At 48.1% G+C, this 50844-nt stretch overlaps 3 protein-coding genes across 7 annotated transcripts; all 3 read left to right on the forward strand.

Moving 5' to 3' along the window:
- Positions 1–2127: 2127 nt before the first annotated feature.
- On the forward strand, positions 2128–12930 carry EIF3D (eukaryotic translation initiation factor 3 subunit D). 2 transcript variants are annotated; one of them, XM_034777549.1, is made up of 15 exons: positions 2128–2275; positions 3339–3472; positions 3911–3956; positions 4382–4518; positions 4620–4705; positions 5202–5274; positions 5469–5584; positions 5806–5938; positions 6689–6836; positions 7082–7212; positions 8141–8226; positions 8546–8675; positions 9123–9265; positions 11066–11346; positions 12774–12930. In XM_034777549.1, the coding sequence occupies exons 2-15, from the start codon at positions 3350–3352 to the stop codon at positions 12785–12787; spliced, it is 1647 nt and encodes a 548-aa protein (XP_034633440.1). In that variant the 5' UTR covers positions 2128–2275; positions 3339–3349; the 3' UTR covers positions 12788–12930. The 2 variants fall into 2 exon arrangements, with proteins under 2 accessions (XP_034633440.1, XP_034633449.1); XM_034777558.1 differs by having other exon boundaries at positions 5472–5584.
- Positions 12931–16289: 3359 nt separating this feature from the next.
- On the forward strand, positions 16290–29382 carry FOXRED2 (FAD dependent oxidoreductase domain containing 2). Of its 2 annotated transcripts, none has more exons than XM_034777580.1 (9): positions 16290–16518; positions 17128–17685; positions 18911–19162; positions 20035–20304; positions 20954–21120; positions 21845–22010; positions 22548–22789; positions 25914–26084; positions 26903–27072. In XM_034777580.1, exons 2-9 carry the CDS (start codon positions 17147–17149, stop codon positions 26932–26934), a joined length of 1839 nt encoding a protein of 612 aa, XP_034633471.1. In that variant the 5' UTR covers positions 16290–16518; positions 17128–17146; the 3' UTR covers positions 26935–27072. The 2 variants fall into 2 exon arrangements, with proteins under 2 accessions (XP_034633471.1, XP_034633461.1); XM_034777570.1 differs by having other exon boundaries at positions 16291–16518; positions 26847–29382.
- Positions 29383–32334: 2952 nt separating this feature from the next.
- Positions 32335–46827, forward strand: TXN2 (thioredoxin 2). 3 transcript variants are annotated; one of them, XM_034777613.1, is made up of 4 exons: positions 32335–32448; positions 32938–33206; positions 38203–38326; positions 43776–46827. In XM_034777613.1, the coding sequence occupies exons 2-4, from the start codon at positions 32938–32940 to the stop codon at positions 43890–43892; spliced, it is 510 nt and encodes a 169-aa protein (XP_034633504.1). In that variant the 5' UTR covers positions 32335–32448; the 3' UTR covers positions 43893–46827. The 3 variants fall into 3 exon arrangements, with proteins under 3 accessions (XP_034633504.1, XP_034633495.1, XP_034633486.1); XM_034777604.1 differs by lacking the exon at positions 32335–32448 and adding an exon at positions 32449–32501; XM_034777595.1 differs by lacking the exon at positions 32335–32448 and having other exon boundaries at positions 32756–33206.
- The last annotated feature ends 4017 nt before the right edge of the window (positions 46828–50844 follow it).

Here is a 50844-nt window from a genome sequence, read left to right on the forward strand (position 1 = left end):
CCCCCCCCCCGTTTCTTGACTGCCCCCTCCAGAACCTCCCTGCCCCTTCTCCTGCCCCCTGGCCCCCTTACCCTGCTGCTCAGAACAGGGTGTTGGGCTCTGTGCGAGCCGGACACGTGGCTGCGATCCCCAGCACAACAAAACCCGGTCCCTGGCCCTGCACAGTGCTGCCGGAGCGGGGCGCGGGGCTGCCGGGGAGGAGGAGCTGCCGGCTCAGAATGCAGGGAGGGAGGGAGGGGGGAAGGAGGAGCTCCTCTACAGCTGCTCCGGAGTCCAGCCCGTGACTTTCCTGCAGCCCTCCCAGCCGCTCGCTCTGCTCTGCCGGGGGAGGGGGGAAATCCCGGACATTTTGAGTTATTTACAAATTCCCCCCGGACGCTATTTTTAGCACAAAAAGGAGGACATGTCTGGGTAAATCCGGACGAATGGTAACCCTAGGCGCGGGCCCCTGTCCTTTGGGTGGGGGGTGTTTCTGGGCGCCGCTCAGCAGCCATCGCAGGACTTGGGGGCGCCCCAGGGGGGGTTGTGGACGCCAGCGCGTTGCGGGGAGCCGGCACTGTCCGGATTTGCGTCCCCCTGGGGCTGGAGCTGCGCCCCCGGCACCAGTCATGCAGGGTTACCATATGTCCGGTTTTTCGGCAATCAAACCCCCATCCGGTGGGAATTGCCAAAAAGCCGAACATGTCCGGGAAAAATACCAGACGGGCACTTCCTCTCCCGCGGCTCCTCTGCTCCTCCCCTGACTCAGACTTTGGCTCTGTTTAAGAGCCAAGCTGCCCGAGCCAGCGCTACCGGCTTCGGACAGCCCCCATGCCTCCGGACCCCAAGCCGCCGGCCGGGCGCTTCCCTTCCCGGGCTCCAGCTGCTCTGCTCCGGCGGCTGGGGTCCGGAGGCATGGGGGCTGTCCGAAGCCGGTAGCGCTGGCTCTTAAACAGAGTCGAAGTCTGAGTCAGGGGAGGAGCAGAGCAGCTGGAGCCGGGGAGGAGAAGTGCCCGGCCGGCGGCTGGGGTCAGGAGTCAAGGGGGCTGCTGAAGCCGGAGCGCTCGGGCAGCTCGGCTCTTAAACAGAGCCGAAGAGTCAGGGGAGGAGCACAGCAGCTGGAGCCTGGGAGGGGAAGTGCCTGGCCGGGGGCGCAGGGTCTGGAGGCATAGGGGCTGCCCAAAGCCTGAGCGCTACCGGGTTCACGGTTTGCCAGGCAGCCTCCAGACCCTGCGCCCCCGGCTGGGCTCTTCCCCTCCCGGGCTCCAGCTGTGCTGGGGAAGCACCGGCCGGGGTCGCAGGGTCTGGCGGCTGCCCGGCAAACCATGAAGCCGGTAGCGCTTGGGCAGCCCTTTTCGCGTGGCTGGGAGGGAGGAGGGGGAGTTAGGGCGGGGACTTTGGGGGAATGGGCGGAGTAGGGGCGGGGCCGGGGGGTGGGAAAGGGGCAGGGCCAGGGCGCATGGAGTGTCCTCTTTTTTAATTTTTTAAATATGGTAACCCTAGTTTTAAATAAATAACATCCCCCCCTTCTTTTCTTCAGATGATGCTCTCTATGTCTCCTGTCCCCCTATGAAGCCCATGGCACATAGGTGGGATGAGGAATATTTGTTATGCTGACCAATGCCCTGCAGGAACAATGCATACAGGTGGCAAGGCCTAGCTCTGAGACACAAGGATGTGGTGGCACCACACTTATGAGTCCCATCATGGGGCCTTCGATTAGGCCCTCACCCCCACAGCTTGGGTCCTAGCTCAGCCTTCCAAGGGCACATGGGCCCCGAGCAGCCTCAAGCCCCTCCAGCTACTCAGCATTGCTGGACTAGCCTGGGCGGGTGGAAGGGAAGCAATGCATTATGGGACACTGGGGAATATGCTGGGCGCAGGGCAGGGCTCGGTGCATTGTGGGAATGGATGGTGATGACACGCAGTGCACTGTGGGAAATTGGGGGATTGACTGCGCTCTCGCTCCCCCCCTTGGAGCCAGCCTCGAGACTAGGATGGTCTTTGTAGCCTGGCTCGTAGCGAGCTCTCGGCGCTCTTTGACGTCCTACAATGACGTGTGCTCTTTTCATTTACGACAGCCCTAGCGGGCTTTTGTGCTTTACGGTAAGACTGTCTCCCCACCGAGCGGGAGCGGAACCTCCCTGTCTGCTTTTACGACAGTTCGTCCGGGAGCGGGCGCGGAGTGATGACGTGTATGACTGTGTGCGCGTTGCCCAAGCCCAGTCTTTCCGGCAGCCGGCACCCCCGGCCCGCTCGCATCTGCCTCCATCGGGACCCGGCCGGGCTCCCGCAGGTGAGGGGGGCGCGCAGGGCTCCGGCCGGGACAGGCGCGCGAGGCCCCACGCGCGGCTCAGAGTCTGCCGGGCCCGGATCCGCCCCGGACACGGGACCCCCGGCCTAGAGGCCGCCTCCCGCGGGGAGCCCAGGCCTCGCCGGGCCTGCTGGGGCCTCAGCCCGCGGGACGGGACGGGACCCGCCCGCGCGGCTTCTGCCCTGGCTGGGATAGAGGCCCGGCCTCCCCGCTGGGCTGCTCGGCTGGACCCTGGTTCCCGGGCACGGCTCCCGCACACGCAGAGCCGGACCCTGCCGCTCCGCTGAGCCGAGTGACCATGTGCGGTGCGGGGCTGCTGGCTCGTCGCTTGTCACTAACCAGCGGGACTCGCTGCTGCGGGACCTACCCATGACCCAACATGTAGGCCCATATCCTCGAAGGTGTTTAGGTGCTTAGCTCCAGCTGATTTGAGTGAGCCTTAGGTGCCTAAATACCTTTAAGGTTCTGGGTCTTAGTGACACAGGATTAGGTGTTTCTGTGAATAAGGATAGCTGCTTCAATGACACTAGCTAGGACAATAAATAACTATAAGGACAGTAGATCCCCAAGCATAAAGGCATAAAGTGATCTCCAGCTGTGGTCAGAAAGAAACATCCATCAGGGGAAATAATTGTGCTATTATGCACAGTAAAGAGAGAAATTAACCCTTTTTTTTCTGGGGCTTTTTATATTGCCATTGGCAGAGGCAGGTTATTTGACCATTGATCAGTTTTATCTAACAGTTCAGTTCAGGTGATAAGATTCTTACACAGGGAAGTAATTATTACATTACATACTGACAATGCTGTCAGCTCCTGAGACCTTCATCTTTTCCTTGACCCCAGGAATTCTGGGCAATGACCCTAACCCTGGAAACTTTTCTGTGTGTGTGGCCTCATTAAAAATCTTATCACCTACTCTTGTCTTTTGAATGGGCATCATTGCCCAGTCAGTGTCAGATTAAGTTTCCCAGCAGCCTCATCTTCAGTCTTGTAGGGTTAAAATGTTCCTAACACTTGACCACCCCCACCCCATTTTTTTAAAGGATTTTAGAAGATGGCTAAATTCATGACACCCGTGATCCAGGACAATCCCTCGGGCTGGGGTCCATGTGCTGTTCCAGAGCAGTTCAAAGATATGCCATATCAGCCCTTCAGCAAAGGAGATCGTCTGGGAAAGGTACCTGTGCTAATGCTGCTAAATGAATCACTGGAGCAATCAGTTAATGCCCATGGCAATTCCTGTTAGCTGTTCTTGTCATGTTGGCGGTCTGAGTCCTGTACTGTTCCTTACAGTGCCCCTACACACACACTCACACATACCATTGGTGCTCTGCCCCTTATAGCTTCATTATCCCCTATTGCAGTTGCTACAAGAAGTGGTATATGAACCGTGACCTCTTGATAGTGTCTGTAAGCCGAGTGGGGAATTTGAAAGAATATTGATGGTCATAAAATGATTGTAAGTTATGTTCTGGAACATAAAGCACTAACTGCTCTCGCTGAGTGGCATCCATCTGCATTAAGAGATTATGAGATTGTGGGGAGAGTGTTTGAAATGTTGGTTGAGACACACTCATCAACTTTGTTTCCTGTTGTCTTTTTTTTTTTTTGTTAGGTTGCAGACTGGACAGGAGCCACTTATCAGGACAAGAGATACACGAGTAAGTGCTATTTTGGTGGCTGCTGTTGTCTGAGATACTTCATATGAGGTTTCTTCAGTCATCATCCCTGCTTCCCTCTCTCATCACTGTCTTTAGTGGTGTCTACGAAATCTGTGTCCTACAAATCTCCACCAAGTGAGAGAAGTTTCTTGAACTCAGAAGTGTGCCCTACCCTTGGAGAGAGGCACTTGGGGCTGTCTTCATCCTTCGGTGTTGCTCCTGGCTTTGAGCCTCCTTGTGAAAGGGAACTTGTCTGGGAGAATGGGGGACACTCCCCCATTGGGCTGCTCTAAGAGAAAAGCCCTGCCTCTGGTTTCAAGCTCGGGTGAGCCAAGTGACAGGGTGGGAGTGCTAACTCTGAGTTCTTCTCATGAAGCTTGGTTTGCAGACGGGCAGCAAGATAATTTGGGTCATTGTGTCCTCAGATAAGTACTCATCGCAGTTTGGTGGGGGAAGCCAGTATGCTTATTTTCATGAGGAGGATGAGACCAGCTTCCAGCTTGTGGACACAGCACGTACACAGAAGACAGCATACCAAAGGAATCGTATGAGATTTGCACAGGTATCTTGCACATTTCCCGAAACCTTTCTGAAACAGTGGAATTGCTGTAAAGATCTCATTTATAACCTGAACATCCGTTCCCTTCTCTTCCTCATTCTCAGAGGAATCTTCGGCGAGACAAGGACCGCCGGAACATGCTTCAGTTCAACATGCAGACCCTGCCTAAGAGCGCCAAACAGAAGGAGAGGTGAGGACCCCAAAGCTGAACTCGCTGCTGGTATTGGAGTCTATGATCAGGTGTCTAGGTTTGCTAATTGCCTTCTGTCAATTGAGTTATTGTAACAAAAACCCAAGACTTCAAGACAGGTCTTTTGCTAGGCTCTGCTGTGGTTTGAAGTGCTGGTTTCATGTGATGATTGTGGAACCAACAGGGTTTTCTAAGCCAAACTCAGGAAAAGAAATTACTGTTGTAAAAGTAGCATGTGCACCTTCTGAATGCTGTGGTGCAATCTTCAAAGGCTGGGTTGTCCCACTAAAGTTGCCATTTTCAAAGAGTCATTGAGAGCAGAGTTCCTAGTTACAGTGCCTCAGCCAGCTGTGGGGTCCAGTCATTCAGCAGATGCTCTCAGTGGCTTGGGACCTGAGAACCCAGTGGTTTCAGCAGTGACTTGGGAAGGTGGGAGTGCTGGGGATGCGCCGTTGGGACTATTTCTCATGAGGTTGTCACATTCCTCTATTTACAGAGACCGTCTACGTCTACAAAAGAAATTTCAGAAGCAGTTTGGGGTGAGGCAGAAATGGGACCAAAAATCACAGGTAAAGTAAACTGATTTTTAACTATACTGTTTGATCAGTTCCTCTGGCTGCCCCTGTTATACAGACCTCGGTGTACCCTGTTCCCTGTGGTAACATTCCTCTAACCCGCTCCTCCTGCTGCTGTTCTCACACAAATCCTGATGTGCTGTGTCTCTCTATTTCTTTGTCCATCTGCCCTTCCTCTGGCCACACAGCAGAAGCCTCGCGATTCTTCTGTTGAAGTTCGCAGTGACTGGGAGGTGAAGGAGGAGATGGATTTCCCCCGGCTGATGAAGATGCGCTATCTGGAGGTGTCAGAGCCACAGGACATGTGAGTTAAAGACAGCTAGGGCCCCTGTGGGTATTTCTTTTGGTGTAATCTGTGTGGAAAGGGATGGGTACTGGCTTGTGATCCAGTTTCATGAAGTTCCTTTTGGAGGAGGTGCACAAAGTCAGTAGAAATACTCCTGCCAGTCACTGTTGTCCCTTGACACTCTGAGATGGGGTTATTTGTGCTAGTGTCTCATGACTACGCTCCCATTATGTCTTCAGAGAGTGCTGTGGCGCCTTGGAATATTATGACAAAGCCTTTGACCGCATTACCACAAGGAATGAAAAGTCCCTGCGGAGCATCAAGCGCATCTTTCACACTGTCACCACTACTGATGACCCAGTCATTCGCAAGGTATAATTGTCCTTTCTGCCCATCGGCTCACAAGATACACTAGTATGTATCTTTCTGTGTGATATTCTTTGGACCCTGCAGTTCCCAGTCTGTTCTAAGCCAAGGGGTCCAAGATGGTCCTGCTTTCTGGAGCGAGAAGAGATTAACAGAAATAACCCAGGACCCAGCTCTTTAGACAACAGAAATTTGTGATCTCCATAACAAAGGGAATGGTATTGGCCAAGGCAGGAACTCATTAACACATGGATAGATATCAGCCAAAGGAAAGCTCTGTTCTGGAAGGGCAGATAGGCAGACCTAAAAGCAAGAAGTATGATGGAAAAGAAAAATGTCAGGGTCACAGATCTCATTCCCAAGATTTCTGGTCTTGAGAGGAAAGGATAACTCTTGAGAGTGTTGATGAAGTCAGGGACAGAGGATAAAGAACTTATTCTCATCCTTGCAGATGCAGTTCTCCCTTCTGCTCTAAGTTCTGTCTTTTCTCCCCAGCTTGCTTGGGCATTTTCAGGGCTGGATTGTCTGGGCAGCATTTGGCTGCCCAACTTGCTGAATGAGTTCAGATAGGATCAGTAGCATTTGACATGTTTGTGTCCAGATCTCATTGGTGTGCGTCAGAGTCTTGTATCAGCCCAGAGTCCAGAAGAAAGGAATCCGTGTCTGGTTTGCTAAGGCTGCAGTTTATTTTTGGGTGGTGGGGAGAAGAATGTATGCTGTCTTCGCTCACACTCTTTCCTCTGTCTCCGTCTGCAGCTGGCGAAGACCCAGGGGAATGTGTTTGCCACAGATGCCATCCTGGCCACACTGATGAGCTGTACTCGGTCTGTGTATTCCTGGGACATCATTGTCCAGAGAGTTGGATCCAAGCTCTTCTTTGACAAGAGGGACAATTCTGACTTTGGTGAGGAGGTTGTTAGGATCAAGGTTGGGCAAGGGGACAAATTACAGCTTTTTGCATTTAGTGTTCCTTACCCCCTTTAAGTCAATATTGCATCTCAAGTGTCCACACTGTGTCTGGAGCAACCCAACTGCTGCACTACCTGCATGTGCTTTGAACAGATTTGGGGCACAGTATGAGCGTTGAGTGTCCTTTTCAGAGGGGTAACTATCCTCCTGATGATCGTTTGACCTTGGCTCTTTTTCCAGACTTGCTGACAGTGAGTGAAACTGCAAATGAACCACCACAGGATGAGGGCAACTCCTTTAATTCACCTCGCAACCTGGCCATGGAAGCAACCTACATCAACCACAACTTCTCCCAGCAGTGTCTGAGAATGGTAAGAGGCAAGTGGGCTTTAGCAAAGCCTGTTATGCAGACAGTACTGTGGAAGACTGCATCTGCAGGTCTGGAACTTACTATTAATATCAATGCTGGAGCAGCCTCTTATTAGAGCAAGAGGCACCTTTATTGGCAAGGTTACTTTACATAGAAAACATTCCAATTTGGGGTGTGTAGATTAACTTTATGGAGATGGGGGGTGTTGTAGGGAGAACACCCCTCTTCTTCATGGAGCATTCCATGAACTGAACCAGTCAGGACTGTGACAGCATAGAGGCAAATTAAAATGCTCCGTGGAATGCTGGATGCTGATTGGCTGAGGGAAAGAGTCTTTAGTTCCAGGGGGAGAGGGGAGGGGAGTGGCTGATGGTGATGTAGGCAAATTGGAGAAAGTCCAGAGAAGAGCCACAAAAATGATTAATGGTCTGAAAAATGTGACCCATGAGGAAAGATTGGCCGGGGGCGGGAGTGGATAGAAAAGAGAAAACTGACGGGACATAGTTTTCAAGTACATAAAAGGTTGTCATAAAAAGGAGTGTGATAAATTGTTCTCCTTAACCACAGAGGACAGGATAAGAAGTAGTGCGCTTAAATTGCAGCAAGGAAGATTTAGGTTAGATGTTAAGAATAACTTCCTGTCGGGGTAGTTAAGCAGTGCAACAAATTATGTAGGGAGGTTGTGGAATCTCCGTCATTGGAGGTTTTTAAGAGCAGGGTAGACAAACACCTGTCAGGAATGGTCTACTCTAAATAATACTTAGTCCTGCCTCAGAGCAGGGAACTAGACTAGGTGACCTATTGAGGTCCCTTTGGGTCCTATGTTTCTATGATTTTATTATTCATATCTATGATTGTGTTTCTGATCAGCTGCCTTAATTCTCTCAAGTTGTTGGGCTTCTCGTGATCTGTCCTGGCTTTCTCTACAGGGGAAGGAAAAATACAAGTTTCCCAACCCAAACCCATTTGTGGAGGATGACATGGATAAGAACGAAGTGGCCTCTGTTGCATACCGGTGTGTTATTTGCTTCAAGCGTGTGCATAGGTTTAGGGTGGGAGGTTCAGAACAGGGGTGGAGTGTGACTTCTATTAACAGCTTGCTAGTGGTGGTGTGACTGAAGTTTTATTTTCCATGGGCATTGCCACACTCTGTGATGAGAGAGATTCTGGGACTTATGCTTCAGGCTGGTATCTCTCACCTTCATATTGGGTTTGAAGGAAGAGGGGTGAAATCCTCACTGTGGGCTGATAGGGGAGGAAGGGAATGGCTTTTGTGAGTGCTGAAGTGGATCCAGGAGTGGGGGTGGAGAATAACAGAGATTCTTTGCTTGCAGGTACCGAAGATGGAAGCTGGGAGATGACATAGACCTGATTGTACGCTGTGAACACGACGGAGTGATGACAGGAGCTGGCGGAGAAGTGTCATTCATCAACATCAAAACACTGAACGAATGGGATTCCAGGGTGAGGGAGAACCAGATACCAAACCTCTCTAGCTCCTCCATTGATGTCTGATGTACCAGGTACAGCAGGCAAGACATGAGATAAGCTGCTTGCGTTACCCCATGTATCTGTTATGTCATTACATTCCATCAGAAGAGAATGACTGCAGAGGACCAGCAGTGCCAGCTAAACTGACTCCGCATCTCCCAGGTGCTGGGTAGTCTGTTTGAACCCTCTTCCAGGCTCCTGCGTTCCATGTGATAGCCAGTCCGATGGAGCTCTCTCTTAACTTTTTTCCCCAACCAGCACCCTATATACTGGTCAATACTCCAGAATCAGGAAGTCCTTTTAAGCTTCCCATCTCTTCTCTGCATAGTATCATTGGGTAGCTCACTATGTGTTTTCATCATAGTTGCAGAGATAATTGCACCCATGGTTTGTTGACTGTGGTTTGACTTCTCTTTTCAGCATTGCAATGGAGTAGACTGGCGTCAAAAGCTAGATTCTCAGAGAGGAGCTGTGATTGCCACCGAGCTGAAAAACAACAGTTACAAATTAGCCCGCTGGACATGTTGTGCGCTGCTGGCTGGATCAGAGTATCTTAAACTTGGGTGAGGCCAATATAAGATTTGCCAGTCAAGGACTTTCTAAGTGCTTTTGTTGTCGTGTGTGTCTGTGTGTGAGTGAGAGAGAACTGTTTTTAGGAGCTGTGTAATCACAGAATTCCCTCCCATTTTTATTCTGTTTGGCAAACCAAAAACTTCTTTTGAATATATTTTAGCACTGGTGACTGGGGCAGAATGGGGTACAACGCAGACTGTGATTTGGGGCAAGCTGCTTCCCCACAATGTCCTGCTGACTGATCTGGAAAGACCACCTGTACATGTGATAATGGAGTTCAGTCTCCATAGCCCATTCAGTTCTTGGTTTCTCTGCTGAACGTGAGAAATAATTATAGTGATTAATGTGGTACCGATTTAGATCTTGACTGAGACCCCCAGCACATTCTCCAGTGATGTATTGGCGGGGGCCTGTGACTTGAAACTGGCAACTTAAAAGTGAATGGCTCTATGTCCCATTACTGATCTCCTGAGGAATCCATTCCTGATGTTAGCTCTCCTTCCAGTCCCCAAAGCACCTTAGCCAAGTGGCTTTTTCCTTGTTTGCTTCATAATGTTGGCACGGAGTTGATGCAGTTCTCTTAATTAGAACCCCCTCTGCTGGCCAGCCGACCTAGTCAGCTGCACAACAGAAGCTGTGGGTGCTGGTTTGTACCATGTATATTTCTCTTTCATTAACATTTTAAATCAACTTTGTTGCTGTGATACACTTTCTCTTTAACTTTTTTTAATTGCTGGTGACTGGGTGTTTAAAATAAGATGCTTGATATTTTAAATCTAGCTTCTTTGCAGTCTCTGGTTTCTGTCCATGTGACATGCAGCTGCCTCAGACTATCTGTTGATTGAATCAGAACTCCCTGTTAATGACTCTTTATTGTTAAAACTCTTCAGTCTTTCCTGTTTGTGGGACCCGGGAGTCATCTCCTTTATCACCTCTTTTATCTTGGATGATGGAGGCTTAGCAACCCTCTGTTTTACTCTGACCTGGTCTACATTACAGAGTTGGGTCTACATAAGGCATCTTGTGTTGACCTAACTCTATAAGCATCTACACTACAATGTAGCTCCCACTGATGTAAATCGCCCACTATATCGCCTTAATAACTCTACCTCCGTGACAGGTGTAGTACTTAGGTTGATGTAGTTAGGATGACACAGTGTCCACATAGATACTAAGTATCAGAGGGGTAGACGTGTTAGTCTGGATCTGTAAAAAGCAACAGAGAGTCCCGTGTCTGACGAAGTGGGTATTCACCCACAAAAGCTTATGCTCCAATATATTTGTTAGTCTTAAAGGTGCCACAGGACTCTCTGTTGCATCATATAGACACTGCGTTACTTACATTTCCTGTTGACTGTCAGCCCCACCAGGAGCCCCCCTGCTGCTGGGGCTGACTGCCCAAGCTGTGAGCCCTGAGGTCGTGCGGTGGGGGGGGCTCCAGCCATCAGTGCCCCACACAGTTACGTCAATGGAAGTGCTCCTGGTAAGGACACGCACCGCCGATAGAAGGACCATAGTGTGGTGTGAAACACTGCTTTAATTACTGCAGTGGCTGTACATTGACTTGACTTAATTTGGTAGTGTAGACAAGCCCTCAGTTACTGTCTGAGACACAGGAATGGCTCCCCACCAGGGAGTCCTGTCCATTTTCTCCTTTGAAGTGGGGAGGTTGATTCCTGCAGCTCAGCCCAGAAGTTAAAATCTAAGTGATCACCTCATTTTGTTGACTTCCCTGTGAAGTCTGGGCTGGGACATTGAATTTCCTGACCTTTTTTCCCTTTCCTCCCCAGGTATGTGTCCCGTTACCACGTAAAGGACTCTGCGCGCCATGTGATCTTGGGCACACAGCAGTTCAAGCCTAATGAGTTCGCCAGCCAGATTAACCTCAGTATGGAGAACGCGTGGGGCATCCTGCGCTGTGTCATTGATGTCTGCATGAAACTGGATGAGGGCAAATACCTCATCCTCAAAGACCCCAACAAGCAAGTGATCCGTGTTTACAGTCTCCCTGATGGTACCTTCAGCTCTGATGAGGAGGATGATGATGAAGAGGAGGAGGAGGAAGAGGAAGGTCTGTAGAATGCTCAGGGGCTCTGGTGAAAGGGGTAATGTAACTGGGGGATTAGATCTCAGAATTTCCAAGCTGCCTATCAAGGTGAGAGGTGGTGTGTGGAGAGTACAGTCACTGTGGGTCATTCGATCAGTGGTGAAAACAGAGTAAAAGTGTTAACTACTCCCAGAGACTGGAAGGATAATGAAATAAATACAAAGGAACCTAGAGAGATCTAAAAACATGAGAAGACCGTTGCAACGAGTCTCACCATGGTGGGAGGGGAGGAAACTAATTAATCTGAGAGGAAAACATAATCTGAAACACTGAGTGGAAGGGGGAGTCACTTGGAAAGGAAAGCTCAGCTCAGTAATACCGTGACATTGGAGGGTGGTAGTGATTGATTTCAGCACAAATGGCAGGTGCTCAGTGCTACTGAGACTCAAGCCATTATCATGACATTTTAGATCAGGGGTAGGCAACCTATGGCACGTGTGCCAAAGTCGGCACATGAGCTGATTTTCAGTGGCACTCACACTGCCCAGATCCTGGCCACCGGTCCGGGGGGCTCTGCATTTTAATTTAATTTTAAATGAAGCTTCTTAAACATTTTAAAAACCTTATTTATTTTACAAGTTTAGTTATATATTATAGACTTATAGAAAGAGACCTTCTAAAAATGTTAACATGTATTTATTGGCACCCGAAACCTTAAATTAGAGTGAATAAATGAAGACTTGGCACACCACTTCTGAAAGGTTGCCGACCCTTGTTTTAGATAAAGAGGAGGAAATCCAAAGTGAGACATTAAAAATGAGTGGCTAGACCAATTAAGCTAATGAGTCCATTTCAAATGGATGACTGGAAAGGAGTGCGGATGCACTAGTCATGCAGACTGGGAGACTTTCTATAAGGAAGGAAGATCCAGACTCTTGCCTGGGGCAAGTGCTGGCTTGCCTCTCCACTACCTGAAACAATCCCTGATATCTGGCATGTGCCCCTCATGTTCTATCTCCATTGTGGGAGGCAAGCTGACTTGAAACTCATGTTCACGGGCTAGTTAAAAAGGTTTTAATGCTGTTTGTAGACTTGGGCAAATCTGTTGGACTTGGATCTGATCACTTTTTGAAGGTTTTCTGAACAGTCATAATAGCTAGAGACATTTTTTTTAATTAAAGTTTTTAAGATTCTTAAGTGAATCATGCAGCAACAAAAATCATCTGTAGCAATTTATGTGGTCATGTGATTTTTATTGTAGATGTGGCCCTAATGAACAGTCTTGTACTGGGTGAAAAGGGCAGGCAAGATTGTGACATGAAGAGTAAAAGATACTACATGTCTTTTTTTATTATATTATTATTATTTATTATTATTATTGTGGCATTTTCTCGGGGGAGGGGGTGTCTGCTGCTGCATTGTTCCACTACAACCTCTTTTCTCTCTTTCAGAGGAAGAGAGCTAAACCCTGTGGTCAGGGAGCAGGGGCTTCAGTGACCAAATGCTCATCCCACCCTGTGTTGTTGGTGGGTGGAATCTTAGCTGACCCTTTACACCGTGCTCATTTACAAGTATAACAAACGGAATAAAGAGTTTTGTTCTGTTTAATGAGTTTGTTGTTCATTGTCTTATGGATGAATATGCTGTATGCCAATACATCTACCTTGCAGATGTGGTGTGAAAAGAAATCCTGGGACGAAAGCAGCCACTGAAATGGCAAGTGAGCTGTTGTAATAAAGTATGCTGCTTTACAAAAAGTTTACCACCTCCAGCTTTTTTTTTTTTTTGGTCTTCTCTGCCACCATTTTGTGCTAGTGTTTTCCTGCTTCACCCAGTTAGGAAGAGGTGAGCATTCTTCTCTACTGCAGTAAAGGAAAGAGAGGTTAAACAGTTTTTCCTCTTCTCCCTGGTACAATGAGTGGTGAGATCAGAGACCTGAGAGCATCTGAAATATGTGTAACTATCGGTCCCCCTTTCTGACTGAGAGCATGCTGGTATAGAGCCACTATGAGTATTCGCTCCTCTGACAGCTTGTAGTTTCGGCACATCAAAAAGCACCTTAGATTGGGGTTTCTCCCATGAAGGAATTCCCAGTCAAGCTAATATAGATGTCTCAGTTGTGCAGATGGGGTTGGTACTAATAGTTTTGGCAGGCTGAACTGGTTGGATGAGGGTACTGCAGGGTTTTCTCTATCCCACCAGTTCCCCTGTGGCCTTATGTTTTATCTAGTGCAGGGGAAAGAACATGCTAATCTTCAGGTTGTAAGTGTGAAAAATGGGGAGTGGTTTCAGAGTGGTAGCCGTGTTAGTCTGTATCAGCAAAAACAACGAGGAGTCCTTGTGGCACCTTAGAGGCTAACCAATGTATTGGGGCATAGGCTTTCGTGGGCTAAAACCTACTTCATCAGATGCATGGAGTGGAAAATACAGTAAGCAGTATAAATATTACAGCACATGAAAAGATGGGAGTTGCCTTACCAAGTTGGGGGTCAATGCTAACAAGACCAATGCAATCAAGGTGGAAGTGGCCTATTCTCAATAGTTGATCTAGTCACCCTATCTCCTACTGGTTTTTGAATGTTACAATTCTTGATGTCTGATTTGTGCCCATTTATTATTTTGCGTAGAGACTGTCCGGTTTGGCCAATGTACATGGCAGAGGGGCATTGCTGGCACATGATGGCATATATCACATTGGTAGATGTGCAGGTGAACGAGCCCCTGATGCTGTGGCTGATGTGGTTAGGTCCATGATGGGGGGTTTAATTCCAGGCTACTGTCAATAGGTTGCTGATCCCCTGCCTCCCAGTGTACTGGTGTATTAGTGGAAGGAGGTACTATTTCATTAGCACTTTGGATTGCAAAGTGCTTTTCAATTTAATACATAGCACTCATTTTGCCTGCCACAGAGGCCTAACTGCCTCTGCCATTCGAGAGTGCCACCCTCTTAATAATGCAATGTATTACCAGTCCTACTTTGGTTAGTGTATCTACAGCTGTAATAGTGGAACCTCTTAGGGCAAACTACTTCCCCTGAATTTGCTGCCAGGTGTGTATACAGTACTTCCCTTGCTTTAGATCATACAGATGGAATGCTGGTCTGCTCTTCTCTCCCTGCACCAACCTCTTCCAGCAAGAGTTACTTCTCAGCCTCCTGCAAAGAGATTTCACACAGGCCTGAAATTCAGCTCCCTTCCAGATGCATCAGGCTGTGCCCCCTCTCCATGAGTTACCCTAGACTCCTCTTCGTCCTGGAAAGAAGCATTTGCCCCCTTAGCCTTATTGGTTGGGGGCAGTGCTATGCAGAGGCCTGTACTCTCAATTGTCCAAGGTATGAAAAGTCCAACTCACCCTGTTACATATAATTGTTTACAAGTCAGCAAAGTTGGACACAAATAAACTAGTACAACCTGGCTTATTTATATTAAAAGAACTGTGATACGGGGTCAAGTTGAGGTAATAAGAGAATGAGCAAAGTCTAGAAATTAGAGAAAACATTTATAGTTTAATCACTGAGGTGTTTTGATTGGTTAGTGGTAATGGGAAGAGGTTGCCATTCCTTTGACATTGTTTATTTGGGGGCTCACTAAATGAGAGCAAGCAGGGGAGATGCAAGTACTGGAAGAAGTGAGCTTTTTGATTGTAGATGTCATTGTCTCCTAGGCTTTACCATCACACCATGTGGCTTTCTGGAGCTTGAGGGACTTCCAAACTGGGCCAGAGAGTGGGACCTAGATGACATGACTCCCCTCGCCCCACATACTTTGGCTAGAGCTAAATACCAAACAACACCTGGAATGCGAGGCTAGGGATCCTGCTGTCACCCCCTCTCCCCCCCCTCGTATCATATTCCTTACCCACTTGATTTCTTCTCTTTCTCAGCCTTCTGTCTAAAGAGAATCTGGTTTAGGCAGTGGAGGCAATTCCATCTTTTGCAACACTGTGACTAGAAAGGCAACTACAAGCAATGCCTTAAAAGCCTGTCTCACCATAGCTGATGACACTGTGCTGTGCCCGTGTTTCTGCAGCAGTGAGGTTGCAAGTGAAAGTTGGCACCAGAAACAGAAGCTGCATTGTCTTATTTTTGCTGCTATTCTCCCCATTTGTGTGGTGGTCTTATTTTGTCTTAAAAGAAACAGGATCAGACTTCAGCAACAACTCCAGCCCATCTCAACTCTTTCCCATTTCCCCAAAAAGGACACTTAATACCATGTCTAACACCAGCTAGAGATAGGGTCACACTTACAGTGGCATGTACTGTACAGATACAAAGAGCAGTGCAGACAATGAAGCACGGCTTAGGGGAGTAGAGTGCCCTACACACCTGAACCCCAGAGTATATACTCTAAATGGCTTTCTGCACACCCAAGCTGTGCCTCCCATGTATACAGTGCTATTGTTGACAGTGCAATAGTGCCCCACTGCCTACCCTGCCGGAGCCTTTCCCCTCTACAGTGCACAGCTGCCGGAGCCTTTCCCCGCCCTATGGAGCTGCAACAACAAGTGTGGGCGCAGCCTGCCTTCCTCTGTGGCAGGTAGCTGCAGTGGTAGTGCCGGGACTCCCTATGCCACCGTGCAGAGAGGGTGGAAGCCTGTCAGATGGGGGGTTTCCTGTCACAACACTGGGCAGCGAAAGGAAAGGCCGAGAACTGCAGCTGTTTTAGGGGGAAGGTCTGGGGGACTGGCTGCCCTGGGGATCGCTCAGCCCTGGCTGCAGGGTTCAGCCCTGTGACAGTAACCCAAGGTGTCAGTGCCCCAGGCTGGAGCTCACCCGGGCACCTCCTGGCCCTGGCTCATCCCCCACCCCTGTCGCCCTGGGCTCTGCCTAGCCTGACTCAGCTCCCCGCCCTCCCAGCCAGCGGGGGAATTCATCTGGGCCTGCCCCTTTAAGGCTCCCGCTGGGAAGCTTCACCCCCGACACGTGACACGGGTGTGACAGCGCGGCTCTGATAGGAAGCGATTCGCCTATATCACGTGATACGGCTCCGCCGGGCAGCTAGTAGCGCCGATCCTATCTCAGTACCCGCCTGCCCCTCGGGAGGAATAGCCTCTCTTGCAACTTCTCTCGCTGGTGGGGTATAGTCTGTCCGCCGCAGGAGGACCACACTCGCCAGGACTCTATGGTCCAAGTTTGGGGTTTACGGGGCGGCCGGACGGGACCTGCCTGGATCGATTCGCTACAGCCTGACGGGTCAGGTGTGTCAATACATCACGTTACGCACCATATGGACGCTGGTCACGCCTCTTTCCTTATTGGGCGAGGGGGGGTGTCAGTGGGGTTGTGCCTATTGGCTACCAGTGAGGGTCGGGTCACCTTTCCCCATTGAGGGAGCTTAGCAGAGCAGCGGCACCCCATTTCCCTATTGGCTGGAAGCTTCACGTCCCCTTTCCCCATTGGCTGGGATGGAGTGGGGCGCGGGGGGGGGGGGTGATTCACCCTACTGACTGGAGGCTTCACATCCCTGCTCCCCATTGGCTGAGGTGGAGTGGGGCAGTGTGTGTGCAGGAGGTGTGTGACATCCCCTTTTTCCTTTGAGTGGGGGGAAGTTCACTTGGGGGTGGGTGCTCCCTGGTCATGTGGGATCTGCCAAGATGGAGGAGTACCAGGGAGGGGTGAGGGTTTAGCACCAGAGACTGGGCAAGGAGGTGGCAAGATGTGGACTAGGTGCATTCATAGCAGTGCCTGGTGCGTCTGCAGTGCCCGTGCAAAGGTGGATTCACCCCAAAACTGAGCGCTGGAGTGATTTCCTTGTAACCCCACTGGGCTCTTGCAAGTTTCTTGTGACTGGATTTTGTTTTGAACAGAGCTGGCCTGGCTGTTCCCATGATGGCCCTGCCTGCTGCCCAGTGTGCATGGGGCCTGCTCCTAACCTTTACCTTTTACATGGGCTCTTCTTGCACTGACGGTGCCTCCGCCCTTAAACACCACAACTATTGCATCATTGGTGCTGGCCCCTCAGGCTTGCAGATGGCCTATTTCCTCCAACGTGCAGGCCGGGACTATTTGGTCTTTGAGCGTAGCCATGCGCCTGGTAGCTTCTTTGCCCTTTATCCACGCCATCGCAAGCTCATCAGCATCAATAAACGACACACTGGCAAGTCCAACAGCGAGTTCAATCTTCGCCATGACTGGAACTCCCTTCTCAGCCATGACAGCCGACTGCTTTTCCGACACTACTCTCGTGACTTCTTCCCTGAGGCTGACACCATGGTGCATTACCTTGAAGACTTTGCTTCTATGTTGGAGCTCCGGGTTCAATACAACACTGCCATCATCCATGTGAGACTGGAGAGGGACTCACAGGCATGGAATGGCCATTACTTCATTCTTACAGACCATAACAGCCAGAACTACAGATGCAGGTAACCAGCAAAGTGTGAGCCTGGTCGGCTATGCAGCTTTCCATGAGCCTAGTACATAGCTACTTGTTGGGTTGTAGGTGACATGACATAATTCTTGAAAAAGTGCCACCTTCCTTGAGCAACATGCCAACAGAGAAACTGTGCCGCCTGCTTATATCCAAATCATTAATGAGAGCATGAGGCATTATTTTATAAATGTCCAACTGACTCAAGGCTTTAACCAACTTCATCAGTGGCTTACAGCCTCTGCGAGAAAATGTACTTGGCTACACGTAGTTTGCAGAAGTTTGAAGTGCTGACAGGGGTGTTATTTCTATTCCCGTGGTAAAGCAGTTTCAGTAAACAACCATTTTGGCATAAAGCCATGAAAGTTTTGAGTCTGAGATGGTTGTATTCTAAACCCCATTATATGATTCCAGTTACTTGTTAGGAGCCCAGAACTGGATTAGCAGGTCAGGACTGAGGTGCATTGTCTGAAGGATGGATTTGGGGCAGAACTGGAATAATGGGGTGCTGTCCAGTTAGGAAAAAACCAGTTAGGAATGAGGTGCTGTCATAGAATTGTGTGGACAGCTCAGAACTGGAACAGTAGACAGTGCTGCTAGTCAGGATTACCTGATATTCCTTTCCACCTCTTAGATGTTGCCCGAACATTAAATAACAGTTGGAACAGAGGGCCTGTGAGATGATTCTGCTTGCTTTTATTATCATCTAGTTTATTTTTTGAAATTGAGATATTTTCTGTCCCATAATAAAGTGACATGGAGCACTCCATATATTGTATTAAAAGGCAACACATTTAAAATGCGTAGAAGGAAATACTTTCCATGCGCCATATAGTTAACCTGTGAAACTCACTGGCACTGGGTTTTTTTTTAATACAAAAAGCTTAGGGAGACTTGGAGAAGATTAGACATTTATGCATAACATCTGCAATGGCCTTTGGTAGGATAAAATTACAAGGGTTATTGACCCTCATCGTATGGAGAATAAGCAGATCACTAATTGAAGTTGGGATGACGCTTCCACCCATGCTATGTAGTACTGAGCAATGAAAATGCATTAAACAGCTGGGTCAGTATGGCAGGTTGCAGAACATTACACTGAACAAGGTAGCAGTAGTGTAATCCTGTACTACAGGAGGTGGGATGGTGGATGAGATCTTATGTGGCAATTCCTATGTTCCCTAATGTTGACAATGCTTTCTCATCATGTCTCTTTGCAGCCTATTGTTGGTAGCCACTGGAACATGGGTTCCCAATGTGGTAAACTTCCCCGGCTCGGAATATGTTGAGGGCTATGAATCTGTGTCCATCAACCCAGAGGACTTTGCTGGCCAGAGTGTGTTGATCTTGGGTCGGGGGAACTCTGCCTTTGAGACAGCAGAAAACATTCTGGGCGTCACCAATTTCATACACATGGTGAGCCGCTCCCGCGTTCGCCTCTCTTGGGCCACCCACTACGTTGGAGATTTAAGGTATGAGGCTGCTGTCCTTCATGGTTTTAATGTGAATTGAATATTAACCAAGTGAAATTGCCATTGGCTGATGAGACTGGTCAGATTGGTGCAGCAGACTAATGGCTTGGAGGATTAGTAATGGGATATGGGGCCTTTCACCTTTAGGCCCATGTTTTAATCCAGCCAGGTTTGCAGTTATTGAAAGTTGTCTATTTCATGGCTGTGAAATGAGTTGGTAGGGGGAGTCTCTGACAGTTCCTAATGGAAACAATCATAAAATCTGTCATCATTACAATCACTAATTGGCCTCTTGCTTGCTATCTCAGAAGGGAGGCCCATGATTGATTGGACCATGGAAGGATAGTCCAGCGGTTAGGGCACCAGCTCAAGAGACCCAGGTTCAATTCCTTGCTGTGCCACAGATGCCCTGTGTGACCTTGAGCAAGTTTAGTCTGTGCTTCGCTTCCCCACCTGTAAAATGGGGATAATAGCACTGCCCTACTTCACGAGGGTGTTGGGAAGATGAACACGTTAATGACCATGAAACACTCAGATACTCTGGGAATGGGGGCCAAAGATAGAATGGAGACTGAGCTCTCCTTTTATTGTTGTGAGGTGTACTGGTGAGGCAGTATGAAGGAAGCTTGCATTGCCACTATCTACATTGTACCTGCTTGGGTGGTACATAAAGGATGCCTGTCTCCAGCACTGTCAATCTGGCACATCTCACCAGCACCAAATTCCCACAGACACAAAATGCACCAATTGTGGGATAGCTATCGTGTGCTTCGGGACAGAATCGTAGGAAGCGTAATACACTTGTCATGTTTCCAGGAGCAGTTTTTGAACCCCAGATCCCTCTTCTTTCTTATATTCTCCCTGTTCCTCAGAGCAATTAACAATGGCCTCCTAGATACATACCAGCTGAAGTCTTTGGATGGGCTCCTTGAGGGTGACTTGGAAGATCTGGCTATTGTCAAGGATAAGAAAGGGAAGCTGCACATCACTCTCAAATTCTATCTGGAGAACAGCAACAGCAGTGCAGGTGCAGAATCCATCGCTCTCCCGCAGGATGAGCTGGACAACTTTGCCACCCGGGCACCCTACGACCGTGTCATCCGCTGCCTGGGTTGGAAGTTTGACTTCTCCATATACAACAGGTGAGGGTGAACCGGGGCCTGGAGGAGGAAGGAACAGAGAAAGTGAGATTATGTATGTGGGTGTGTGAGAAAGCATGTACCACTGCTCTCTACCAGATGGGAGGTCAGACCTGAGTGAGTGGAGTTGTTTGAATTTGCAGACCTGCTTCCTTGGCTCCCTGGGGAGAGGCCTATGTCTCTGGAGCTGAAGGCCCTGAGTCCCTGATGTCCCGTGGGTATTGTCAGCTGGCGATTGCATCAGTGGTGTACAGATCCAGATCCATACAGTGAAGCTTTTTTCTAGTCTTCATCCCTCAGTGCATATTCTCGTCACTCTCTGCCTTGGCTTGTCTCCTAATACAGACTGGAAATGATCTCAGTAACTCTGCTTTCTTCTTAAATGGGAGTGTTACTGTGTCAAGTGGCTCAGACCCAAATGTGACCCCACCCAAAACCACCTTAAAATGGATACTCTTGGTTTCTAATAAAATTCCCTCGGTGTGCTCCTGGCTGGAGAAAGGAATGAACCCTTTAGAGGGCAGTGGAAGCAGGAAGCGAGATCTTTCAAAATGACCAGAGCATAACCTGTGCCCCTCCAGACACGCTCAGCCACCTACCCTCAAATCTCCCCTTCCTGACTGGCTTAATCTGCTCTTTTTTGTGCACCCAGATCTCTTAGACTGATGCCAGGGAAAGGGAATAAGAAGAAGTATCCTCTGATCAAACCCAGTTATGAGGCAAGAGGCACCCGGGGGCTCTTTGTTCTGGGTACTGCTAGCCACTCTATCGACTTCAGGAAATCTGCTGGGGGCTTTATCCATGGATTCAGATATACAAGTGAGCGTTGGATGTACAGAATGGGCAAAACTTGGGAAAGAAGGGCTGAGGTGGGAAGGAACAATTCACAGGCTAGTAGTGGATTAGTGAATGTTACCTGATCACCTTCAGTCTTTAGTATATCACACAGTCCTCATTGTGAGAATGTGATATATCCAGTTTGCAATTCCATAGTAAGGTATGGGGTGAAGGACAGGCTGTGGAAAAGATTTTGGCCCATATCTGTTGTCTTTAGTTATGTCATTTTTTGTTTTTGTCTTTGTTTGCATGTTTGTCTTCCTGTCTCTTGCCTTCTATCTCTTATTTATATAAAACAATGCATAAGTTCTTGCCATCACGTATACTGTCTTGTGAGTGGTTGTGGGTGAGAGGTCTGTTTTGTGGAGCAGAGTTTTGGACAGAGGCCTTAATATTTTTTTAAAATTCTTATACTTGAGAGTGCTGCTGCTCTGGTGAAATGATTCACAAAGAGAACTCCCTTACTTTCCAGATGGTTAGAATCACCTCAGCTTTCTGAGGACTGTCCGCTCAGTGTGAGCAACCCTGGGGAGAATTCTTAGTGGCGATTGGCTGAGGTGGAGATCACATGATTTGCTATAGTCTCTTATCTATCTTGTCTATCCTGATGTTGCTTGTATGTGTCTCCTTGTTGTGCGATTCAGTATCTTAAAGGTGTGAGCTGTATTTTAAAGTGAGCCTTTTCTTTCTTGACTTGCTGTCCTAGCTCGTGCTGTCCATCACTTGTTGGAACATCGTCATCACGGAGTCCCCTGGCCATCATCAGTTTACCCCATTACACAGCTGACAAATTCCATCATCAAACGGGTGAATGAGGCGTCTGGACTATACCAGATGTTCAGTGTCCTGGGTGATATCATTCTGCTGAGAGAGTGAGTGAGTAATTATTCCCAGCACTCTACTCCATCAATAAGTCCCTTCTCTTTAGGGGCTAAAACAAACCAAAAACTCCTGCTGAAGTCAAAACTGTATTTCTGGATTCCCCTTTGAATGTCCCTGGTGAAAAGCTTTCAACAAGATATGCTGTCTCAGTTTTGGATGGGGAGAAGCAGGGCTTAAATTCTCTCCAAATATTTCCCAGAGCCCCAGGGATCAGAGCTCCAGCCCCATGGGGTGCACTGGGACTCTGCGCCGGATGGCTTCAGCTGAATTTAAGCCCTGGGGAGAAGGGTCCCTTGGTCTGGAAATAATGGAGACTTGTAATAGGATATTGAGCTTTTTAAATCTCTACATCACTAGGTGTGGTCCAAACCAGATGAATAATGACTGAAAGTCATTACCATCTGATGGTGTTCAGTGGCCTCAGCCAATGAGGATATATTGCGTGCTATATATTTGCCTTAACCCCTTGTTGACTGGTTAGATTGTTCCTTGTAGAAAGATCTCATGAATGTGGTTGTGACTCCTAGGAATGCCACGGCATTTGAGTACCTGGAGGAGTATCCAGTCGGGATCCTGGCAAAGCTGGAATTGCACACAGGGAGAAAGGCCCACAACGGGCTCTTCGTTGTCGTCATGGAGTATGGGAAGAATTTCTCTGGGGCTGACAAGGATGTCTTCTACTACAATCGAGCAGTGGGGGAAGCAGAACATGCCTGGCAGTCTAACTTCCTGCATCCTGTTATTTATTACTACAAACGACTCCCCACAGGTAAGCTGACAAGCATCCCTCCTCACCCTTCTACCCTGATTATCCCATATGTACAAGATGGAAAGTTAAGGATGGTTCAGGACAAGAGGAAATTTTGAGTCCATCCTAGACATCTTTCCCTGCTTCTTTGAAGTTGTTCCCCAGTGGTATACTAGCCACTGCTGTAGGTGCTCATGGTGTACTTCTAACCGACCCACCCCATCAGTGTATATTAATTTGTTGTCTCTTGTCTGATCCTTGGAAGCCTCTTGGGTCAGGGATCATCTGTTTGTACAGCACCTGGCACAATGAAGTCCTGGTCTAGGACTAGGGCCCCTAGGCCCTACAGTAGTACAAATAATAAGAATACAAAATAAAGAAATGGAAGAGGGAAGGGAAGTTCCTTTGGAACTCATCAGCGCTGCTCTTCAGTCATCCAGAAGACATCACTGATGAGTGATGTCAGATATGGCAACTTCCTGCAATATCTTTGGGCTACAACAGCTCCTCCAGGAAGTGAAAACAGTAGAGGATGATTTAGGGAAATCCCTGATTATAACATCTCCAGAGAAGTAACATTTCCTGGGAAGGCTCACATATTCTGGTTCAAATCCACTGACCAACAGACAAATAAAGGACTTTTGGATAAATAGCCCAAGCTTAAACCGATTCAGGGCCTTCCTTCTGGTCTAAAGACTGATATGAACTGGTGTTGGGAGCAAGAAATCTTTAAGTGGGTGCCCTCGAGGGACCACAGAGAGGGAAATACAGGTGCGTTTACCCTGAAACTGTGACAAGTGGCCAGGTGGTGGTTGAAACCTCAAGTTGGGGGCAGAAAAGGAGTGTTGGGGAACATTTCAACTGTCCAGAAGAATCCAGTATCCTATGGAAGTGATGTGCATGGTTTCCCTTTGCCTGGTGCCATGTGTGATGGGTTGGATCACAGAAAGCCCGTTGGGAACTGCCAACTGATGTGCCAAGACTACTTCTGCCCCTGCTTTCCTGCCTTGCCAGCCTGGGACTCCAGCACCCTGTCTTGCTGAGCCAGACACGCCAGTCTGCTCTAACACAGACCCAGGGTCTGAACCACATTCCCCAAAGCTGCAGACTTAACTGAAAGCAACTTACAGACGTGTTCCTGTCTTTAACACTCAGATGCCCAACTCCCAGTGGGGTCTAAACCCCAAATAAATCCGTTTTACCCTGCATAAAGCTTACACAGGGTAAACTCATAAATTGTTCGCCTTCTATAACACTGATAGAGAGAGATGCACAGCTGTTGCCCCCCACAGGTATTAATACATACTCTGGGTTAATTCATAAGTAAAAGGTGATTTTATTAAATACAGAAAGTAGAATTTAAGTGGTTCCAAGTAGTAACAAACCGAACAAAGTGAATTACCAAGTAAAATAAAATAAAACACGCAAATCTAAGCCTAATCCAGTAATAAAACTGAATACAGATAAAACCTCACCCTCAGAGATGTTTCAATAAGTTTCTTTCACAGACTGGACGGCTTTCTAGTCTGGGCACAATCCTTTCCCCTGGTACAACCCTTGTTCCAGCTCAGGTGGTAGCTAGGGCATTTCTCATGATGGCCCACTGACTTTGTTCTGTTCCACCCACTTATATATCTTTTGCATAAGGCGGGAGTACTTTGTCCCTCTCTGGGTTCCCACCCAGTAGCGTAGCTAGGGGGGAGCAAGGCAGCGGCTCCTCCCCCACAGAGCACAAGTGGCGCCTTTTTAATTTTACTCACCCGGGAGCGGAAAAAAAAAAAAAAAGGTGCCATCCGCTGCGGCGCTTTTACTGACGGGGCGGCGCTCCAGGTCTTCGGCGGTACTTTGGCGACGGGCCCTTCACTAGTTCCGGGTGTCTTTGGCGGCACTGAAGCTTCATCGCCGAAACGCCGCTGAAGGCCTGCGGAGCGAGTGAAGGTCCCACTGCCGAAGTACTGCTGAAGACCCGGAGCGCTGCCCTGTTGGTAAAAGCACCGCAGCGGGTGGCGCCTTTTTTTTTTTTTTTCCGCTCCCCCTGTTCCCCCCCCCTCCTTTTCAATGGAAAAGCACCAGGTTATAAAGATGGATTCCAGTTCAGGTGACATGATCACATGTCACTGTAAGACTTCATTACCCACCTGCCAGCGCACACGTATACAGGAAGAGTTACAAGTAAAACAGAGCCATCTACAGTCAATTGTCCTGGTTGATGGGAGCTATCAAGATTCCAAACCACCATTAATGGCCCACACTTTGCATAATTACAACAGGCCCTCAGAGTTATATTTCATCTTTCTAGTTTCAGATACAACAGTGGTACATTCATACAAATAGGATGACTACACTCAGTAGATTATAAGCTTTGTAATGATACCTTACAAGAGACCTTTTGCATGAAGCGTATTCCAGTTACATTATATTCATAATCATCAGCATACTTTCCTAAAATCCTATAGAGTGCAACATCACACCATGTGACTTCTGAGTTGTGTAAGTACTGCGGTGCCTAGTGTCATTGCCAAAGTCAACTGCTGTCCTGTGGTGTACCCATCTCTGAGACATCGTATATTGACAGGAGAACCCCCAGCTCTGACGAAAGAAGCCAAGAGCAAGATTTAAAAGCAGCATAACATCAAAGCAAATAAAAAAGCACACACAATGAATTTCCCTGGGAGGATCCAAAGATTAGAGTGTTGACATTTCACCTCCAGGGACCTAGCTTCAAATTCTGGCATGGGTCACAAGGGAAGTGAGTTTGGTTAATAATAACACAAAGCCTAAGCACAGTTTGGCATGACTGGCTGGTTCAGAGGGATCAGAGCTAAAATAGTAATGATGGGTGTCGTGTGTGCGTCCATCCATCCAGGATTGGAAAAGCAGGGGGTGCTGCAGGGCAGGAGTGAGGAGCATTGACAGAGCTGAGAGTCAGTCCAGGACTGGAATAGCTGAGATTTGTGCTGCAGATCAGAACGAGGTGCAGTGTCCGAGATGTTGAAAGTTAGGGGGGCCAGGACTGGAAGCTGGAATAGCTGCTGCAGTATTAATTTCCCATCTCCTTGAGCTCTTCCGAATTCCATTTTGATTCTGGAAAAGGAGGACAAAAGCATATTTTCTCCTTGGTTAATATGATCTGTTCTGTCAACAGTGCGTGAGATGAGGCTCCGTCCTCCAGACTGGCCTCTCCCCCGCCCAGATGCTGTCCATCATATTGTGGAGGATTTCCTGACAGACTGGACTGCCCCAAACGCCCATATCCTCCCACTTAGACGCTTCCTGGAGAATTGCCTGGACACTGACCTGCGCAGCTTCTTTGCAGGTAACCTGGACGCTAACTGGAAATGGGGGATGGGAGACATATCTGACTGAGATAGGATTGTAGCAGGCCAACGGTTTAGTTAACATGAAAGATCCTCTGACTACTGGGCAGCTGGGAAATCTTACTACTAGTTGGATGCACTCCATGAAACAGGAAGAAGTGCTGGGTCATATCAGGAGCTCACCCATTCCAAAATGGCCTCTGATCTTAATTGCCCCAAGAGGCGGAGGGACAGGAGGGTGCCCCTTGGCAGGTCCTGTCTCCTGGAAGTGTATTGCTAGGTCTTGATTCAATACCCCACAGGCTGCAGCTTCCCCGCTCCTCCATCTGAAATGAGATTTGTGCTGACAAGTACCACAGCTACTTTCAGTTGGAAACAGTAGGGACAGCTTGTGGGATGAGAGAAAAGAACTCTGTGATACCAAAGCTGGAAAACTACAGTCTCTCACCTCCTGAGCTGGAGAATGGGTTAGGAAACCTATATATGAATGTCATGGGGCCACAGAGGGAAGCACTTCTGAGCTACCAAATTGAAGAACCGGGTTTCAATCTCAAATTCTGTTCCTCCCTCTCTGAATTTACATATTCTGCGGGAGACAATTAATTACTCTGGATTAATCAAGCCAGGATGCTTGTTGAAGTGCTGTCACTGTCCCTGACCTTTATCCTGTTAGTTCCGAATGATTGACTTGTTGGAAGACCCTGAATTATTAAGCATTTACAGAGCATCTCTACATAATCTTGTTTTGGTTTTATTTGTAGAGTCCTGTTTCCTGTTTGCTCTGACTCACCAGAAGCTGCCTCCCTTTTGTCAGCAGGGATACATGCGAATGCAAGGGCTTGTGGGTAACGAAAGACTTAGGCACCATGCAGTGGAAGCCGGCCTACTGGAGGACCACACTGATATGCACTTTACAGATGAACTGCTTGGTGGCCAGAGAGGTTCACATGACCAGTTGCTGAAGGAAAACGTGTTACCAGGTAGCCCCCTACATTATCTTGTGACTACCAAGGATGAACTTTAACCTTTCCCAATTCATACTGAAACCCCTGGGGACTGTTGTGACAATACCGTAACACACATCTGCAGCAGGATTCCAACCTCTTTCATGTGCCACTGGCTTCCTGCCCATCCCTCCAGCTGTCCACATATTGCCAAAGACCTGCTCAGATCTGTTGTGACTGATGGAACCGATGTGCTCTGGAGGATAAGTGAGAAGCTGAGATTCAGTGTGGCGGAGGCTTCTCCTTTGTCCCTGCAGAGCCCACAGTGCTTGAAGACAGTGTTGTATTTATCTTCTGGACCAATGTCTGGGGCAACATCTAGGGATCACAGGTATGGGGAGGGAAAGAGAGAAGAGATGCACAGATGGCTTAAAATGAAATATTTTCGGTTTTGATGTGACACAGTCACATGTCTTGAGGGCAGGTTGGAGACTCTGATCATTGGATGCTGTGTCCAGTACATTCTTGTTTATACTTGAAGATTTGTATGTTCACTGAATTCAGAAGTGATACCTTCAAAAGCAAAATTTTTCATGCACTTTGATGGAGACAATGAAGTGCATGCCAGTATATTTAGTTTAGTGCAGGGTAATATAATGTCACTGCCTGGACAGGGGTCCCAAAAGCCACCTCCCTCTTTAATGGTGAGCAGCTAGCCTAGGAAGCTTAGACCCAATGTGAACTGTCAGTAGATAGGGTAGCAGGGCCAATCCATTCCTTTACTTGGTGGAGTTGGTATTCTTTGCCAGCTGCTCCTATTTAGAAGGGATAGTCCCTGTATTTTTTAGCAAAATCCTGTCCTATTTGCACTATGTCCTTCCAAAAAGCTTCCAATGCATTTCACTCTATTTAAAATGTGTATTCCTAGTTTTCTTCCCAGATGTTTCTATTTACAGCTTTCAGATGTTGTATGGTAAATTGTCTATCTGCGTTTTATTGCTCATTATCTGATAGGCACAGACCTCTCACTTCTTGGAAACCACTAATCAGGGCAAGGAGTTTGAGTTCAGTCTTCCTATGTCCCCATGATTTCTGAGAGGTAGAGGAGGGGCAGGTGGGAATAGTCTTCCTGCTCTCCCCATATCCATGAGAATACCTTGCAGTTGTGCTTCCTGTAAGATGGGTGGAGGAGAGGGTGGACCTGAATAATCTCTCCCTATTAGCTGGTCCCTAAGTAGCCTTTCCCAGGGACCCCTTAAATTTTCTTGCTCTTTGTATAAAAGACCCAGTTCCTATAGCTCTTTGCTGTTAGAGATTGGGGAGCAGTTGAGATGAGTGAAGGATTGGAAGGGGTGTCATTCTTAACTGGGAACACTGGTGAAAATGCTGCTGCTGTCAAAGGATCCTCTTAGTAGCTGCTACCGGGAGAAACAGGGTTGGCGTCTCAGCTGGTGTAAATTGGTATTGCTCCACTCCCTTTAATGGAACTACATCCGTTTGCACTAGATGCAAATCTGGCGCAGAGGGAGGTGGTTGAAAAATCTGTATTCACCAAGCAGCCCACACAACTCACCATGGGCATCCTACATGTGGACTATCCAAGGGGGGTGGAATTAGGAGGGCTAGTGAGAGCGTTAACAGGCCTGTCTGACCTAAAGGTTCAGTTTCATTGTCTATGAAATTACTAAAGCCAAGAGCAGGCCCACTGTACGTACACACATGCATGCGTGCACACACACACACACACACACACAAAGCACCCTCTGTAATATCCATGCACAAGATCGTAAGACTGTAAATTCCTAGTATGTGGGTTCCCTTAGATTGCAGTTCTGCTCTGAAAAGTGACTACAAATGACACCTTCTTCACCAGTGTGTGCTCCCAGTTGTGTGTCCGAATCAGATCTGTTAACTTCAATGTCAGAAGGTTTTACTGTTTACTCCTGCCACCCATGCAGAGCCAGAACAACTTGACAGAATGAATCATGCTCATTCCGACTCACATGTAAACAATAACATTTGTTAAGTTCCAACTTCATCTTTGGTGGCGCTTGAACCAATCCAAATCCATTGTCCGTCTGGAATCCCAAGCAGGGATGATAGTTAGGAAAACCATTCTAATTGTAAAGCAGACAAGTTGGATCTGGATGTCACAAAGGAGCAATAAACACAAACTCTCATGGTGCCATTTTTGTAATGACTTTTCATAGCAGAATTTCATTTTAATACTGATGCCCAATTTAATTTTATTGTATCTCCTGTTGAAGTGGATTGCTGCCTCTTGTAATTGGTTGTATATGTTTTGTAGGGTTATATTCTTCCAATGCAGTATAAAAAAAAGTCTACATCGCTCCCACTGTTGGCTTTTTAACCCTTTGCTCAGAGGGGATAGGTATAGGCGCAGGTATGGCCAAAACCATGAGAATCAATAGGAGTTTTTCTACAAACTTCAGTGAGCGTTGGATCCAGCCCATAAAGGGAGTAAGGGATTCAAAGTATGCAAAGGTAGACTGACCACTGGTATGAGAAAAGCAATTAACAGCAAAACAAGCCACTCTTACATCCTACCCCCTATATACTTGCCATGTTCAATCCTCCTTTAATCCAGTCCAACAGATTTTGGACAAAAAGAGCTTGTAGGACAAATAAATTGCAAGGCTAATACTCATCTGACCAGTGCCATTTACTCTCCCTAATCACAGCACTGCCTTTGCTCTCACCCTCTAGGACACAGTTCGGGCGGGAGTCCGAGCGTCTTTTTTTATTTTTTTTGCTTTGGCAAAAATGGTAGAGCCGGCGCGGCAGGGGGGTGCATGCTCAAATTTTTTTTTTATTGATAGGGTTACGCGATCAAAAAAGTTTGGAGACCACTGTTCTAGAAGGGGTGTGTGTGTGTGAGACCACTGCTCCATCTGAGACTAAAGAGGTGCCTTCAATCTTCAAAGCTGTTGATCCAACAACACCTTTCATCTAAGCTAAATGTTTTTATAAAGCCCTTCCCCGCCATGCTATGAAAGACACTTCCCACCCCACCTGCCCTTTGACAGTTTTTAGATCTTTTAGTTTAACAAAGACAGAGAATAGATTGTGTTGTTTCCAAAGTAGGGGGATGCTGCTGTATTGCAACTAGCAGGGACTAGTTACTTATGGATTTGGGCTCACTGCACAAAACTGGGATCACTTTGCTTTGTTACTACCCTAGCTTGTACCCACTGTAAAGCAGTGGGCAACAAAAACAATAGGTTAGGACAGTTCTTGCCATCTGTCAGGTGAATAAACAGGGCTAGAATGAAGGTGCCACAAGTAGCAAGGTTTTATTTGTGGTAATGACTATCATTGGCTTGAAATTTTTTGCCTTTTTGCACCTTGTAGCAGAAGTCACTGCAGGTGGCAGCCTCAGTGAGGTAGTAAGCTAAGGGTTGGCTTATCAGTCTGTTGGCACAAAGACAATAGGCAGGATAATAATCATCTGATATTTACATCATCCTTCATTTTCTTTGGAGCCTGTAGTGGAGCGGCTCCCCCACTCCAGCAGAAAAATGGTTAATGTCAGCTGTGGGAGAAGGTTGAGGCTGAGAGCTGCTAAGCTGAGCTGACTGGGGAAGCAGCTGCAGCTGGCCTATGCCCCATCCAGGCCACAGCTGGCCTGTATAAAAAGGCTGTGAGCCAGAGGCCCAAAAGAAAGTTTCTCTCTCTCTCTCTCTCCTGGGCGAGAGCAGGGTGTGGCTGCCTGCAGAAAGGGTACTGGGAGTGAAGTAGGGCTGGGGCGAGCCAGAGGAGCTCCAGGCTGGCAACTCCCCAGGTTGCAGGGCCTGCTCCAAGGTCCATAGAGGTACTGGGAGGCAGAGGAAGGCAGTAGGTCTAAACCTCCTTGCCTATGTGAGTGGCTTTTACACTGCAGTCTGCCCCAGGGAGTGGGGGCTTGGTGATAACTGGCAGTAGCCCAGACTGAGGCAAGGTGGGGATTAGAGTGTTGGGGGTTTCCCAGAGAGGGGAGACCCATAGAGACTCGTGGGGGTATTGCCAGGGGGCAGCCCAAGGGTAAAGGGGCAGTGGGGTCCAGGAGGGACACGGGCCTGCAAAGGGCACTTCAGAGCTGGAAACAGAGCTAATTCCCAGGAACCAGCACAAGACGCCGTGCCTGTGAGCCGTCACCCCGCCACAGAGACAATCTGAAACATACTGGCCATTCTACACTTGTGATGCTGCACATACTCCACTGTGGTGGGGTACTAGGTTCTGTATTGACACATAAGGAAGAATGACACTTTTGGGTTGCCAACATCATTTAGTGTGGGTGTTCTATGGAGGTTTTGTTTTTCTTAAACCTCCATCTCCTGAACTCAAGAGTCTGCATCAGAATTGCAGCATACTTTTTAGTCAGTGAAAGTCATAGTTGTGAAACAAAGCTTGAAAAGAAGGCTCAGAAACACAAAGGGAAATAAAAAGAATCCACTATATATTGAAAAACAAAAAACTTGGGATTGTTAAGCAACTTATTGTTTTTAGGACCTGACTCATGATTTTGAAGCACTTGAATTTGACAATCTATGTTTGTACATCTAGCACAATGGGGTCCCAGTCCTGACTGATGCATCCAGGCCCACGTTTCTAGGTCTAAATATTAAAGGAGGAGCAGGGTGAATTAAGCAACAGCAGCAATGCATCTGCTCCTCTTTAAGCTGTTTAGTCGTAGTGACCAGGAACCATTTGTCAAATGCCTCCTCGATTCACTGACCCATCGCTGTGAGCTGGTTTGCACTGGCCTCAGGGGGGCACAGTGTAAGGTGACCAGATGTCTTGATTTTATAGGGACAGTGCTGATATCTTGGTCTCATGTAGGCGTCTGTGTTACCTCCCAGTCCCCGTCCTGATTTTTCACACTTGCTACCTGGTCAGCCCAGCAAGGTGTCACATGGCCAGGCCCACTCCAGGGCAGGGTGTGCGCTGTGAGGCCGGGCAGGGGGCACAAGCTGCGCTCTCCCCCGCCCCGTGCAAGGTCTGCGCGCAGCGGATGCAGCAGGCGCGCGCCCTATGCTCACGGGGTGGGGGTGGGGGTGGGGCTGGGGCTGAGGGAGGCACTGCCGAGCTCGGCAGTTCGTGGGTGGAGGACGGTAGAAGGGTCATGCTATTGAACAGCCCTTCTCAGCAGCCAATCCGCACCCAGGAGCCCACCCTGGATTCTGAAGGTAGCCAACCAAAGCCTAGAACTACGCGCAGGGTCCTGAAGGACATCTTCGCCAGCCAATCATCTTCCAGACTTAGAAAACAGCGGCCCGAAGTTGCTGTTCAAGGGCCAATCAGCGGGAAGCCGTGAAAAATTCTATTTCCCTAGCCAATCCGTTTTTCAGGGTCGTCCTCCGCCACCCTAGCCAATCAGCTCCCTGGCAGCGTCTGCGTCACCTCCGCCGCCGAGAAGGTGAGTGCGGGGAACTTGGGGACAGTGCTTTGCCGCTGGGCCCAGCGTGCGGGGTGACTGCGCCGGCCGCCTGCGGGGCGCGGGACACGGGGGATAGTGGGGAGTGAAGGGCTGGCACGGTGGGGGAGGGGGAGCGCGAGGGCAGGGCTGGCAAGGTGGGGGAGGGGAACAGGGCTGGCACGGTGGGGGAGGGGAAGCATGGGGGCAGGGCTGGCATGGGGGGGGAGGGGGCTGTGGATAAGGAGGAGGAGCACTGGGAGGCTAGCATGGCACAGATGGGGTGGCAGGGCATGGAGAAGGAGCACTGGTGGGGAGGGATGGCATGGAGGGGCATTGGCTGAGCTGTAGGAAACAGGAGGGAAGCAGCAGTGGAATTGCTGGAGCTGGAGAGCTGTTCAGAAGCATAATATCCAGAAATGTTCCTTCTCTGCTCCCCTTTACTCTATGGCATGGGCTGATCCAAAATGCCTTTTCCCCTTCATTATACAGATGGCCCAGAGGCTCGTGCTGAGGAGGTTTCTATCCATCTCCCCCCAAAAGCTCTCTGTGCCACTTGTGTCGATCCTCTCCAAGGTGTCAGCAGCACCATGCTACCCTAGATCAGTTGTCCCTCTTACCCAGATCACTGTACCTGCTTCCATTAGGACGTTTTCTACCACACCTGTCTGCAGGGCCACCTTTAACATCCAGGATGGGTCTGACTTCCAGGACAGAGTTGTGAACAGCCAAAAGCCGGTGGTGGTAGATTTTCATGCACAGTGAGTATTGCAGAGGTGGGCAAACTACAACCTGCAGGCCATATTCGGCCTGCAGGACCATCCTGCCCAAGCTCCTGGCCCAGAAGGCTAGCCCCCGGCCCCTCCCCTGCAGCCTCAGCTTGCTCTCTCCGCCACCGGGTGCAATGCTCTGGGCAGCGGGACTGTGAGCTCGTGGGGCAGCACAGCTGCAGAGCCCAGCCTGACCGGGTGCTCTGAGCTGCGTGGTGGCAACGGCATGGCCCAGCTCCAGAGCTGCCACCCACCGGTGCTCCGGGCAGCGCAGTAAGGGGGCAGGGAGCGGGGGAAGGTTGGATAGAGGGCAGGGGAGTTCGGGGTGGTGGTCAGGGGCTGGGGACGTGGATAGGGGGCGGGGTGGTTGGGGGGGAACAGGGGGTTGAATGGGGCAGGGGTCCCGGGACGGGGCAGTCAGGAAGGAGGGGGAGTTGGATGGGGTAGCAGGGGGCAGTCAAGGGCAGGGGTTCCAGGGGCAGTCGGGACAGGGAGAAGGGGTGGTTGGATGGGGCAGGGGTCCCGGGGACGGCCATCAGGAATGAGAGGGGAGGGGTTGGACCTGGCCTCATATAGAACTACACTTACTCAAGTTTGCCGCTTTAGCTATACCGGCAAACCCTCTTAGTGGAGAGACAGCTTTTATCTCCACAAAAGCACTTTTGTCAGTATAGTTCATACCGGTTCCTAGAACAGAATAAGCCTTGCCAGCAAAAGGTTACTGTGTGCCCCTCATTTTCCTCCCCCAGCTCTCTGTTCCCATTTCCCTACATAGCAGACACTCTGTGTGGCCCCTTTTCTCCATTTTCCCCCATTCTTCCCTCCACCCATTCCAAAGCATTCCACAGCCTCCCCCTCAGCAGGGGTTTTGTGTGGGCCCCCCCCCCATCACTCTCTTATCTATCCTGCAGTATCCCATTCTCCCCCCCCCCCCGTGGCAAGAATTCTATGTGGACCCTCATTACCCCATGGCCCCTATTCCCACCTTCCCTCCCAAACTAGGAGCTCTCTGTGTCTCCCTTTCTCCCTCCCCACATACCAGGGTCCCCCACCATGCCAGAGGCTGTGTGCACAGCCCTATTTCCTCACCATTATTTTTCTTTCTGGGAGAGAAGTCATTCAGGATATCAATGTGTTAAATTCTATTGGGAGAATGAGCAGAGATGAGACAGGATATGTTATGCTGGAAGACATTAATGGCTACCATCAACCAGTTCTTTTGAGCTGTAGATAATTGCAAAAGTGGTTGTGACTGGCCTAAAGAGCTGGCAGGGCTTCATGTGTCCCCCACATTGGCCCTTCTGATTTCCTGATTTATTTATTTATTTTTACCACAAAATCAATAGGGTTCTGGCCATTGATGTTTAGAACGTTCCCTGGAGTTTTGGAATTGATCAAATGCAGCGTTCAGAAGCTATTGCGTGACACAGAACTAAACTTTGTCTATGCTTAAAAGTTATATCCGCATAGCTGCATTGCTCATGGGAGTGGAAAAGCCACACCCCTGACTGACGCACCTAAGCTGACAGAACCTCCAGTGTAAAAGCAGCTACATTGAAGGAAGAGTTTCTCTGTTAACATGGGTATTGTCATTCAGGGAGGTTGTGTTCCTACACCACCAGAAAATCTTCTGTCATGTAGGCTGCCTCTGCACTAGGGATTGTGCTGGCATCGGCTCTGTAGTGCAGACATAGCGAAATACTCTTGAGTTTAGTATAAGGTTTTAGCAAGTTTGGTCAACAATACAGAATGCTATACAAAACGTAACGCTTAAGGTATTTCACTGAGATGTTAACATAGATTGTGTAATTGTCATGGATCCATGGGATCTGTGCTATGCCCCAGCTTTAAACGATCCCTTGCAGCCAGAGATGACATATACCAGCTGATTGGGGTGGGGGACACAGTTTAAAGGTTTGGCTGCCCCAGAATAGCTTGAGTCATGGCACCCCACCAGGCAGGTGTCCTCCCTCCCTCCCCTGCAGCTCGCAGCTGTTGCTCCTGCCTCTCCCCACAGGGCTCAGCTCACTGGCCCCCCCAGCAGCTGCCTGACAGGGAGGGGGTCCAGCCATCCCGTGTGACGGAGCAGGGCTAGCAACCCCTGGCAGAAATATGGGGAGGCACATGATCCTGCATTGTTTCCCCCCCCCCCCGCCCCTCCCCACCACCACCACCACACGCACACACAGGAACCTTGTCAGTGTGCCAGATCCCTAAGGGGGCCCATTCTTCCTTAAAGGTTGGCCACACAACTTCAGCGTCTCCAAAACTGAGTGTCTGGGCTCTAGAGCTCTATTCAGCAAGTCCAACTTAGATAACTCCTTATCAGAGACATTTCCTGTCTTCCAGGACCAGTGCACCTCAGCAAGTATTTGCAGTGACACCAAACAGAGTAGGGTTTATTAGTCAAATGTAACACAGCACTGGAAAGTCCTTAAATTAGCATAGAGAATTAAAGGTTAAGACATAATCCATACTGGCCAAGCCAGTGCAATCAGCCAGCAAAGCGGCCGTGGAATCCGTTTCCACTCTCTCCATGTTTTTGTCTCTTTGTCTGTCAGTCCCATGTCTCTCCAAAGACCAGCTTGTATCTTAGCATCTTCTCATCTCTTGGTCCATTGTCTTCCTCTTGCCGAGTTCACATGTTCCACCTGCCGGAGTTTTGTGTGGAGTTCTCTGTGGATCACTGTCAATTGTTCAGTTGTTGGGATTCCCATAGTCTTTCTGGATCCTCCAATGATATGGATCAGTCCCTTCAAGGATCCATTCATACTGCCCCAGACAGTTAGGTGACCCAACACCTCATATCTCCTGCTCTACACCTATAGGGTGGCAATCCCTAGTCAAGTAAGTCACTGCCATGCATATCATTCATAAGAATATTACAGAAGATTCCCACTTCATCACAGTAACAGAATGGACAAGCATAACAACCCCGGTCTTAGTAAGCCTTTTATTTACTTAATGTTATTTTGGCTTCCACCTTTTTCAGCCCACAGTCTTACAGCGACAAACACCAGAATCTATTTTATTGCTACATTTTACTGCCCTACAGTTCAGCTCTCTCCCATTATGGCTCATGAGGTTCTCTCCTTACTGTGTCATAAGGATACTTGCTAGCATTAAATGTGCTGCACAAACTCGTTATGTTTTCTTTATTGACATTTAGGCCCAAACAGACAACTAAAACAAATTGCTGCATGAAAGCTGTGTATTACAAGTGATCTGTGTCCTCCAAATTAATCTCCATGCAATTTTTAAATCATTCCCAAATACTCCTCTTGTTACCTTCATGTTTTCTTTAGCAGCTACTAGTTCCCGGGTGACCAGAAGTAGTTGCTGAGAAGTTCATAGCTTCATCTATAATCAAATTAGATAATGTCTGTCCCATTTTTTTTTTTAATGCTGTTTACACTCGGGAAAGACTTTCACCAGCAATGAGTTGTTTGCAAAAGCCTTTGCAAATACCCTCAGCAGTTGGCATTGATAAAGATTTTGCCATTGACTAACAACAAAAATATTCCAAGATTTTATCTGCTAAATTATAATAGTAATTTTCTGTCTCATTTGTGTCTGGTGGCACCTAGTGCCCCCAAGCAACATAAAGGCCCCCTTTGTGCTTGGTTCTGTACAAATACAGAGCATAGAGTCTGGAAAACTCTCAATCTAAATGGACAAGAGTAACAAACTGAAATAGAAACTAATGATGACTGGGGCCATGAGAAGGAGGATCAACTTGTATGTCTGCAGGTAGAGAAACCAAGAGCTATTGGGAGTAGCATAGGGAGCAAAACCAGCTCTGGTTTCCATCTAAAACATGATGTAAGGGTTTGGGAATTTATTCTTCTTTTCTTTGTAAGGATAGGTGGGGTTGAGATCAATGTAAATGGGGCAGTATTACTTCAAGTGCAGTTAGAGGAAGAACTCAGCACTTTGACTAGCACCAATGCCTTCCATTCAAACTCTTCCTAATACCAGAGTTTGGTACAGGTAGTCTCTGTTGTTGTTTTTTTTTCTTTTTTAAATAGAGACAGCCTCTCCGTGACAGTGATTTTGCTGTGGAAGAGAGCCCTTAGGTAAACACAGCAATCACTTTGGAGACTGAGGTGTTTCAAGAGTAATGGGCTAACACTGAATAGCAGCCTCTTCCCACCCTCCCCTGATTTAATAATGCCTTTCTTATGGAAACCTCTCTCTAAACTGTGTTGCAATCCAGGCTTGGTCTATGCTTAAAAGTTCTGTTGGCATAGCTGCGTTAGTCAAGGGTATCAAAAACCCACACCCCTGACTGGCATAGCTTTGCTGACAAAATCCCCAGTGTAGATGCAGCTATGTCAACAGAAGCGGGCTTTTGTTGGCATAGCTGATGTCATTCAAGGAGGTGGTGGTCCTACACCGGGAGAAAAACTCCTCTTCTCAGGCCTGGTCTACACTTGACACTTAGGTTGACCTAGCTACATCATTCAGGGCTGTGAAAACTGTCACCCCTGTGCAGCATAGTTAAGTCGACCTAACCCCCACTGTAAGACACGGCTAGTTTGATGGAAGAATTCGTCCATCGACCTAGCTACTGCCTCTGAAAGATGGATTATCTACATTGGCAGAAAACCCTCTTCCTTCCCTGTTGGAAGCATCTATGCTACAGCAGCAACACTATACGTGTGCCGCTGTAGTGTAGACATACCCTCAGTGTAGGCTGTGTCTATGCTAAGGGGCTATGCCAGCATAGGCTCCATAGTGAAGACAGTCTCAAAATCTGTGTTACTTTCGGACTGTGATTCTGAGTCTAACAATTGCAAAAGTGGTTGGTTAATGTTCACCCTTGGTGTTTAAATTGTGGTAATTTCCCATAGTGTAAAGGTCAGTGTAGGGAGGAGAGGTTAGGTGGTGATCAGGTTGCCTCTGAAATACCATGAATGGTGTGAATCTAAACTATGGCTGCCCGGCAGTTCCTTGTGTAACGCCTGCTTTTTTTCTCCCCTGTGAGGTGGTGCGGCCCCTGCAAGATCTTGGGCCCCAGGTTAGAGAAGATGGTGGCCAAGCAGCAGGGGAAGGTACTGATGGCGAAAGTGGACATTGATGATCACACAGACCTGGCCATTGAATATGAGGTATGGGCCAGGAGCAGGAGGACTCTGCTCCAGCGGTGGCTAGGAGGGGGCACGAGGGTATCTTTATAATAAGGAAAGGCTTATCAGTAGGGCTGTCAATTAATCACAATTACCTCACGTGATTAACTCAAAAAAATTAATCGTGATTAAAAAAATGAATCACAGATTTAATCGCACTATTAAACAATAGAATACCAATTGAAATTTATTAAATATTTTGGATTTTTTTCTACATTTTCCTATATATTGTAGTCTGTGTTATATTTGAAATCAAAGTGTATATTATTTTTGATTACCAATATTTCCACTGTAAAAATGATAAAAGAAATAGTATTTTTCAATTCACCTCATACAAGTACTGTAGTGCAATCTCTTTGTCGTGAAAGTGCATCTTACAAATGTAGTTTTTTTTTGTTACATAACTGCACTAAAAAACAAAAAATGTAAAATTTCAGAGCCTACAAATCCACTCCGTTCTACTTCTTATTCAGCCAATCGCTAAGACAAACTTTTGTAGCCAGCATTGCAAGGTATTTATGTGCCAGATATGCTAAACGTTCATATTCCCTTTCATGTTTCGGCCACCATTCCAGAGGACACACTTCCATGCTGATGATGCACGTTTTTAAAAAAAAAATGCATTAATTAAATTTGTAACTGAACTCCTTGGGGGAGAATTGTATGTCCCCTGCTATGTTTTACCAGCATTCTGCCATATATTTCATGTTCTAGCAGTCTCGGATGGTGACCCAGCACATGTTGTTCATTTTGAGAACACTTTCACTGCAGATTTGACAAAACGCAAAAAAAGTACCAATGCAAGATTTCTAAAGATAGCTACAGCACTCGACCCAAGGTTTAAGAATCTGAAGTGCCTTCCAAATCTGAGAGGGACGAGGTGTGGAGCATGTTTTCAGAAATCTTAAAAGAGCAACACTCTGATGTGGAAACTACAGAACCCAAACCACCAAAAAAGAAAACCAACCTTCTGCTGGTAGCATATGATTCAGATAATGAAAATGAGCATGTGTCAATCCGCACTGCTTTGGATTGTTATCGAGCAGAAACCGTCATCAGCATGCACATGTGTCCCCTGGAATTGGTGGTTGAAGCATTAAGGGACATATGAAGCTTTAGCGCATCTGGCACATAAATATCTTGAGACACCAACTACAACAGCCCCATGAGAACACCTGTTCTCACTTTCAGGTGATATTGTAAACAAGAGGCAGGCAGCAGTATCTCCTGCAAATGTACACAAACTTGTTTGAGCGATTGGCTGAAAAAGAAGTAGGACTAAGTGGATTTGCAGGCTCTAAAATTTTACATTGTTTTATTTTCTAATGCAGTTTTTTTGTATATAATTCTACATTTGTAAGTTCAACTTTCATGATAGAGAATGCACTACAGTACTTGTATAAGGTGAATTGAAAAATACTATCTTTTTATTTTTTTCGGTGCAAATACTTGTAATGAAAAATAAATACAAAGTGAGCACTGTACACTTTGTATTCTGTGTTGTAGGGACCTGGTGTCTCCCCAGTACCTAGTGGACAAAGAACACTGCTGCTGTATTCTACAATAAGACCCTGCAGCAAAAGGATTAATATTCACTCTCCCCTTGGAGAGGAGAGCTGTGCTCCTTCCCCTTAAGGATTAACGCAGGGGCGGGCAAACTTTTTGGCCTGAGGGCCGCATTGGGTTTTGTAAATTGTATGGAGAGCCGGTTAGGGTAGGGGGGTCATGGCCCGGGCCCCACCTCCTATCTGCCCACCCCCCCAGGATTCCTGCTTCATCCAACCCTGACGGCCCCTGGGAGAGGTTGTGATTGCTTAAACAGTGCAATGAAGTATTTGAAGCCAAGAGATGTACACCAGGCACTGGGTAAGGATTGTTCTGTCCACAGATAAGAGATTAGGGATCAAATAGATTAATCATTATTGTTCCAAGCCTTGCTATGGTAACTGGTAGCACTTCTGCTACAATTATAGCAGAGCAATCCCAGGCAACTGGAAAACCAGTATTTAAAGGCACTAGGAAAAAGGCTGAAAATTACAGCCCTGTAAGTGTTGTTCCTCTAAGGGAAGTTTGAGGGATGAGAATTGTTCAGTTTAATGGGGATTTGGCCCAGGGAAATCTTGTCAAACAAACTGGATAACTGAAATGATCATTTTAGATTTGCAAATAACCCTGTCGGGGAGGATGTAAGTATTCATGCTGTAGTCAAGGGCTGGATTATAGGGCCTCTTCCTGAGCCTTAAATGTAGACACAGGCAAACTCTGTTAAATTCCCATTCTGCAGAAAGTGCTGGGGATCCTGGGTCCCTGGTGGACCTGCACCCTGTGCTGTCCAGGTGATACACCTCTACTTTTGTTAGTGCTTCAGACTCCTCGCTGGGCAGCAGTGAGACCATGGTGAAATGGAAATGCTACGGGGAGTTTTGTTCTGATCCTTACAGTTTCTGGCTTGCTTTTTTGAGGAGGACATTTGGTTCTTGGTTTGTGCTGTCCTGAGCTCAGGGTTAGAGTAGCTTCGTTTTGCTCCTCCCTCTGAAGAGTTGCTAGCCAAGGCAGTGAGAGTGCAAAAGCTGGAGGGGATGGCCAGAGTGGCTCCATGCTGTTGTAGGTCCGCACAAAAGAAGAGGAGGCTATGGTGTTTAGAGTAGGGGGTCAGAAATCCACCTACACTGGAGCAGGAAATCTGAACTACCCTGCTAGCAGCATCCTCTTCTAGCAACAGGAACCGAGGGCCCTTCCACCTGGGATCCAGGACTCTCAAATTGTTCTCTGCTTGTGTCCTGGGATTTTCGAGGCCCTTTTCTCACTCCCGCAATTCCCCTGCTAGCTGCCAGGAAACCAGTTTCCTCCCACGTTTCTCCCTCCCCTCCACACGCAGACCCTGGCCGGCTGCCCAGCCTGAGATTGCACAACTTCCTCTCTGCGGTGGATGGAGAGAGACCCCCTCGGAGAGCTTTGGAATGCCTGAGCATTCCTTCACATGGGTCTCTGCCTGCCCTTGGCTCCAGGCTGTCCCAGCAGAGGACATGTCCCAGAAGCATTTCCTGCTGCTAGAAACCTTGCAGATCCAGTTCTGCACAAGACAAGAATTTGTACTCCTACGATTCTCAGTCCCTTCTCATCCAACACCCACTTTTCAGGAGGTCTCCCCCCACTGTCACTTCCCTTCTTAACCACAAAGGCAAAGAGAGGGGAGTACTTCGGCTTTGTTCTGCTCTGTGTGGGATTCTCTCACTTTCAGTTGCATTGGCTTGTTGCCAGCATGCATTTTAATCCTATCTGGGAAAGTGCAGTCCCTTCTCCCATGCTGCTGCTGGTCAATGCATAGACTGGCTGGTGTGGTAGTTTTGGAAAGATAGCAGTGGGATTCCTTTGGCTGGAGATATCTCAGCAAGTAGTAGCTTGTTCCTTTCTGGAGTTCCCTGCATTGTTCCTAAACTTACTGGTGAAATCCTCACCTCTTCTCTGGCCTCTCTATGCTGCATAAAAGTACTGGAGTGGCGTAAATGGGCCCTAACAGGCCTGGTTCTGTCTGTGGGAGATTTCTGCTGGTGCAGGCAGTGCAGAACCCGAGGTGTTCTTGACAAACCCTGGCATGGGGCTGCCCATAGGACATCCTGGAATGCTGTGGCAAGTTAGACAGTCCCATGGGACTTTTTTAAGCTATGCTGGGGGCCACTCCGCCCCCCCTGGAGCAGTTCAGCATCTGGAAGCACAGAGTAGCTGAAAGCCACTATAGCTGTCCCCTTCTTCCGCGTGCGTGTGGGGGAGGAGATGGAGGGCTGAGCCACAGGTGCACATGAGGTTCATGCTGGCCCACCCACACAGGCTTGTAACTCAGCATTAAGTGAATGCTCCTCAGCTCTGGACCAGTGCTTGCTTTCATCATGTGACCTTTAAAGCAGATGGTTTGTTACCCAAACTCATCTATAAAATAGCCTCACGTGTAACTCCACTTGCTGTTTAATCTACACTAGAGGAATGGGGAAGATATCCCTGAAAAATAACAACCACGTTGCCCCAGGAGGGCATAATTAAGGCGAGCTCAGTGCTTCCTCGTTATATCCCTTCCTTCTTCCTGAAAAAGAGAAAAATTAACACACAGGCACATCAGCTGCACCATATGTGCAGTGAGCAGCTTTCCAGGGCTACACTGCACTTCTGCAACTAGTCACTAGGGGGTGCTAAAGAACACAGATTAAACAGGCATTGGGCAAGTGGCAGGAGGAGCCCCAGTGCCTGAATTATCTAAAACTGGTCTGTATAAAGCCCTGGAGGATATTCGTAGGGAACAGTTCTGGATGGGTGAGGGGGAGGGACAGGGCGAACAAAACCTCTTTCATGTCAAACTGCTGGTGAGAGAGGAGCCATATCGCTAAGGGATTTCCTGTGGGGAGGATTTGTGTGGGTGGCAGATTCCTGATGGCAGCAAGAGACAGTGCAGCTGGGAATCTACTCGCTGAGTGAATGCATTCCCAGGATGCATTCCTACAAGATAAGGATGGGACACGTTCCAGGAGATAAGCGCTATACAGATAAGGGCCATGAAGTAGCAGGAGGCATGTGCCTGGCTGTTCTAAAATACTACCAAATTCTTTCCCTTGCCATTCCATGCTGGTCTGAGTCTCGTTACGCCTTCCCCAAAAGATGGCCACAAGGTTTCTTCATCTCCCCCGCCCCGAGTCCCCCGGGGAGTTTGCTTTGATCCTGAGTGCCATCCTTTGCACTGTTACTTCCTTAGTTTTGAACAAAGCTTGCAGGGGATCGGCTGAGAGAGTAACACCCAAAGCACTGTAGCTGGCTGCCAGTTTGAGGGCTTTCCTTCCCCTACCTAATCAGCAGGTGGTGGTCTCTGACCGTGCTGTCAGTGAAGCTATGACCTGTGAGAGCAGGGAGAAGCAAAGAGATGGATTTGGGGGGGACGGGACAGTCTAGAGCTAACACAAGAATATTTCTCCAAGAGTGGAGGAGGAGCAGGGCAGTCGCCCCAAGCCCCATGCCACAGGGTGCCCCACAAAGCTAAGCTGCTCAGACTTCTGCTTCAGCCCCAAGTGACAAGCTTAGGTCCCTGGACTTCAACCCTGCACAGCAGGGTTTAGGCTTTCTGCCCTGGGCCCCAGTGAGTCTAATACTGGTTCTGCTTGGTGGACCCCCTAAAACCTGTTTGCAACCCCCCCCAGATGGCCCCGGATCCCTGATTGAGAACCACTGTTCTAGACCAGAGAGGCCCTGAATTTCTAACGTCAAAAGCAAGCAGGAAAAATAAAACCCTGAAAACTTTTCGGTCCTTTATGAATTATACAGAAGGGCCCAAGCCTTTTTTTTTTTTTTTTTTTTTTGCTTTGCAGGTCATCCTTCAAAGCCATTGTGCAGCTGGGCTCCTCCCAGCATAGCTTATTGTGTGTCTGTTTGCGCCCTCTCTGCCTTCCAGGTCTCAGCTGTGCCAACTGTGCTGGCTATGAAGAACGGAGATGTTGTGGATAAGTTTGTGGGGATAAAGGATGAGGATCAGCTGGAGGCCTTCCTTAAGAAACTCATTGGAGCCTGAACATGAGAAACCTGCACCCAGGCCTCTGGATTTGGTCATGTTGCATGCTCTCTTGCCAGGAGAGGCATGAAGCAAAACTGAACTGCCTTGTAGAACCTGTGCCCTTTTTTGTGTGTGGGTGTGGCCCACCTTCTTCTCTTGGGCAGCAGTAGTCCTGAGCAATTCTGAGGGTGGGAGAAGCTGGAACTGGGCTTCCATTTGTCTGCAAAGAACTGGTAGTGGGGAAAGCAGGATGACTGCTGAATTAGAGGTGTGTTTATCAGTGTCTGTCCTATCCAGACCCAGAGCAATGGGTGGTTACTCTCTGCAGGATATGGACACATATTTGCTCTGGGTGGGTTTGTTAAAATCGGGGATTGCTCCACTTCATCCATGATACCTGCATCCTTTTCCTCCTGTTGCTGGGACAAGTCCGAATCCTCTGTGGCTCCTTGAGCCTATGCCACACTCTCCCCTGCTGCTGATTTATGAAGAGAAACATTTTTTTGTTTTTTGGGGGGGGGGGGGAGGGGGGTTGTAGGTCTGTAATAAAGATAACTTTATTAATCACTTCTGTGTAATTCTGTAGAAAAACCCCATCTCTGAAATCGTGGGGCAACTCTCACCTGCCCACCAAGGAGGGAGGAATCGTAAGGGATGCTGCTACTGTGATAGCTGAGCATAGACAAGGGGGCTCCCCAGGTGGAAACAGTGGGGCAGGAGTGCAAGGTGGGATTTAAGAATGTTGGGAGTGTCTCATCAGTATTAAAACTTAATGCACTTGCTTGTTTTAATACCATTATTTCTGTGCAGCTCCCAGCACAGCTCCTCTGGCTTATGGACTAGTCGGACTTGTTTCAGGTGCTGCTGGATTCTGAGACCCAGAAAGTTGATACATCTCCTGATTGAGGAGGAACATTGGATCCTGCCAGTAATGAACCACAGCTTGTTCTCACCCCTCCTCTACTCCCCATCTCATGAGCAATCTGTGAGAGCTTCCACTCCTGTTTGCATAATTGAAGCTGTTCTTACCACTGAACTCTGGTTCAAGAGGCTGCAGGGAGTAGGTGCTGAGAAAAAGGTTGGCGATGTGGAGGGAAGCTATGAGGGGTCTCTACCTTTGGACTTTAACTAGCCTGGCCTTTAAATGATGGTAGTGAGTTTATACATTCATAACTCTAGTTGAGTGCAGTTCCTCCCAGCTGCCTCTCCCCATTCTGCCTGCCCTTTCTGCTTGTTCCTTCCATCTGCCTCCATCCTACCTGCTTAGCAGCAGCTGCTGCCACCTTCCCTAACCTCTCCCCTCAACTACTCCCATCCAACACGCCTTGGAACAACTGCACATTAGTGTTATCAGTGAATGGGTGAAACCCATTGCCGCAGCCTGGCTTTTCCTTTATATCAGAGAGGCTTAATTTCAGTGCATTTATGCCATGCCCCTCAGAATACTATCAATATTTAATGCCTTTATATGCGTTTTGTTTCTCTTTGTCTTCAGTCTCCCTTACTCTGCCTTGGCTCTGAACTCCATCTTCTCCCAGCACACTTATGTTATTACAGCCGGATAAGGCATTTTCCTCCAGTTGTGTCATTACCATTTATAACCAGCAGTAAATTTTAAGGAGGGGTGATCAAAGTCTGTAGGTGCTGGGCTGTAGCCACAATACTGCTGGCAGTTTTGTTCTTATCTCAAAGCTGGGCAATGCTGGCTGATCCACCACAGGAAGTGATACCAGTGGCCCAGTAGGGGGCACTCTTCGCTTTGGGCCAATGCTGAAGTAATGCTCTGCTGCGTTGCTCTATAGCTCTGCTGCTGGATCTGACATCTTTTGAAGGAGATTTAAAACAATTCTTAACCAATTATGCTCGTTAAAGAGCCCCTGCCAGCTTTTTGAAATGGAAGGTAATCCTGGTAATAGTGCCATGCTTCCTTAAATTCCCCTAGCAATTCACTACAGTATTTTCACTTCTAGTAAAGACTGTCCATTTGCCAGCATATGCAGGAAAAATGGGGGAGCAACATCATATGTTCCTACAATAGTTAACTTTCATGCCTTACCATCACCCTAGAACAGGAAAAAACAGACGAACAAAGTGTGACTTTGCATTGTGTGTATAGGAGACAGTATAAATTAGCTATTTTATCGCTTCCTTCCAAGGGAAAAGTCTAGCTTAGGGTTTCTGTGGTATTCCAGTATCAAAGCACAGAGTTACTGGCAAACTTTAAGATGGGGGTATATGTACAATTGCTTCTGTAACATGAATGCTGAGTACCCAAGTATTTGATGTGCTCAGAGATTTCCCTCTTTAGCCATCCCTAAGAAACACCACTTTCAGTGGCGGGAAGAGGGTAGCGTTTTATGTGCATCTCATTCCCCTTTGGAGTCCCAAAATGCCTGGGCACACCTCTGACACAGTAGAAAAATAATGAAAGGGACAGAGAAGTGCAAAGATGTTTTAGGCAGCAGGGCCTGACCCCAAAGATATTTAACTTCCATTGACATTGATGCAAGTTAGGAGCCTAAATACCTTTGAAGATCTGGGTCTAGGACTTTAATTTTAATCCCTTTTTTATTGTCTCTGTTACGTGCTAATAATAATCTCCCTACGTTGGTGTCATCAGGAAGGTTTGCACATGGGCTGATTCAGGGTGTTCTGTGGCAGTTTTCACACACACTAAACATGATGGTCTGTTGCAATGGGGCTAATGCAAAAGGCTGTTCCACAGCACTAACAGCTTTCGCCATATCAGTGGTTCAAATGCTTCCCTTTGTTTCTATTGCAGCAGGGCTGCTGTGTTCTTCACTTCCTGTTTTGAAACATGCCGGGTGTTGCTCTGTTCTCTTAAACCTTTGCTGTGCTCTGTCTTACCAGTGGCTGTACCACAGTCGTCTGTGTATGTACTATAACTATACAGATATATTTAAAATACAGGAGTCATGGACTTTAAATTAAACCCTACATGAGTGTCTCTCTTTACATAAAATGTTTCTGTCCTTCCCTTCTTTAAACGTTGTCCCCTGGTCATCTTCCACCCCCTCTGGGCTCTGTGGGAGGCTGCAGGACAGGGAGATATTTATCCTCTCGGCATTCCTGCCACCTAGTAATAACACTTAGTACTTTGTGGTTACAAAGCAAAGGCTCAACAGAAGAGACCAACACCATTTGCAAAACTCTGTGCGATCTGTCCTGTGATGTAGGTAAATAAATATTATCCCCATTTTACAGATTGGAAAACAGCTACTATTTGGCCAGGACCTCAGCCTTTTACTAACCTGTCCTGGAAATTACCGTTCTAGCCTGTGGCCTGGGGCTACCTGAAAGCTCACCTGCAGTTATGGTCTCCTGCCACAAGGAGCTGCTGTGTCTGGGAGTGTGGCTCATTTCCCCCACAGCTGCTGCTCCCTTGTGAGGTCAGAGGAGATAAATCAGAGTAGTAAGCAGTTGCCTCTGTCTTGTCATTCAATGCAGCTTCAGCAGTCAGGGTCATCTTCCCCAGGCTCATGGGAGCCAGGGGGACCCAATGGGATAGGAGGAGGGCAAGGCAGGTAGAATGGCAACACCAAAGAGGAAAGCCTCCAGCCCTCCCCTACAGCTAGAGGAAATGAATGGTGGAAATGGTGAGGCCTCCAGGAGGGGAGACAAGCCTGAGAATGTGCTTCTCCCCCTCCCCACACACACACATACCCCAGAGAGCAAGAGTGCTGGGGAGAGGCCGCATGCATCCCTCCATCTCACCTCGTTCTTGGGAAGAAATGCCCTTTAAGGATGCTGGGGAGGGAGCCAGGCCTGCTGTCCTTAAGAGGGAGATGCTGGAGTAAGGGAATAACACTAGTAGCCCACTGGGCAGCTGCTTCCTATCTTCAGGTCGGAGGGAGTTTGGGAATTTGTCACGGGATTGTGGTGCTGCTCCTACAGCTTCACATGAACATGTCAATTTCTAACTACTGAGCCAAACCTGAGATCCTGATGATTAAGATATTTGTCATAAAACTAAATTAAAATGCATTAGTCTCTGCCCACAACCCTCTGGCAGCTCATGGCCCTCTGCTTTTATGGAGGAGTGTCCCTGGAGCTCTCTTTTAAACATTGGTGACTATGGGGAAGCGCACAGCCATTTCTACCAGTGCGTAGAGCAGCTGCAGTTGATAGGATGGGGGTCACTTCTTCTTTTCCCATTTGCCTCCTTTCTTGTGTGAAGATCCATCTCCTGCCAGCTCGTCTTCTGTGGGAGAACCGTACTCCCCTCCCGTACACCAGCTCCGTCTCCCCCAGGGAGAAGGACAGAGAAGGAATACATCAAACAAGGTTTTTGCATAAAACTTTTTTTTTTTTAAATCAACTTAACATTGTCTAAAATGCATCAGCACTTTCCAGGGACAATGCCCCCAGACTTCCTAGGCTTGTTTATGTTACATCAACACAGATTCTCTATCCTGCTGGACACAGAGATTGGAAAACTACTGATGTTCCCAAACCAGTTCTTCACAAGGAGCACAGGCAGCCTGATGGGGCCTCCTGGGGGGAGGGGGAGGGCAGGAACTTCTTTTGGCTACATTTGTTCTCTTTCCCACTGCTGCTTCACCACTTAACACCCAGACCTGTGGTGACAAGAGAGTGGGTGAGCTCCCACTCTGGCTTTGATCAGCTTTAACCACTGGTTCAGAGCGCATGGCCCTGCACAGATAACTGGCTCCACAGTCCTGGCTAACAGGGCAGAGTCACTGTTCTTGGAGTGTTATACGGCGCACATGCTGGAGCGTATTTTCTAATGTTTATATAACTGTTGTTTCTTTTATCTGAATTTTTAAGCAAATTGCCAGAGCCCTTTCTGCTCATTAGGGCCGCTTCTTATGCCAAGTTTAATCTTTCAAAGTTTAGCCAGTGTTGAGTGATGCTGGAAAAGAAACAGTTGTAACAGTCCAACATTTTGTTTTATATATAGTTGTGCAAAAATGGCTTTTTGTTTTTCACCCTGCCATAACTCAGAAATGACTGAATAGTTTTGGCCCAAACTTTCCGTCAATATTCACCTGTGAGGAAAAACCAAGCATAGCAAATTTCTGCTCATAAAATGAATGTTTTGGAAAATTTTGATCTGAAAAGAAGACCTATGTGTGTGTGTGTGTGGGGGGGGGATATAATGCAAACTACTTTGCAACCTTAACTATTACAAGCGTGATCAGTGGCCGCTTCGTCCTGAATGAGGCTATTACAAATCAAATAATTTCCTGGCTGGGCAATCTGTCCTGCAGCAACATTGTAACTTGGGTGTAGGGTGAGTGTTTTCGCAAGGCAATGACAAACATGGGTGAAATATTCTCTGCAGGAGGCTAAGAGTGACTCAGGATTCCTACAGCAAAGCACCTCCTGCTGCTCGGAGCAAGTTATCTGAAAAATGAGAACACACAGCGTAAGAGGCTAGCACATCCTCCTCTCTGACGGCAAGAGCTCAGCTCTGCAGGGGACACAGGGGATTATCCACCATGTAAATCGTGCAGATAAAAAAAAACACCCAGAAAAAAACATGCACAGTCCTTGTTGTCCTTCAACTCACTGATTGCCGGAAATTCCTCAGGTAGTTGCTGAGACGTGAGGGGTTATTGTTCTGCGTTATGATTTTTACAGTCTGGCCAGTGGCAGGAAACAACCAAATAAAATCTCCTGTTAATTCTGCTTTCTTCTTAGCAGGGTTTCAGCCACAGGGCTCAGGCCTAGCTGCAGTCTAGCGTTCGTGCTCTGCGCTGCCATGAAGGAGATCTAGAGTCATTTTCTAGGTCTGATCTCTTCCTCTCAAGGCCAGCAGGGGCTTGGCCTGCTGCACTGGGAAGGCCCAATAGTCTTGGGGTTAGGACTCAGCACTGCTATGCAGGCCGATTCAGGCTTTATTCCCAGTCCAGCTCTCCTTGGCAGGAGGTGGGAGTGCTGCACAGAGAGCATGCTGGGGGGAGGTGATTCTTCTCCAGCTGGCGTGGTTGTAGACTAATATTGATGAGGTCCTTGGCCAGAAGGATGTAGCCCTTTTGAGGGGGACCCTCAGAGCTCCATTAAAAAATACCCCAAAACCACTCAGCGGCAGGGAATTACATGAGCGGCTGCCTGTATGGGTGTGACCTGGAAATCTCTTCTTGATGCCAACTGGCAGAGGACATGGGGTGCATAGAGTTTTACAGGGAACCCCTTGGTCAGTTATATACATACTAATTCACTAAAGGGTGGCATAGAGGTCTCTGCTGAGAGCCAGTAACACACTGGGCATCATAATCCCTGCAAAACGTATGTACGGATAGTATGTGAGGAGTTATGTACCTGTACTAGAAATTATGTTCTTAAAGTCAGTGAGTTAAATCAGGTCACCAAGAGGTGACAAACGTCTTCCTTTCAGACAGGCAGGAGACATTTATCTGCCTAGTTATATTGAAACTGAGCAGTGTCTACTTCAGTGGTTCTCTATCAGTGGTACGTGTACCCCTGGAGGTACACAGAGGTCTTCCAGGGGGCATATCAACTCATCTAGATATTTGCCTAGTTTTATAACAGGCTATATAAAAAGCACTAGCAAAGTCAGTACGAACTAAAATTTCATACGACTTGTTTATACTGCTCTATATACTATACACTAGGGTTACCATATTTTGTGCCTCCAAATGGAGGACACTCCACGGGGCCCCAGCCCCGCCCCCAGCCCCGCCCACGCCCCTGCCCCAACTCCGCCCCCTCCCCAAAGTCTCCGCCCCCTCTCCTGCTTCCCGCGAACATTTGATTCGCGGGAAGCCTGAAGCAGGTAAGGCGGGGTGTGGGGGGAGGAGGCGCGGCCCAGGCTGGCCCCCCGGCGGCTCCAGCCTGGGTCGGCTCGGGCCCTGGGGTGCCAGCCCCGGCCCCTGGCCGACCACCCCCAGCCTGCCCAGCACTGGCGGCCCGGCGCACCCCCCGGCGGCCCGGCGCACCCCCCGGCTCCCGGCCCCGCGACCCC

The sequence above is a fragment of the Trachemys scripta genome, chromosome 1, assembly GCF_013100865.1.
Source record: "Trachemys scripta elegans isolate TJP31775 chromosome 1, CAS_Tse_1.0, whole genome shotgun sequence".
NCBI classification, from domain to species: domain Eukaryota; kingdom Metazoa; phylum Chordata; order Testudines; family Emydidae; genus Trachemys; species Trachemys scripta.

Excerpts from the sequence above, each read along its gene's own strand:
- TXN2 (XM_034777595.1), top strand. The coding sequence starts at position 32,893 with ATGGCATGGGCTGATCCAAAATGCCTTTTCCCCTTCATTATACAGATG. Across the intron at positions 33,207-38,202 it reads GTGGTAGATTTTCATGCACA|GTGGTGCGGCCCCTGCAAGA; the intron begins GTGAGTATTGCA and ends CTCCCCTGTGAG. Across the intron at positions 38,327-43,775 it reads ACCTGGCCATTGAATATGAG|GTCTCAGCTGTGCCAACTGT; the intron begins GTATGGGCCAGG and ends TCTGCCTTCCAG.
- EIF3D (XM_034777549.1), top strand. The coding sequence starts at position 3,350 with ATGGCTAAATTCATGACACCCGTGATCCAGGACAATCCCTCGGGCTGG. Across the intron at positions 3,957-4,381 it reads TCAGGACAAGAGATACACGA|ATAAGTACTCATCGCAGTTT; the intron begins GTAAGTGCTATT and ends TTGTGTCCTCAG. Across the intron at positions 5,585-5,805 it reads GTGTCAGAGCCACAGGACAT|AGAGTGCTGTGGCGCCTTGG; the intron begins GTGAGTTAAAGA and ends TTATGTCTTCAG.
- FOXRED2 (XM_034777570.1), top strand. The coding sequence starts at position 17,147 with ATGATGGCCCTGCCTGCTGCCCAGTGTGCATGGGGCCTGCTCCTAACC. Across the intron at positions 20,305-20,953 it reads GACTTCTCCATATACAACAG|ATCTCTTAGACTGATGCCAG; the intron begins GTGAGGGTGAAC and ends TTGTGCACCCAG. Across the intron at positions 22,790-25,913 it reads CTACAAACGACTCCCCACAG|TGCGTGAGATGAGGCTCCGT; the intron begins GTAAGCTGACAA and ends TTCTGTCAACAG.